At 44.3% G+C, this 72,089-nt stretch overlaps 2 protein-coding genes across 2 annotated transcripts in view; both read right to left on the bottom strand.

The window, feature by feature from the left end:
• LOC138666660 (zinc finger protein 502-like) overlaps positions 1-7,439 on the bottom strand; it is a 13,194-nt gene extending 5,755 nt beyond the window's left edge. The window contains exons 1-3 of the mRNA XM_069754850.1: positions 7,361-7,439; positions 6,838-6,932; positions 3,714-3,789 (exon numbers count right to left, since the gene is read on the bottom strand). Of these exons, the coding sequence (XP_069610951.1) occupies positions 3,714-3,789; positions 6,838-6,932; positions 7,361-7,439 (250 nt within the window). The remainder of the gene's footprint in view (positions 1-3,713; positions 3,790-6,837; positions 6,933-7,360) is intronic.
• Positions 7,440-41,607: 34,168 nt separating this feature from the next.
• On the bottom strand, positions 41,608-55,542 carry LOC138667045 (zinc finger protein OZF-like). The gene is made up of 4 exons (XM_069755298.1): positions 55,423-55,542; positions 55,246-55,343; positions 44,537-44,627; positions 41,608-42,946 (listed from the first exon to the last, which is right to left on the bottom strand). Exons 1-4 carry the CDS (start codon positions 55,505-55,507, stop codon positions 42,108-42,110), a joined length of 1,113 nt encoding a protein of 370 aa, XP_069611399.1. The 5' UTR covers positions 55,508-55,542; the 3' UTR covers positions 41,608-42,107.
• Positions 55,543-72,089: the final 16,547 nt, after the last annotated feature.

Here is a 72,089-nt window from a genome sequence, read left to right as displayed (position 1 = left end):
ACTTTGAACCCCCAAGTGTTTCACTACAGTTTATAACGCAGAGCCGTGAAAATAAATCTTTTTTTTCCCACAAAAATGATTTTTAGCCCCCCAAATTTTTATTTTCTCAATGGTAAAAAGAGAACTTGGACCCCAAAAGTTGTTGTCCAATTTGTCCTGAGTACGCCGATACCCCATATGTGGGGGTAAACCCCTGTTTGGGCGCACGGGAGAGCTCGGAAGGGAAGGAGCACTGTTTTACTTTTTCAACGCAGAATTGGCTGGAAATGAGATCGGACGCCATGCTGCGTTTGGAGAGCCCCTGATATGCCTAAACAGTGGAAACCCCCAATTCTAACTGAAACCCTAATCCAAACATACCCCCAACCCTAATCCCAACAGTAACCCTAACCACACTCCTAACCCTGACACACCCCTAACTCTTATCCAAACCCTAATCCCAACCGTAAATGTAATCCTAACCCTAACTTTAGCCCCAACCCTAACCCTAACTTTAGCCCCAACCCTAGCCGGAAAATGGAAATAAATACTTTTTTTAAATTTTATTATTTTTCCCCTAACTAAGGGGGTGATGAAGGGGGGTTTGATTTACTTTTATAGCGTTTTTTATACCGGATTTTTATGATTGGCAGCTGTCACACACTTGTTTTTTTGCGGAACAAGATGACATTTTCAGCGGTACCATGGTTATTTATATCTGTCTTTTTGATCGCGTCTTATTCCACTTTTTGTTCGGCGGTATGAGAATAAAGTGTTGTTTTTTACCTCTTTTTTCTTCTTACGGTGTACACTGAAGGGGTTAACTAGTGGGACAGTTTTATAGATTGGGTCGTTACGGACACAGCGATACTAAATATGTGTACTTTTATTGTTTTTTTTATTTAGATAAAGAAATGTATTTATGGGAATAATTATATATATATATATATATATATATATATATATATATATATATATATATTTTTTTTTTTTTTTTTTTTTTTTTTTTTGACTTTGCCCCAGGGGGGGACATCACAGATCACTGATCTGACAGTTTGCACAGCACTCTGTCAGATCAGTGATCTGACTTACAGCGCTGGAGGCTTACCAAGCCCCTGCTCTGAGCAGGCACTTGGTAATCCACCTCCCTCCCTGCAGGACCTGGATGCTGTGGCCATTTTGGATCCGGGCCTGCAGCAGGGAGGGAGGTAATGAGACCCTCGCAGAAACACGATCACATTGCGTTGCTGCGGGGGTCTCAGGGAAGCCCGCAGGGAGCCCCCTCCCTGCGGGATGCTTCCTTATACCGCCGGCACATCGCGATCATGTTTGATCGCGGTGTGCCGGGGGTTAATGTGCTGGGGGCGGTCCGTGACTGCTCCTGGCACATAGTGCCGGATGTCAGCTGCGATAGGCAGCTGACACCCGGCCGTGAGCGCGGCCGATCGCATATGACGTACTATCCCGTCGCTGGGAATTAAGTCCCAGGGCACCTTGACGGGATAGTACGTCATATAGGATTAAGGGATTAACAGGCTTGCTGGTCCTTTTTTTCTCCTTGTTTGATTTCTATCATTTTTCCTTGTAAAAATGAAGGATGCCAAAATATCTTGTTCTTTTGACCCTTAATAAACTATCACCTCCAGTCAGTAACGTTGCTACTGGAGAGTCAAAGGGGCAGTCGCCCCAGGACCCCATACTCTAAGGGGACCCAACCAGAGCTACGCTACTGTAACTGTATAGACGTGCACGGTGCGATCATACAGTTAGACTCTGCGGCAGAGCAGGGAGTCTCGATCTTCCTGCACTGTAACCCAGCCATTATTTGGTCTCTGAGCAGGAGGGTCCCACATCATCGCAAGCTCAACTGTATTGGCTAGATGCCGATACAGTTGACCGCATTGATGAGAGTGGGAGCATTACGTTCCCTCTCCCATCGCTCCCACTCTCAGCATCTGACGTCACTGACGCGATTGCCAATAGCTGCTACTGCTCATGCGCCGGAGGCGCTATCTTGGAGAATTTTTTTTCTCTAGCAAGATGGCGCTGCCGGCGCATGTGCAGTAGCAGCTATCAGACCACCGATAACTGCTACTGCGCAGGCGTGGTGGGCACCATTTTCAAATGTTTCTTTTTTTATATATCAGGATAACCTGAAACACATTAATTCTGCACAGATTACATATGTGATTATGCTGCAGCGCAAGGTGCCACCACTGGCGCCTGCCTGCAGTAAGGTTTTTTTTTCAATATGTATATAATATTCATTATGTAAACTAGGGGGCAGGTCACTGAGGGATCAGTTCAAAAAAATAGAATAAGTGTGAACAGGTGCTGAACCTAGAGTCGCCAACTTGTATACAGTCAAGTAAATATGGCAGCACACTGCAGCGCTGAAACATGCAAACATGAAACACGAAAATTGAACTGCATTACTGCACTAAAAATATGAAAAATGAGAGCGTTTAGCGCATAAAAATGGCCAATTTTATGTGTACCTGGTAGCAACATTAGGGCATCTCTCTTATACCAGGTCCTACACTTTCCTTTCCTCGCTGAGAATAAACGTCTCCATCTGAATGGGTACATGTGAGACCTCTTCTTAGACTAAAATTCTCTCTCTCTGTGGAGGGGTAATGGATCTGCTACGATTAAAACAGCTGTGGCTAGGAGGCGGAATGCTCGGTCAGAAGGCTGAAGAATACATTTCAAAAAACTGACCGTCACATCCAAACATAGACTAAGTGTGAACAGGTGCTGAACCTAAAGTTGCCAACTCGTATACAGTCAAGTAAATAAGGCAGCACACTGCAGCGCTAGAACATGCAAACATGAAACACGAAAATTGAACTGCGCTAAATGCTCTCATTTTTCATATTTCTAGTGCAGTAATGCAGTTCAATTTTCGTGTTTCATGTTTGCATGTTTCAGCGCTGCAGTGTGCTGCCTTATTTACTTGACTGAGGGATCAGTGGCCTGTCAAAAGCCATACAGATGAATATGTAAGCAGAGCACCACATGAAGGCCCCCCCACAGGCCACCCTGAAGCACTAGCATGTCATTATTGAAAATAAAGATTAAACAACAACCACAGGACAGATTTCATGAACCAAGGTATCATTTTAATCAGTATAATAGTGCCAACCTGAAACTGTCTGTAGGTTACTCAGCACAATCCTGCAGACAGGTTCCCTTTAAAGCATAAATTGGCCAATACTTGAGAGCCCATCAGCCGCAAAAAGGCATACCATTCTTTTATGGAACCTAACCTAATATTTATCAAACGTGCCTCTCCCGGGCTGCAAGTCTACATAATAAAGGGCTAGTAGGAGATACGGCCACCTCTGATGAGCTCTTAGCCTTCATTTTTTAAAAATATAAACCGTACTATATAGCAGTAATGCAGTTCAAATTATATATATTGAATGTCTACATCTTAGCGCTTACAGAGTGCTGCGTACTGTTTTGTTTGTACCTTATCCACCTTCCCCAATCTACAAATGAAAAGAAATGGGCTGGGCAGGTTAAATATGTACTAGATTTTTTTTGCACAGGGAAATCCACAACATATCTACATTTTTGTGTGGATTATATTTTTTGCATATTTTTCAATTTTTGTTCCAGTAATATTAGTGACAAACACTGTGTAATGATCCTAAAATATACACCACATATCGCACCAGTCAGTGAGTGAGTAGAATCTGTCTTCTCAATATTTAGTGGTCACTACTCACCTCTGTAGTTATCTTTACACTGCTCATCATCCCTCACATATGTCCCTGTAGTATTAATATCGGGCAGATCTTCACTCTGAAACAAATATTTCAAAAGTCACAGACAGAAACTGTAGACGTTGTGTACAATATTTTTGAAGACCAGAAAAGAGTAATTAGCATGAAGACTTAAAAAGACATGACAGCAGTACTTATCACAAAGCTTCATGTCTCATGTAGAAATTAACCCCTTTACCCCCAAGGGTGGTTTGCACGTTAATGACAGGGCCAATTTTTACAATTCTGACCACTGTCCCTTTATGAGGTTATAACTCTGGAACGCTTCAACGGATCCCAGTGATTCTGACATTGTTTTCTCATGACATATGTTACTTCATGATAGTGGTAAAATTTGTTTGATATTACCTGCGTTTGTGAAAAAAAACGAAATTTGGCGAAAATTTTAAACATTTCGCAATTTTCCAACTTTGAATTTTTATGCAATTAAATCACAGAGATATGTCACACAAAATACTTAATAAGTAACATTTCCCACATGTCTACTTTATATCAGCACAATTTTGGAACCAAATTTTTTTTTGTTAGGGAGTTAAGGGTTAAAAGTTGACCAGCAATTTCTCATTTTTAGAACACTTTTTTTTTTTTTTTTTTTTTTTAGAGACCACATCACATTTGAAGTCATTTTGAGGGGTCTATATAATAGAAAATACCCAAGTGTGACACCATTCTAAAAACTGCACCCCTCAAGGTGCTCAAAACCATATTCAAGAAGTTTATTAACCCTTCTGGTGCTTCACAGGAATTTTTGGAATGTTTAAATAAAAATTAACATTTAACTTTTTTCACAAAAAATTTATTTCAGCTCCAACTTGTTTATTTTACCAAGGGTAACAGGAGAAAATGGACCGCAAAAGTTGTTGTCCTATTTGTCCTGAGTACGCTGATACCCCATATGTTGATGTAAACCCCTGTTTGGGCACACGGGAGAGCTCGGAAGGGAAGGAGCACTTTTACTTTTTCAACACAGAATTGGCTGGAATTGAGATCGGACGCCATGTCGCGTTTGGAGAGCCCCTGATGTGCCTAAACAGTGGAAACCCCCCAAATATAACTGAAACCCTAACCCAAACACACCCCTAACCCTAATCCCAACAGTAACCCTAACCACACCTCTAACCCTGACACACCCCTAACCCTAATCCCAACCCTATTCCCAACCGTAAATGTAATCTAAACCCTAACTGTAACTTTAGCCCCAACCCTAACTTTAGCCTTAACCCCAACTGTAGCCTTAACCCTAGCCCCAACCCTAACTGTAGCCTTAACCCTAACGGGAAAATGGAAATAAATACATTTTTTTAATTTTTCCCTAACTAAGGGGGTGATGAAGGTGGGTTTGATTTACTTTTATAGCGGGTTTTTTAGTGGATTTTTATGATTGGCAGCCGTCACACACTGAAAGACGCTTTTTATTGCAAAAAATATTTTTTGCGTTACCACATTTTGAGAGCTATACTTTTTCCATATTTGAGTCCACAGAGTCATGTGAGGTCTTGTTTTTTGCGGGACGAGTTGACGTTTTTATTGGTAACATTTTCGGGCACATGACATTTTTTGATCGTTTTTTATTCCGATTATTGTGAGGCAGAATGACCAAAAACCAGCTATTCATGAATTTCTTTTGGGGGGAGGCGTTTATACCGTTCCACGTTTGGTAAAATTGATAAAGCAGTTTTATTCTTCGGGTCAGTACGATTACAGCGATACCTCATTTATATCATTTTTTTATGTTTTGGCGCTTTTATACGATAAAAACTATTTTATAGAAAAAAATTATTTTTGCATCGCTTTATTCTCGCTGTATGGCGGCCCGTTTTATAGGTCGGGGCGTTACGGACGCGGCGATACTAAATATGTGTACTTTTATTGCTTTTTTTATTTAAATAAAGAAATGTATTTATGGGAATAATATATTTTTTTTTTCTCATTAGTTAGGATTTATTTTTTTTTTTTAACTTTGTCCCAGGGGGGGGACATCACAGATCGTTGATCTGACAGATTGCACAGTACTCTGTCAGGTCAACGATCTGCCTTACAGAACTGCAGGCTTACCAAGCGCCTGCTCTGAGCAGGCACTTGGTAAGCCACCTCCCTCCCTGCAGGACCCGGATGCCGCGCCATATTGGATCTGGGCCTGCTGCAGGGAGGGAGGTAGGAGACCCTCGGAGCAACGCGATCACATCGCGTTGCTCCGGGGGTCTCAGGGAAGCACGCAGGGAGCCCCATCCCTGCGCGATGCTTCCCTGTACCGCCGGCACACCGCGATCATATTTGATCGCGGTGTGCAGGGGTTAATGTGCCGGGGGCGGTCCGTGACCGCTCCTGGCACATAGTGGCGGATGTCAGCTGCGATAGGCAGCTGACACCTGACACCCGGCCGCGCTCCCCCGTGAGCGCGGCCGATCGCATATGACGTACTATCCCGTCGGTGGGCATACGGGCCCACCCCACCTCGACGGGATAGTACATCAGATGTCAGAAAGGGGTAAAATTTGTCGGCTCCTAATTCTAACCAGCAGTCTCCATAACCAGAAAATTGTGAGAAGATCCAAACAACATCTGATGTCTATGATCAGCTTCACCATGTCATCTCCACCAATTATGAATGGCCACCTTACCAATATAGTAGTGCATGGGACCTCCCATGGCTCTTGACTCTCTCTGACCTTAGGCACCTTTGCCTCTGACTGTTTCTCTTACTTCCTTTCTCTTGACATACCCTCCAGGCATTTGACTCTGGACTGTTACTTGACCATGCCTTTGTCTTGGATTTCTGTACTAAAAACCTTCCTGGTACCTGACCTTGGACGTACTGATGACCCTGTCTCATGGCTTGTCCATATATAGTGACTCATAGTCACACAAATAAAAAAATCAGATTTAGAAGAATCCAAATATTTTGTAAAATGTGAAGTGAATTCAATTCACCTAAAGCCGATACTCTCATCTCTAAACCCTGGTGGATAAAACAAGACTTAACACAAGACCTTCACATCCTTCGACACATCATAGGGAAGATTTCATGACACCTTCTCTCTCTCTCTCTCTCTCTCTCTCTATCTACCTGATCATCTTGAGGAACATAAGTTTCTTGTTTACAGTCCTGTGGAAGAAGAGGACGGGGACATCTCTCTGGTGTTGTTCTCTTACTGGACAGAACTGGAGGAAACACAGGGACTGAATTAATTATTTACATACAGATAATTGTAGGCCATGTGTATTTAGTACTGTCTATTACCTGGTGATGTGAGGGGATTGGGAACCTCCATCATGACGTCCTTGTACAGATCTTTGTGTCCTTCTAAATACTCCCACTCCTCCATGGAAAAATAGACTGTGACATCCTGACACCTTATAGGAACCTGACATATACAACGATACCGTCATCCCCCGATCCCTCCATAGCATTACTGTATAATGTCCCAGCATTCCCAGTAGTGTCACCTCTCCAGTCAGCAGCTCAATCATCTTGTAGGTGAGTTCTAGGATCTTCTGGTCAGTGATGTCCTCATGTATCAAAGGGTGAGTTGGAGGCCCCGTGATTGGGCTCATGGGTCTTCCCCATCCCTCAGACACAGGGTCCTGACAGCGTTCATTAGAGGTCTTCTTAACTACTGTGTAATCCTTGTTATGGAGAGACACATTAATAAATCTCACTACAGACATTTTCAGAGTCCTCAACTTTCCAGTTATATACATCTGTTATTGTCACAAGTGTGTCACGTCCTCTTGAGGGAGATATGGGGCAGGTCTTCAATTTAGCCTGTGTATTTGTGTCCCATATTAAATGGATTTGGTTTTTCTCCTTCGCCTCATTGAGGGACACAGACCATGGGTGTTATGCTGCTGCTACTAGGAGGCTGACAATAAGTGACTACAAAGAAAGTTAGCTCATCCTCTGCAGTATACACCCTCATACTGGCTCCCAGAGTACCAGTTCTTGCTTAGTGTCCGTAGAAGGCACATGGTTCTGGTCTTCAGAAAAAAAAAATCCTATTTTTAACTTTTTTCCTCGGATGAAGGGTCGACGGATTTTTTCAAGGCTCCGATCTTCCCGAACCAAGAGCAGGCGAGCACGGAGCAGGAGTGTCGCCTCCACATACCCCCTCCTGCGACACCATGCCTGGGCTGATTTTTAGGGGCGACAGGTCCCATAAAGGGCACCGATCTCGCCGCACCATCAACAGATGAGCACATGGAGCGTCACCACCATGTACAGTTTTCTGCAGCAAGGCCTAATGCCGGACAACCAGCCCTGTCCACCCGGGGTCTTGAACTCCGTGGCTGTACAGAGCCACCCCCTTTTGGAGTCCGAGCAGCCCCCACTGCATCACCACTGTTTAGCGGATGATGCAAGGAGGCGGACGGTTCCTCTCCATCTCCCTATTAAAGGGATGGTGGATTGAGGGTTCCTCTTTATCCCTGCACCATCCAAAAAGCAGAGGGAGTTTTCTATATTGCTGACCTGCTGGATAGAGCTGTGCTCTCTGCCATCCGGCAGCATCTTTGGTGTCGGGTCTAGAGCGATTGGAGGGCTCTGCGCAGCGGTCCGGGCGGCACTGGTACTGGCAGATCTGCGTTTTTTCAGCGGGGTTCTTCTTTCTTCTCCTTGTTCAGCGCCTGCCGGCGCCAAAAATTTAGCCTCAGGCTTCGTCCTTGTGTAGGCCGCAACCCAGAGTTTAAGCCGGATGTGCTTTGGCAGCTCTTCCCCCCTACTCTGGCGCTTCTCGTCCAGGACGAAAACACTCACAGCATATTCTCGGTGGCCATCTTCATTCTCCTGCCCCTTTCAGACATGACCTGGCATCCGGAAGCAGCTGCTGCATAGGACCCAGCGGTATTCAGCGCTGAGGACAGCGCTAATCCAACGCGGACTCCGGGGTCTCGGGATCCGGGTAAGGAGGCGCTGCACCCTCCCCACGCACCCCTCCCCGCAGTACCTCCTGCAGTATTCCCTGGTCTTAAAGGCACATGACCAATCTAAAGCTCCCCAAATGTCTATTAAGACTTTAAGTCTTCTTCCCTCTGCAAAGCCTGTCACCCCAATTGCGCTCAGGAGCCCTCCGCCGCTGTCGATCACAGCTTATCCCAGTGTACCTAGTTCCCCTGAGTGGGCTTCATCACAATCCGTGGCTTCTCTGGCCAAAGATATTGAATCCCTCCATGATCCCTCTGTGGATCGGAGTGTTCGCAGGACCGATATAGATGAATCCTCTACTACACGGGAGCCGTCGGCTATCAGGAGGCACAAGTATCCTAGAAACGCACAGGCGTCTAGAAAACATATCCTTAGTATGTTACCCAAGCAATCATGTGCCTTGGCGTCTGTGAGCTCTGTTTCTCGATCTCCCTCACCAGAGATTTGCAATGAACAAGACTGAGTATGAAGCAGATGTTTCCTTGGATTTGGACTCAGAGTTCCAGAAAAGGGTGGATTCGCTTATTGAGGCCGTCAACCAGATTATGAAGGTTGGTGAGAATTCCGGTTCTGTCCCAGATCACGCAGTGTCCTTCAAGAGGTCTAAACGCCCTCATGCGGCATTCGTCATTCACCCGGGAGTTCGGTTTATAGCTAACCGACGCAGGGAGCGATTGGATAAACGCCTCACAGGTCGAAAGCCATACTGGGTAAAATGGTGGAAGCAATGGAAGCGGTCACCTTCACTCAACTGCATCTCCGTCCCCTCCAGCATGCTCTTCTGGCAGCTTGGGACAGGAGTCTGTTCTCTCTCGACCGCCGGTACCGCTTGCCCTATGGGTCAGACAGCCTCTCGGGGTGGTCATTGTGGTCTTCTATCATCCAGGGGGAACCCTTTCTCCCGGTTCAATTGCTAGTGGTGTCTACCGACCCAAGTCTCCTTGGCTGTGGAGCAGTCTCTTGTCACCACACTGCTCAGGGGCGCTGGTCAACTCGGGAGTCAAGCCTCCCTATCAATGTTCTGGAAATCTGAGCAATCCGGGTACCCCTGCAGCAGTTCCATTATCTCCTGGCGGGTCACCCCATCCGAATTCTAACAGACAAAGCCACGGCTGTGGCATATATCAATCATCAGAGGGGTACCCGCAACAGGATAGCCATGCGGGAGATGGCCCATATTCCCAATAGGCAGAGAGGAGCCACACATTTTCAGCAGTGCACATCCCAGGCGTAAAAAAAAAAAAAACTGGGCTGCAGGTTTTTCTCAGCCATCAAGTTCTCGCCTCGGAACAGTTGGAATTTCACCTGGAGGTCTTCGACAGACCTGTATTTGTTAGGGAACTGTGGACGTGGATCTGATGGCTTCAAGATTGAACGCCAAGGTAATCAACTTCTTAGTTCGGTCTCGGGATATAAAGGCCATCGAGGTTTTCTCCGTGGCATCAGTTTAGTCTTCCATATTTGTTTCCCCCGCTTCCTTCACTTCTGAGAGTTGTCACGAAGATCAAGGCGGGGGGGGGGGGATTCCAGTAATCCTAGTCGCCCCGGATTGACCAAGCCAGATGTGGTATGCAGAGTTAGTGCAGATCGTCGCCAATGGCCCTGGCGACTGCCGGATGGTCCAGAACTGCTCTGCCAAGGTTCGGTTTGCATGCATCAGCTCGCATCTATCACCACACCTGAAAACCTTTTTACGCATCGTGCAGGGACCATGGACGTCCTCCTCGTGTCTTCTCTGCTCCATCCATTTTGGAATTTCTCCTGACTGGCCTGGAATCAGGTTTGGCACTCAGATCCCTCACAAAGGCAAGATCTCAGCCTTATTCGTTTTACTTCAGTGCATGATTGGTTCCAAACTGCAAGTGAGGACTTTCATTCAGGGGGTCTCCCATGTGGTTCCCCCTACAGGATGCCTTTAGAGGCCTGGGATCTTAGCTTGGTTCTGAGTGCACTTCAGTTGATGCCTTTCGAACTGTTGCAGGACGTCTTGCTGACAGTTCTGTCTTGAAAAGTCAACTTTCTTGTCGCAGGGACATCTATCAGGCTAGTCTCCGAACTAGCTGCCTTGTCCTGTCGAGCTCCTTTCCTGATTTTCCATTGGGACAAGGTGGTCCCCAGACCGTCTTCGTCCTTTATGACCAAGATGGTCTTGTCTTTCCACCTTAACAAGGACATTGTCCTTCTCTCATTTTGTCCAGCACTAGTGCATCGAGTGGAAAGAGCTCTTCACACCCTGGAGGTAGTGAGGGCTCTTAGAAGGTACATTTTGAGGATGGCGCCCTTCCGTAGTCGGACGCCCAATTCGTGCTTCCTGAGGGTCACAGGATGGGTTTAGCTGCTTCAGGGCCACAATAGCCAAATTAATTTGCTTGACTATTCATGAGTCTTACCGCATCAGAGGCAAGCCTCTCCCAGCAGGAATTAAGGCACGCTCTAATCGGGCAGTGGGCGTTTCTTGGGTCATTCGGCATCAGGTGTTACAGAACAGGTCTGTAAAGCTGTGACTTGGTCCAGCTGCACACATTTTGGAAGCACTTCAATATTCACATTCAGACTTCTGCACATGCGGCCCTTGGCAGACGTATTCTGCAAGGGCGGTAGCGCATCCTTAGTCTGTCGGTTCATGGAGTGTGATCTGTTATGTTGTTCCCCACCCAAGGACTGCTTTGGGACATCCCATGGTCTGTTTCCCCCAATGAAGCAAAGGAGAAACAGGGATTTTTGTGTACTCACCATAAAATCCTTTTCTCCGAGCCACTCACTGGGGGACACAGCACCCACCCTGTTAGTTTTTTTGGCTTGTTCTTGTTCTCTTTAGTTTGATGTGTTGTACTCTGATATGATGTTTATGATCTCCTACTGCTTTTGTACTGAACTGTTTCTCTGGGAGCCAGCATGAGGGTTTATACTGCAGAGGAGGAGCTAACTTTCTTTGTATTCACTTAGTGTCAGCCTCCTAATGGCAGCAGCATAACACCCATGGTCTGTGTCCCCCAATGAGTGGCTCGGAGAAAAGGATTTTACGGTGAGTACACAAAAATCCTGTTTTTTTTGGTCCTGAAGAGGTTCCTTTCTATGCTGGTAATAAACTTGCAACTCCATTTTTAGCTGCTTCTGTCTTACCTCTACCTATAAAACTTGGCCCGACTCTCTGTCTGGCCAGTGAAAGCTTTGCTTCCTAGCTCCCTGGAGATGCTGTGCTGAATATGAGTTCATTGTTGCTAATGGAGATTCGTCTTCCTGTGCTGAGTGCTAAAGATAAGTGACTGGAGTGGAGTTGTTGTAGTAGTGATCATTAGTTTGCTGTGATATGTGTGTGTTTATCTCCTGGTGTCTGTTACAATTTGGTTGGTACATTTTTATCCTTCCCTATATACCTCTCTGCCTTTGATGAATGTTTACATATTTGTTGCTTTAAGTGATCCCTGATTCTCTTTGTGTCTTGTTTGCCTTATATTTAAGCCTCATGGAGGGGGTAGGGACAGATCAGGGAATAACAGGAGCACAGTAAGATCGGAGACTCAGGCCTCTCTACCTTCAAGAGTACCCCTGGGACAGGGATAGTTAAGATCCCAGTTCCAGGAACAGTTTGAGGCCCCCCTTTCTTACCAAAGACCATCGTAGCGTTATTCCCATAGATATGAATGATGTAATGTGACGTCATCAGAATCTCTCACCTCTCCAGTAAGCCGGAAGAGGATCTCTAGGGTGAGGTGTAATATCCTTTCCGCCATCTTGTCCCTGTCCCTATCCATCCTTGTAGGGTCACTCAGGAGAATTCTCTTATATAGAAGATCTCCAATGAGAGGATCTGATATTGTAGGGACCTGAATAGGGAGAAGATGACGATGTAACAGAATAAAGATCCTATGTAAGAAATCCACGGAGCTGTTACCGGCGTCACATGATCACTACATCCAGTCATGGCCCATCCTGCCCCCGGTATAACACACAATCCTGATTATAGTCACATACAGAGGTTTATCACAGAATATCTCCAATCCAGCACCAAAAACACAGAACAAATCTAAAAGAAGAATCTTAAAAATATAAATAAGTCTCTTTGAATTCCGGTCTAAGAGTGAATGTTTCTCCTTGTGATGAGTGCCATATAAGCGTAATAAGTATAATTCCTTTGGGAATTTAAATATTCAGATATCCTGTTTAGCGAGAAAGAGGACTTGAACTCTAGTGTCACCCATGGGGGTTGCAATCCTAAAAGTCAGTATTAACCCTTTAATAGGCATTGCTAAGGATAAGAAGCCAAACCAGAAACTGCATCTTGGAATGCAGCAAAACAAAACACCTAGTCTCAGCACTGAGGGGGTCAATGTGCCCTGTGCCCAGTAATGGGGAATCTCCAGCACCTGCCTCCACCTGCAGAGCTGCACACCACATATATGGCTGTTCTGTGCACACAGGACCTGTGATGAGGTCACAGGAGGGGAGGAGTCAGGGGTCACATGATCAGGGACCTCTCAGTGTATGCAGGACTCTCTGGTGGTTGTCATGGTGCTGGATGAGGGGAAGTTTATGTGAGAGGTCAGGAATAGAGATGAGGGAACCTTTCAAGGTTTGGTTCAGTTCGACAAACGTACCAGTACCCCATTAAATTCAATGGGAGGTGTGGTGCAGTGACTTGCAGGACTTCTCCAATGTCAGGAGACTCCAACACCGACTGGCCAGGACCTTGCACATGGAACAAACAGATCCATACACAGGAACCCCCCAGGAGCCATGTGACCCGCACCCTGGTGACATTACATACCTGTGACCACTCCCCTGGGTGGGAGTGTGGCTAGTCTGACCCTCCCATCTCTCATAACTAGCCCTGCCAATCTCCCATTAGCATTACACAATTACTTGTGGGACTACAGGTCCCAGCACACCAACTTGACTTCAGACTGACAGCGCAGAGTGTCTTCCTCTGCAACACACACACCGGCCATTTACACTCCTGCCGGACTTTGTCTCATCACATTTATGCCTCCAAGCACATCTTGAAGCGCACACACAGCGCCCCCTGGCTGTATCGTGGGTCACTGCACCACATACCTCCCCCCTTTGTTCAACGCTATTGGGATGGACACATGACATAAACCCGGGGTCCCAATACCGGGTACGCAAGTCACCTTGCCCTACCAGTCGAGAGGACCATCTCAGTCGGACTTGAGGATCCCTTATCAGACCCTTGTTAGGTTTTCCCCGCCCCCAGCGGTCAACACATAGGCTTTGAGCATTAGCCCTCAAGTCACCATCTGTCGATGTCAACAGATCTTTAGTCATCACACTTTTGCTACAAGGTCCTGCAAGTATGTCACTCATCCCTGAGTAAACTGAGGTGACACTACTTCTTTCATTAGGCTGGGTACTTCCACCCCTATTTTTGTCCACATTTCGTGTCAAAAGTGGCAGCCTTCTTCCATCAATTGAACGCCGCAGTCCTGTAAGGCACCGTCCTTCAACTCTTAGCTGCTCCATTTCCTTCAAATATACCATACGATATTCCATCAGAGTCCGTATTTCGCTCTCCTCTGTTCCCACAACAAAGAAGGGAACCATACCCTTTATCCGAGGCAACTGTACTTCGTGGACACCAGCTATTCTCAACCTCACCACTCCAGATTTATCTACCATTTGTTGCATGGCTTGACCATTTCTTCCAATGACTCTTTTTACCATAGATACGGGTACCTGTATTACAGTTTCCTGAAAACTCCGAGCTTTTCTCACATGCTCCAGTCGTCTAACAGCATCTTCATTCCGCAATTGGATCATCCACTTTGTGCGCACATATCTCCAGTGCATGTCACTCAAGGTAGCTACTTTCTTCGCTGTGACATCAGTTGTGGACAGTATCACTAACTGATTTACAGGTCCTTCTCAAAAAATTAGCATATAGTGTTAAATTTCATTATTTACCATAATGTAATGATTACAATTAAACTTTCATATATTATAGATTCATTATCCACCAACTGAAATTTGTCAGGTCTTTTATTGTTTTAATACTGATGATTTTGGCATACAACTCCTGATAACCCAAAAAACCTGTCTCAATAAATTAGCATATTTCACCCATCCAATCAAATAAAAGTGTTTTTTAATATCAAACAAAAAAAACAACAAATAATAATGTTCAGTTATGCACTAAATACTTGGTCGGGAATCCTTTGGCAGAAATGACTGCTTCAATGCGGCGTGGCATGGAGGCAATCAGCCTGTGACACTGCTGAGATGTTATGGAGGCCCAGGATGCTTCAATAGCGGCCTTAAGCTCATCCAGAGTGTTGGGTCTTGCGTCTCTCAACTTTCTCTTCACAATATCCCACAGATTCTCTATGGGGTTCAGGTCAGGAGAGTTGGCAGGCCAATTGAGCACAGTAATACCATGGTCAGTAAACCATTTACCAGTGGTTTTGGCACTGTGAGCAGGTGCCAGGTCGTGCTGAAAAATGAAATCTTCATCTCCATAAAGCATTTCAGCCGATGGAAGCATGAAGTGCTCCAAAATCTCCTGATAGCTAGCTGCATTGACCCTGCCCTTGATGAAACACAGTGGACCAACACCAGCAGCTGACATGGCACCCCACACCATCACTGACTGTGGGTACTTGACACTGGACTTCAGGCATTTTGGCATTTCCTTCTCCCCAGTCTTCCTCCAGACTCTGGCACCTTGATTTCCAAATGACATGCAAAATTTGCTTTCATCAGAAAAAAGTACTTGGGACCACTTAGCAACAGTCCAGTGCTGATTCTCTGTAGCTCAAAAGTGGCTTTACCTGGGGAATGCGGCACCTGTAGCCCATTTCCTGCACACGCCTGTGCACGGTGGCTCTGGATGTTTCCACACCAGACTCAGTCCACTGCTTCCTCAGGTTCCCCAAGGTCTGGAATCGGTCCTTCTCCACAATCTTCCTCAGGGTCCGGTCTCCTCTTCTCGTTGTACAGCGTTTTCTGCCACATTGTTTCCTTCCAACAGACTTACCATTGAGGTGCCTTGATACAGCACTCTGGGAACAGCCTATTTGTTGAGAAATTTCTTTCTGGGTCTTACCCTCTTGCTTGAGGGTGTCAATGATGGCCTTCTTGACATCTGTCAGGTCGCTAGTCTTACCCATGATGGGGGTTTTGAGTAATGAACCAGGCAGGGAGTTTATAAAAGCCTCAGGTATCTTTTGCATGTGTTTAGAGTTAATTAGTTGATTCAGAAGATTAGGGTAATAGGTCGTTTAGAGAACCTTTTCTTGATATGCTAATTTATTGAGACAGGTTTTTTGGGTTATCAGGAGTTGTATGCCAAAATCATCAGTATTAAAACAATAAAAGACCTGACAAATTTCAGTTGGTGGATAATGAATCTATAATATATGAAAGTTTAATTGTAATCATTACATTATGGTAAATAATGAAATTTAACACTATATGCTAATTTTTTGAGAAGGACCTGTATTTCCGTGGTCCAGCTCACGTTACATGCCCCCACAGCCTTCTTGATCCCTTCATGCATAGACTCTCTGGCACATGCCTCTCACAGGTCTTCAGGGACGTCCATCATGCACTTGAACAAGGAACTCTCCTTCTCTTCTGCTGTCATTAGACACCCGTCTTGTTCAGCTTTCTGAGCCAACTTCCTCTGAATATCACCAGTTTCCAGATGTTTGGCCAGGATAGACACCTGCCACTCCACCTTCTCCCAGGCTGCTTTATGCATTGACTGGCTTTTTTCCAGGCGACCTCTGAGCTCCGCCACCTCTTTCTCTAAGGCACTCACACGGCACTCAGCAGCCTGTCTCCAAAGCTCCTCTTGCTTTAACCGGGTTTCTACTTCAGGTCTCACTCCTTTGGTGGCCTCCTCCACAAGGTGCAACTGGTACCATTTCTTTGCACCCTTTACGTCTCCAGCGACCGGAAGACTTTTTCTTTTGGTGGGGCTCTTCTTTACTGTACACCCTAACTTCCTCAGAGTCACAGTTACCCGCATAGTCTGTGTCATATCCCACAGTATGGTGAACCCCCAAGTCACACTCTTTCTGGGCGTCAGCTCCACACATTTTATCTACCACATCACAAACAGTCATATTGTGGAACACGTCAGGTGATATCATGTCCATAAGTTGGGACCGTCCACCATTTTCCTTGGTCACGCCTAACTTAGGACTGTGAACTATAAGAGGTGCATTCTCTGCAACAGTTTTCATACACATTAACCCCACAGACACTTTCCCTTTTATCCACCAGTCCCACAGGGTTTCCCAGTCTCGCCCTATTACCATAGTGTACCGTAATTCCGGGACTACTCTTACTTCGTGGTACGTGGACCACTCTGTCATGTCAATGTAAAGGCAGGCTGTCAAATGTCGTTTAACGTCCCCACCTGTATCATTCACTCTTGTCCCTAACCCAGGTGACACAGTGCATTCACAGAAGGGGTTCTCAGTAAAGTCGCTTCATACCCTGGGTCTATCAGTCCCACCACACTTTCTCCATCCAAAGAAAAGGAGCACTGTTGTGACAAAACATTAGCTGAGCAATTCATAGTACAGTATGGACCTGCATAGCACAACTGCGCCTGTGGCCCACTGGTCTGCACCACCCCTTTAACTTCAGGAGGCTCCACCCTTTTTTGGGATCCCACCCCCTTTATGGTCACCACCCCTTTTTGGGCATCTACTACCTTTTGAGATACCGCCCCCTTTTTGGCAACCATCCTTTTTGGGTTTTCTGCACCATTTTTGGGACACTACCCTTTTTGGGACACCACCTCTTCCCCGGGGTACACCTCGTGGACTCCCCACAGTACTCTCCAGCACCAGTTCACACAGTACAGATAAAATGTCTCTTTGGGTCGCACTGGTCCTTAAAGAGTCTGCACAACCTGGAACACAAAAATTTTTTTTTGTCCAACACTTCACCAGCTCCTGCTGGCAACCACAAGCCGCTGCTGCTGAACCTCTTGCTGCAACTGCAGCTGTACTCCACAATGCTCTGTACGACTCCACCGCAGACTTCGTGGACCCGCCGATCCACAGCAAGACGCTTGCCACCTTCGTAACCCCGCCGAGTTACAGCAAGACGCTTGTCACCTTCGTAACCCCGCCGAGTCACAGCAAGCTGACTTGAGAAAAAAAAACTTCACACATGCTTCTTGGGGTGTTGGCCGCGTTCTAACACCGATTGTAGCGTTTCCCTTACTTCGGGTCTTGGGGGACACTCGCTTTGCACGGGAATAACACATACAGGCACGATTTCTCACACAAATTAAGTCCATTCCGGTTTATTAAAGCATCATAAACTGCACCGTAAGCCAGGTTACACACAGTCTGTTACTTTAACACGTGTGGCTTTACAAAACATTCGGTAGTCACGTCTTTTCTCTCCATTACATGCATCAATGGAACATATTAAACCCCGACAGTCTGTTCCAATGGCAGATACGTCTCTGCCGTATATTACAGGTTTTATCCCATACCAGGGATTACCTCAGGAGCTTCGGCTCTACACACTGACTCCTGCCAGTGCTGGTTCACAGGGAAACTGCCTCACTGGGATCACCGTCCTTGTGACCAGAGCCCTCATATAGTCCAGACCCACAGTAGGAACTGTAGCTTCCCCAACACAGAAACCGTCTCAGGCTCTGTAGATGCAGCCTTTCCATGCGCTTCCAGGAAGTCCAATCACAGGCACTTCCAACACACAGGCCATCAGTCCATGATCTAACCAGGTCCATCCGCGGACAATCCAACACTCTGACCATTCCAGGACTCACACTCTTACCAGGTGCTTGCAGGATTCCAGTCCATCCCAGGACAATCCAACACCCTCGAGCATTCGGTCCATAGCCTCAGCAGTGCTTCCAGGAATCCAGCCCACTTCAGGACAATCCAACTCTCTGACCATTCCAGGACTCAGTCTACAGTGCTTTCAGGACTTCACTCCAACGCCAGGAGACTCCAACACTGACCGGCCAGGACCTTGTACATGGAACAAACAGATCCATACACAGGAACATGTGACCCACACCCTGGTCACATTACATACCTGTAACCACACCTCTGGGTGGGAGTGTGGGTGTGTGTGGCTAGTTTGACCCTCCCCCCATCTCTCATAACTAGCCCTGCCAATCTCCCATTAGCATTACACAATTACTTGTGGGACTACAGGTCCCAGCACACCAACTTAACTTCAGACTGACAGCGCAGAGTGTCTTCCTCTGCAACACACACACCGGCCATTTACACTCCTGCCGGACTTTGTCTCATCACTAGGGTTGAGCGAAACAGATCGTTCATTTTCAAAAGTCGCCGACTTTTGGCAAAGTCGGGTTTCATGAAACCCGACCCGATCCCTGTGTGGGGTCGGCCATGCGGTACGCGACTTTCGCGCCAAAGTCGCGTTTCGTATGACGCGCTTGGCGCCATTTTTTTCAGCCAATGAATGGGCATGGGCAGAGTGATGACATAGGTCTTAGGGGCGTGGACGCCTATCGCCATGTTGTTGCTTGTGCGCTGTAGCGATTTGCACTGTGTAACACGAGAGAGAGAGAGATTCCCATTGGCTTTGCATTGGGTTTCGGTCGATCCTCGACTTTTCGCCATAATCGGCCGATTTCACTCGACTCGACTTTTGAGATAGTCGGGTTTCGCGAAACCCGGCTCGACCCTAAAAAAGTCAAGGTCGCTCAACCCTACTCAGCCCCCTGGCTGTAACGTGGGTCACTGCACCACACCTCCCATTGAATTTAATGGGGTACTGGTACGTTTGTCAAACTGAACCAAACCTTGAAAGGTTCCCTCATCTCTATTCCTGACCACTCACATAAACTTCCCCTCATCCAGCACCATGACAACCAGCACAGCAGAGTCCTGCATACACTGAGGCCCCTGATCATGTGACCCCTGACTCCTCCCCTCCAGTGACCTCATCACAGGTCCTGTGCGCACAGATCAGCCATATAAGTGGTGTGCGGTAGTGATGGGAAATCTAGTTCATTTTGGTGATTAGTTCACCATGAACTAGTTCACTGAAAAGATTAGTTCAAAAGATTAATTCATTTAGTTCAGTATTTCTCTGGATTGAGAAGAGATGGATCAGTTCTAGTTCGCTACACAGACGCTGTGGCTCCTAGGATGAGTTATAGTTTTGTTAAAATGATCAGAAATAGTTAATACATCTGATCATTACATAACAAACTCTTATTAAAGGGGTACTCAGTCTGGAGAAAAAAAAAATTCAAAAGTTATTTATTCAAGTTAGTCATTTTTTTTTTCTTTGTGAAATATTTATTATTATTAATATTATTTAAATGGCGTGACAGATTACCCACAGAACCGCAAGCTACACTTATCACATTTGAGCAGTAGGAACATTTTGCTTTCTTCTGATCTCCACTAAGGCTACGTTCACATTAGTGTTTTGCGTGTTTGCGTCGGGCGACGCAGCGGCGACACATGCGTCATGCGCCCCTATATTTAACACGGGGGATGCATGGACATGCGTTGTGCGACGCATGCGTTTTTTTCCGCAAGCGTCGGGCGCAGAAAATGCAACAAGTTGCAATTTTCTTGCGTCCAAATTTCGGCAAAAAAGGACGCATGCGTCGTAAAATGCAGCGTTTCTGCGTGCGTTTTGGTGCGTTTTTAGGTGCGTTGCGTCGCCGACGCAGCGGCGCACAACGCAAATGTGAACGTAGCCTAAGTGTGAAATGATTCCATACCTGGCTTCTCTTTCTCTTCAGTGTATTATCTGCACACATTATGGTCACTTGCAGTCTCTGGTATTGAGCACTGAGCAGTCAGGCAGTATTCATTTCACACCACTGCAATAGGTGACAAAAGGATGTGGTGAAACTACACAGAACTACAGATTTACCAAGCTGCCGCACAGTAAATGCCCATAGCAACCAATCACAGCTCAGATTTCACTTGGCAGAGCACTGCACTACTGCACTATCAGAAAGCTGACCTGTGATTGGTTGCTATGGGGCAAAGAAAATCTTTCTATTAGACAGCCTGATAATTCTCCACCCTATCCTGGGAGGAGCTGATAGGGAATGCATCATGTCATGTGACCTGTGAACTAAATGAACTATGCGAACTGCTGAACTGGATGTTCTGTTGAGGCTGATCCTCTACAGGAGGCCGATCTTATCACAAAGACTGGTGAGGGGCATGAACCACCACAGAAACACTCTCTCTCATACACACATGAGCTGTGTCTGTCTACTGTACAATTTCAGTTTGTATTGTTACTATTATATTTTTATTTACTATTTGATGTGTGGTATAGTGTTTTACTACCTTCTTTTCCAGCATCAGGAGCTATAAAGAGCAAGTGTGAGAGCAGGGATCTTCAGTGTGAGGAGCTGTATGAGGGATCACTCTCTGTCTCCTCCCACTTGCTGTTTAGTTCATAATGAACTAATCTCTGCCAGGATGGTGAACTAGATGAACTAGTTCACTCTGAAGATTAGTTCATTTTGAACTACTCACTCACGAACTACCCATCACTAGTGTGCGGCTCTGCAGGTGGAGGTAGGTGCTGGAGATTCCCCATTACTGGGTGCAGGGGACATTAACCCCCTCAGTGCTGAGACTAGGTGTTTTGTTTTGCTGCATTCCAAGATGCAGTTTCTGGTGTGGCTTCTTATCCTTAGCAATGCCTATTAAAGGGTTAATACTGACTTTTAGGATTGCAACCCCCATGGGTGACACTAGAGTTCAAGTCCTCTTTCTCGCTAAACAGGATATCTGAATATTTAAATTCCCAAAGGAATTATACTTATTTCGCTTATATGGCACTCATCACAAGGAGAAACATTCAGGCTAAGTGCACACGTTGCAGAATTTCCGCAGAAATTTCTGCGGCAATTCTGCGCCTCCTGCCGCGGGTATATCGCATGCGGAATTGGCATGCATATTCCCGCAGAATGCTAGCGTTTTCCAAGCGATCTGTAGCATCGCTTGGAAAACTGATTGACAGGTTGGTCACACTTGTCAAACAGTGTTTGACAAGTGTGACCAACTTTTTACTATTGATGCCGCCTATGCAGCATCAATAGTAAAAGATAGAATGTTAAAAATAATTAAAAAAAATTTAAAAAATGGTTATACTCACCTACCGCAAACAGCCGATCTCCTCAGCGGCTTCCGTTCCTATAGATGGTGTGTGTGCAGGACCTTCGATGATGTCGCGGTCACGTGACCGCGACGTCATCGCGGTCATGTGACCGCGACGTCATCGCAGGTCCTTCACACACCATCTACAGGAACGGAAGCGGCCGCATGCAGCGCTGAGGCAGGAAGACTCCGGGGGCCATCGAAGGTGAGTAGATCACGATTTTTTTATTTTAATTCTTTTTTTTTTTAACAATTATATGGTGCCCAGTCCGTGGAGGGGAGTCTCCTCTCATAGCCCCATACGGGAAGTAAGCAGATCAATGCATTCCTACGTGTGCGGAATCCCCGCAATTCCGCAAATTTAATGAACTTGCTGCGTTTTTTCCTGGAATGCGAATCCGCTCAGGAAAAACATGCATGTGCACAAAAAATGCGGATTGCATTCTATTAAATAGGATGCTTAATGTGAGCGTTTTTTTTGCGGTTTTATAGTGAAAAACCGCGAAAAATCTGCTACGTGTGCACACAGCCTCACCCTTAGACCGGAATTCAAAGAGACGTATTTATATTTTTACGATTCTTCTTTTAGATTTGTTCTGTGTTTTTGGTGCTGGATTGGAGATATTCTGTGATAAATCTCTGTATGTGACTATATTAGGACTGTGTGTTATACCGGGGGCAGGACGGGGCCATGACTGGATGTAGTGATCATGTGACGCCGGACTTTGTCTCATCACATTTATGCCTCCAAGCGCATCTTGAAGAGCACATACAGCGCCCCCTGGCTGTAACGTGGGTCACTGCACCACATAGGTTACACCAAACGTATACAAAAGACCTTAATGGGTGCCAAAAAGCTAAAATTAGGGGCAGGCATTATAAAAAGTGGCACCAATTGGCCCACATTAGAAATTTGCTAATGGCACAGGGAGGGATGTAGGGTATGTGCACGTGTTGAGTAAAATTTTTGCTCCATTTCTTCACTTGGCAAGAAATGCGCTGCATTTTTACCCCATTTTTCGTGTGTTTTTGCCACATTTTTGTGGTTTTTTGTTAGTAGATCACTAAAGACTTTAGTAAGGTAAAGAACTGAAACCATATTGTAGAGCAGGGGTGTCAAACTGCATTCCTTAAGGGCCGCAAACAGGTCATGTTTTCCGGATTTCCTTGTATTGCACAGGTGATAATTTAATCACCTGCACAGAGAATGATTCGAGCACCTTGTGCAAAGCTAAGGAAATCTTGAAGACATGCACAGTTTGTGGCCCTCGAGGAATGCAGTTTGACACCCCTGTTGTAGAGGGTAAAGAAGAGAGTGATCTGAAAAATATCGGATTAAATGTGAGTCGAAGAGCTGTTTCGGGATTATAGAGATGAAGAGAAGCTTAGAGACTGTTCTATATAGAAAGAGAGAAAGCAGGCAGCAGCGCCACGCTCCCCGAGAGAGAGTGCTCCTCGTGAGGGCACTGAAGCTGAGATACCAGCCGTAGTGAAGGCTGGATGTGAGAGCGTGGACTTGGAAGCCTCCGTAATCAGAGAAGATGTATCCCCTGACAGTGACCTGAGCGCGCAGCCCCGGTGACCGCAGTGACAAGCCATGACCCCTGAGTGTGACAAAGTAAACTGCTCAGTGTGTGTGTAGCATTGCAGAGAGAGAGACTGCCAGGCTAATATAGAGATTCGTGCAGCAGAGTGGCTGTGTTACTTCCTGCTTCCAGCTTCACTGGGAGAAAAGACTGCAAAGATTTAACCCCGGAGTCTCAAGTTCCCAGGAGACAGAGGAGAGACTTTAGGATCTCAAGCACTGCTGGTGACTGTACCCACATTGGAATAAGGACCCTCCAATCAGGACATCCCTGGACTGATAAGTTACAAGAACACTTGTTAACCATTTCAATTCTGCTTAACTGTTTACTGGGGCAGCAAGGTGGCGCAGTGGTTAGCACAGCAGCCTTGCAGCGCTGGAGTCCTGGGTTCAAACCCCACCAAGGACAACATCTGCAAAGAGTTTGTATGTTCTCTCCGTGTTTGCGTGGGTTTCCTCCGGGCACTCTGGTTTCCTCCCACATTCCAAAGACATACTGATAGGGAATTTAGATTGTGAGCCCCATCGGGGACAGTGATGATAATGTGTGCAAAATGTAAAGCGCTGCGGAATATGTTAGCGCTATATAAAAATAAAGATTACTGTTTGCTTTATCTCTATTAACTCCCTGCAAGGAGAATCTTACTCCTGTTAATAAATTCCCCTCAACAGTTGGTCTGTCTGTTCCGTGGTGACATACTCAACCCTGCACCCTATTACATAGGCTCCAGAATTCTCCCACTGCATGGGGTAGATTCCAAGCCTTGTCTGCCTCTGCGGTCTCCCATTCTGCTTTGGCCGCAGTGGGAGCTGCTCAGCAAAGACGTCGGTCTCAGCCCAGACTCTTGCTGTTCACTTGTAGTGATGAGCGAGTATACTCGTTGATTGGGTTTTCCCGAGCACACTCGGGTGGTCTCCGAGTATTTCGGTGTACTCGGAGATTTAGTTTACGTCACCGCAGCTGCATTATTTGCGACTGCTTGACAGCCTGAACACATGTTGGGGTTGCCTGTTTGTTAGGGAATTCCTACATATATTCAGCCTGTCTAGCAGTTGCAAATCATGCAGCTGCAGCCAGGGCTGTGGAGTCGGTAAGATTGGTTTCACATTTGCGGATGGAGGTGCTGCGGAGGGCTGCGTATGTCCTCCATGAAGCTCCGCCCACCACCGCACCTTCTCCGGTCAGCTCCGCCTACTTCGGCATGCGGTGTGCGTACCCTATCTTTACTATTAGGTATACAGGCCATGCCGATGTATACGGATGCCTCTACATGCGTAGTTTTGACGGTGCGGCGACCTGCACCGAACGCAACAAGTTGCATTTTGGTGCTGTTGCCACACCATCAAAACGATGCATGCGGAGGCATCCGCATACATCGGCATGGCCTGCGTACGTATTGGTAAAGATAGAGTACGCATGCCGACGTAGGTGTAGCTGACCGGAAGTGTGGCGGTGGGTAGAGCTTCATGGAGGACATATGCAGCCCTCTGCAGCACCTCCATCCGCAAATGTGAAACCAGCCAAAGCCAAACCTCCAACTCCGACTCCCTCATACATGGCTCATGTTTAAGTTTAAGTGATAAATTTACTGTAGTAAAATGGTAATATCAGGCTTTTAATCTTTATTATGATACAATTATCAAGCCATTTAGATAGAACATAAAATATATTTATTGGAATGCAACTTTAGAACAAAAAACTTTGAATATTATTTACAATTTATTATACACTCTGCATTTAGTGGAAAAAAACTGTTTTCAACAAAAACATACTGAATAACATTTGTGCAGTCTATGAATTTGTTCTGAGAAATAGTATCACCTCCATCAGATCCTCTTTTATAGATGACCTCACATCTGACCTAATTATTTGAACCCCTTAGTGACAGAGCCAATTTGGTACTTAATGACCGAGCCAATTTTTACAATTCTGACTACTGTCACTTTATGAGGTTATAACTCTGGAAAGCATTAACGGATCCTGCTGATTCTGAGAGAGTTTTTTCGTGACATATTGTACTTCATGTTAGTGGTAACATTTCTTCGATACTACTTGCGATAATTTATGAAAAAAACGGAAATATGGTGAAAATTTTTAAAATTTAGCAATTTTCAAACTTTGTATTTTTATGCCCTTACATCAGAGAGATATGTCATGAAAAATAGTTAATAAGTAACATTTCCCACATGTCTACTTTACATCAGCACAATTTTGGAAACAAAATTTTTTTTTGTTAGGGAGTTATAAGGGTTAAAAGTTGACCAGCAATTTCTCATTTTTACAACACCATTTTTTTTTGGGACCACGTTACATTTGAAGTCATTTTGAGGGGTCAATATGATAGAAAATAACCAAGTGTGACACAATTCTAAAAACGGCACCCCTCAAGGTTCTCAAAACCACATTCAAGAAGTTTATTAACCCTTTACGTGCTTCACAGGAACTGAAACAATGTGGAAGGAAAACATGAACATTCAACTTTTTTTTGCAAACATTTTACTTCAGAACCATTTTTTGTTTATTTTCACAAGTGTAAAAACAGAAATTAAACCATAAATTTTGTTGTGCAATTTCTCCTGAATACGCTGATACCACATATGTGGGGGTAAACACTGTTTCGGCGCACCAAAGAGCTTGGAAGTGAAGGAGCGCCGTTTGACTTTTTCAATGCAGAATTGGCTGGAATTGAGATCGGACGCCATGGTGCGTTGGGAGAGCCCCTGATATGCCTAAACAGTGGAAACCCCCCACAAGTGACACCATTTTGGAAACTAGACCCCTTAAGGAACTTATCTAGATGTGTGGTGAGCGCTTTAAACCCCCAGGTGCTTCACAGAAGTTTATAACTTAGAGCCGTGAAAATAAAAAAATCGCATTTTTTCTACAAAAATTATATTTTTGCCCCCAAATTTTTATTTTCACAAGGGTAACAGGAGAAATTAGACCACAAAAGTTGTTGTGCAATTTCTCCTGAGTACGCTGATGCCCCATATGTGGGGGTAAACCACTGTTTGGGCGCACGGCAGAGCTCGGAAGGGAAGGAGCGCCGTTTTGGAATGCAGACTTTGATAGAATGGTCTGTGGGCGTTATGTTGCGTTTGCAGAGCCCCTGATGTACCTAAACAGTAGAAACCCCCCACAAGTGACCCCATTTTGGAAACTAGACTCCCCAAGGAACTTACAGTTAGGTCCATATATATATGGACAGAGACAACACTTTTCTAATTTTGGTTATAGAAATTACCACAATGAATTTTAAACAAAACAATTCAGATGCAGTTGAAGTTCAGATTTTCAGCTTTCATTTGAGGGCATCCACATTAAAATTGGATGAAGGGTTTAGGAGTTTCAGCGCCTTAACATGTGCCACCCTGTTTTTAAAGGGACCAAAAGTAATTGGACAATTGACTCCAAGGCTATTTCATGGACAGGTGTGAGCAATCCCTTCCTTTTGTCATTCTCAATTAAGCAGATAAAAGGCCTGGAGTTGAACTGAGGTGTGGTGCTTGCATTTGGAAGGTTTTGCTGTGAAGTAAACATGCGGTCAAAGGAGCTCTCCATGCAGGTGAAAGAAGCCATCCTTAAGCTGCGAAAACAGAAAAAACCCATCCGAGAAATTGCTACAATATTAGGAGTAGCAAAATCTACCGTTTATTACATCCTGAGAAAGAAAGAAAGCACCGGTGAACTCAATGCAAAAAGACCTGGGCGCACACGGAAGACAACAGTGGTGGATGATCGCAGAATAATCTCCATGGTGAAGAGAAACCCCTTCACAACAGCCAACCATGTGAACAACACTCTCCAGGAGGTCGGCGTATCAATATCCAAATCTAATATAAAGAGAAGACTGCATGATGGTAAATACAGAGGGTTCACTGCATGGTGCAAGTCACTCATAAGCATCAAGAATAAAAAGGCTAGACTGGACTTTGCTAAAAAACATCTAAAAAAGCCAGCACAGTTCTGGAAGAACATTCTTTGGACAGATAAAACCAAGATCATCCTCTACCAGAATGAAGGAAAGAGAAAAGTATGGCGAAGGCATGGTACAGCTCATGATCCAAAGCATACCACATCATCTGTAAAACACGGCGGAGGCAATGTGATGGCTTGGGCATGCATGGCTGCCAGTGGCACTGGGTCACTAGTCTTTATTGATGATGTGACACAGGACAGAAGTAGCCAAATGAATTCTGAGCTATTCAGAACCATACTGTGTACTCAGATCCAGCCAAATGCAGCAAAACTGATTGGTCGTCGTTTCATACTACAGATGGACAATGACCGAAAACATAAAGCCAAAGCAACCCAGGAGTTTATTAAGGCAAAGAAGTGGAATGTTTTTGAATTGCCAAGTCAGTCACCTGATCTCAACCCAAATGAGCATGCATTTCACTTGTTAAAGACTAAACTGCAGACAGCAAGGCCCACAAACAAACAGCAACTGAAAACCACCGCAGTGAAGGCCTGGCACAGCGCCAAAAAGGAGGAAACACAGCGTCTGGTGATGTCCATGAGTTCAAGACTTCAGAGTCATTGCCAACAAAGGGTTTTCAACCAAGTACTAGAAATGAACATTTTATTTAAAATTATTTAATCTGTCCAATTACTTTTGGTCCCGTTACCAACAGGGTTTCACATGTTAAGGAGCTGAAACTCCTAAACCCTTCATCCAATTTTAATGTGGATACCCTCAAATGAAAGCTGAAAGTCTGAACTTCAACTTCATCTGAATTGTTTTGTTAAAAATTCATTGTGGTAATGTCTATAACCAAAATTAGAAAAATGTTGTCTCTGTCCAAATATATATGGACCTAACTGTATATAGATGTGTGGTGAGAACTTTGATTGCCCAAGTGCTTCACAGAAGTTTATAACGTAGAGCCGTGAAAATAAAAAAATCGCATTTTTTCTACAAAAATGATTTTTTTGCCCCCAAATTTTTATTTTCACAAGGGCAACAGGAGAAATTAGACCACAAAAGTTGTTGTGCAATTTCTCCTGAGTATGTCAATACCCCATATGTGGGGGTAAACCACTGTTTGGGCGCACCGCAGAGCTTGGAAGAGAAGGAGTGCCGTTTTACTTTTTCAATGTAGAATTGGTTGGAATTGAGATTGGACGCCATGTCGCGTTTGGAGAGCCCCTGATGTGCCTAAACAGTAGAAACCCCCCACAAGTGACACCATTTTGGAAACTAGACCCCCCAAGGAACTTATTTAGATGTGTGGTGAGGACTTTGAATGCCCAAGTGCTTCAGAGAAGTTTATAATGCAGAGTCGTGAAAATAAAAAATATTTTTTTTCCACAAAAAAAGATTTTTTAGCCCCCAAGTTTTTATTTTCATAAGGGTAACAGGAGAAATTGGACGGTAAAAGTTGTTGTCCAATTTATCCAGAGTACGCTGATGCCCCATATGTGGGGGTAACCCACTGTTTGGGTTTGCGCACGGCAGAGCTCAAAAGGGAGGGAGCACCATTTGACTTTTTGAGCGCAAAGTTGGCTGTCGTGTTTGGAGACCCCCTGATGTACCTAAACAGTGGAAACCCCCCAATTCTAACTTCAACCCTAACCCCAACACACCGCTAACCATAATCCCAACCAGATCCATAATCCTAATCACAACCCTAACGATAATCACAACCCTAACCCCAAAACAACCCTAATGTCAATCCTAACCATAACCCTAATCAAAACCCTAAATCCAACACACCCCTAATCCTAATCTCAACCCTAACCTCAAACCTAACCCTAATCCCAATACACCCCTTATTCCAACCTTAATCCTAATCCCAAACCTAACCCTAATCCCAAGCGTAACCCTAATGCCAACCCTAACCCTAATACCAACCCTAATCCTAACCCTAATCCCAACTCTAACCCTAACTTTAGCCGCAACCCTAGCCCTAACTTTAGCCCCAACCCTAGCCCTAACCCTAATTTTAGCCCCAACCCTAACCCTAGCCCTAACTTTAGCTCCAACCCTAACCCTAGCCCTAACTTTAGACCCAACCCTAACCCTAAGGCTACTTTCACACTTGCGTCGTTTGGCATCCGTTGTAATCCGTCGTTTTGGACAAAAAACGGATCCTGCAAATGTGCCCGCAGGATGCGTTTTTTGCCCATAGACTTGTATTGCCGACGGATTGCGACGGTGGCCACACGTCGCGTCCGTCGTGCACTGGATCAGTTGTGTTTTGGCAGACCGTCGGCACAAAAAAAGTTCAATGTAACTTTTTTTGTACGTCATGTCTGCCATTTCCGACAGTGCATGCGTGGCCGTAACTCTGCCCCCTCCTCCCCAGGACATAGACTGGGCAGCGGATGCGTTGAAAAACTGCATCCGCTGCCCACGTTGTGCACAATTTTCACAACGTGCGTTGGTATGTCGGACCGACGCAAGTGTGAAAGAAGCCTAACCCTAAATTTAGCCCCAACCCTAACCCTATATTTAGCCCCAACCCTTACCCTAAATTTAGCCCCAACCCTAACCCTATATTTAGCCCCAACCCTTACCCTAAATTTAGCCCCAACCCTAACCCTAAATTTAGCCCTAACCCTAAATTTAGCCCCAACCCTAACCCTAATTTTAGCCCCAACTGCTCTTTTCCTGCCGGCCGGCAGATGGCGACAGATGGCGGGCGCACTGCGCATGTGCACGCTATTTTCTTTCCAGATGAAGACGCCGGCGGGCAGGAGAGGACGCAGGAGGACCCAGGGACACCGGTAAGTATAATAGGGTCCCCGAATCCCCCTATTTCTCTGTCCTCTGATGTGCGATCACATAAGAGGACAGAGAATTACACATCGCTTTTTTTTTGCGACCGCCGGTGAACAGTTAATTACCGGCGATCGCAAAACAGGGGTCGGTAAAACCGACCCCGATCATGTTCTTTGGGGTCTCGGCTACCCCCGGCAGCCGAGACCCCAAAGATCCTCCCGGTGCCGGCTGTTATGACCTGGTGGTTAGGAGCACCCGGAATGACCTGATAGTTAAAACTCACACAGGACAAGCTCTGGAATGTGGGAGCTCTGCTGACCGCAATCCCTAATCCTATCACACACACTAGAAATAGCCGTGGAGCGCTCCTGACACTCCCTAGGCGCCCCGTCACAGCCTAAGAGCTAGCTAGCCCTAGAGATAGAAAATAAAGCCTACCTTGCCTCAGAGAAATTCCCCAAAGGAAAAGGCAGCCCCCCACATATATTGACTGTGAGTAAGATGAAAGTCACAAAAGCAGAAATGAAACAGGTATCAGCAAAGGGAGGCCAGACTTACTAAATAGACAGAGGATAGGAAAGGTAGCTTTGCGATCAGCACAAAAAACTACGAAAAGCCACGCAGAGTGTGCAAAAGACCTCCGCACCGACTAACGGTGCGGAGATGCCACTCTGCATCCCAGAGCTTCCAGCTAGCAAGACAAAATCATGATATCCAGCTGGACAAGAAAACAATGAACGAATTAGATACTATCAGGAACTTAGCTTCTGCTGGAGTAGACAGGTCACTAGAAAGATCCAAGAGCGAACTGAACAAATGCAGAAACATTGACAGCTGGCAAGGAGTAACGATCTAAGTGGAGTTAAATAGAGCAGCCAACGAAAGGATAAAGCACGTCACCTGTGTAAGGAACCTCAGAAGCAGCAGCTCCACTCACAGCCACCAGAGGGAGCCCACGGACAGAACTCACCGAAGTACCATTCACGACCACAGGAGGGAGCTCGACAACAGAATTCACAACAGCCGGCCGGCGAGCGCACTGCGCATGCCATTTTTTAGCCGGAAAAAGATGGCGGGAGCCACGAGGAGCACCGGGGGACACAGGTGAGTATCGGGGGGCTATCTGGGACCCTATTTCTCTGTCCTCTGATGTGCGATCACATCGGAGGACAGAAAAATTAAAAGGGAAATCGCGTTTTTGGGTTTTTTTTGCGATCGCCGGTAAACGGTTAATTACCCCCGGCAACCGAGACCCCAGAGAAAATCCGACTCTGGGGGGCGCTATTCACTTTTTCCACAGCGCCGTTAATTAACGGCGATGTGGTTTAAGTACCCTTAACTGCCGCCGTTAAAAGGCGTATTGGCGGTCGTTAAGGGGTTAAGGCTAGAGAACAACGTCTCTACACTAACTTGGGTTGGTGGCAAAGCAGTAATCACATGGGCAACATCTCTATGTGCACATGTTGCAGATTTGCCTGCAGATTTTTCTGCACTGAATCTGCATCTCTTGGCAGAATACGCAGGTGCGTTTTTAGTGCAATTTTTGTGCGGATTTTTTTTTTTTTTTGCTGCGCTTTTGAAAGCTAAATAAAGATCTATTATTGAACAAAAAAAAGATTTGTGATGCCATTTCTTGTCCAACCTCCTCTTTTACATTTGTCCAACCCACACTCCATTACACACAGATAGACAGATAGATATAAATATAGAGAGAAGGAATGAGATAGATAGATCTATAGATAGATCTATACATAGATCAATAGATATTATCTATCTATAGATATATCTCTCTTTCCTTCTATCTATAGATTTATCTATCACCTATCTATCTCATTCCTTCTATCTATCTGTCTCACATCTATCTATCTATCTATCTCATATCTATTGATCTATCTATCTATCGATAGATAGATATGGGATAGATAGATAGATAGATAGATAGATAGATAGATAGATAGATAGAGGATAATAGAAAAAAACAGCACAGTTAGGAGGTAGGGTGCAGACGCCTCACAGGTGCATACCAGTCCTAGTAAATACTTTTCCAAAAAAGTTGAGGCAGCAAACCAAATCCAAAGTTATAAAGTGCTTTTTAATAGCCAATGTGGCCACATGGGAAGGAGCGCCGTTTGACTTTTCAATGCAAAATTGACTGGAATTGAGATGGGACGCCATGTTGCATTTGGAGAGCCCCTGATGTGCCTAAACATTAAAACCCCCCACAAGTGACACCATTTTGGAAAGTAGACCCCCTAAGGAACTTATCTAGATGTGTGGTGAGAACTTTGAACCCCCAAGTGTTTCACTACAGTTTATAACGCAGAGCCATGAAAATAAAAAATATTTTTTTCCCACAAAAATGGTTTTTTAGCCCCCCAAATTTTTATTTTTCCAAGGGTAACAAGAGAAATTGGACCCCAAGAGTTGTTGTTCAATTTGTCCTGAGTATGCTGATATCCCATTTGTTATGGTAAACCCCTGTTTGGGTGCACGGGAGAGCTTGGAATTGGCTGGAATTGAGATCGGACGCCATGTCACGTTTGGAGAGCCCTTGATGTGCCTAAACAGTGGAAGCCCCTAATTCTACCTGAAACCCTAACCCAAACACCCCCCTAACCCTAATCCCAACTCTACCAATAACCCTAACCACACCCCTAACCCGAACATGGCCCTAACCCTAACCACACCCCTAACCCCAACACACCCCTAACCCCAACAGACCCCTAATCCCAACCCTAACCACACCCCTAACTCCAATACACCCCTAGCCCTAATCCCAACCATAACTCTAACCACGCCCCTAACCCTGACACACCCCTAACCTTAATCCGAACCGTAAATGTAATCCAAACCCTAACCCTAACTTTAGCCCCAACCCTAACTTTAGCCTCAATCCTAACCCTAGCCCCAACCCTAACTTTAGCGACGACCCTAACTGTAGCCCTAACCACAACCATAGCTCCAACCCTAGCCTCAACCGTAACCCTATCCCCAACCCTAACCCTAGCCCCAACAGTATCCCTAGCCCCAACCCTAAACCTAGCCCCAACCCTAACCCTAATGGGAAAATGGAAATAAATACATTTTTTGCATTTTATTATTTTTCCCTAACTAAGGGGGTGACGAAGGCTGGTTTCATTTACTATTTATAGCGGGTTTTTTAGCGAATTTTTGTGATTGGCACGAAAAGACGCTTTTTATTGCAAAAAATAGTTTCCACATTTTGAGAGCTATAATTTTTCCATATTTTGGTCCACAGAGTCATGTGAGGTCTTGTATTTTGTGGGACGAGTTGACGTTTTTATTGGTACCATTTTCGGGCATGTGACATTTTTTGATTGCTTTTTATTCCGATTTTTGTGAGGCAGAATGACCAAAAACCAGCTATTCATGAATTTCTTTTTGGGGGGACATAATTTGTCCCACATTTTTTACAGAACATGGCAATACCCCATATGTGGCTGTACAGTACTACTTAGGCTGGTTTCACATTTGCGTTTAAATCCACAGCGTTTAAAACGCATCCGCAATTGGTGAAAAAACGCATGTAAACACGTACAAACGCTGCGTTTTTTAGACGCATACGTTGTAGCATGCGGTTAAAAAAACACCGCGTTTGTACGCGTTTACATGCATTTTTTCCTGCGTTTGCGCTTTTGGTACGCATGATGAGAAATTTCACAAGCTGGTTTTTGTTCATTCTGCTTCACAAAAATCGGAAAAGCAATCAAATGTCACGTGCCCGAAAATGTTACCAATAAAAATGTCAACTCGCCCCGCAAAAAACAAGACCTCACATGACTCTGTGGACCAAAATATGGAAAAATTGTAGCTCTCAAAATGTGGTAACGCAAAAAATATTTTTGGGAATAAAAAGCGTCTTTCAGTGTGTGACCGCTGCCAATCATAAAAATCCACTAGAAAACCCCTTATAAATAGAAATCAAACCCCCTTCATCACCTCCTTAGTTAGGGAAAAATTAAAAAATTAAAAAAATATTTATTTCCATTTTCCCATTAGGGCTAGGGTAAGGGCTAGGGTTAGGGCTAGGTTTAGAGTTAGGGTTTGGATCCCCTTATCACCTTGATGGTGGCTTAGGGTTAGGGCTAAGGTTTGGATCCCTTTACCACCTTGATGGTGGGGGGTGGCTTATCAGTGTCTAGACTTGTTTTTCTCTATTGAAACGCATGCGTTCAAAAACGCAACCAAACGCATGTGCTTAAAAACGCATGCGTTTACATAGACAGCAATGCTTTTCTTTACGCAAACCGTGCGCAATCGAACGCATGCGTTTCCTGGCGGCAAAAAGACGCCTCTAAAATTACTACATGTTGCATTTCCGCGCCAAGCCGCAAGCGACAAAAAAACGCATGCGTCGTCAAACGCGGCAAAACGCAAACAAAAAAAAACGCATGCGTTTTTAATGTTAAATATAGAAAAACATGACGTATGCGTTTATATGCGGTACAAACGCTGAGGCAAAAAACGCAAATGTGAAACCAGCCTTAGCCATACAGAGAGACTCGGGAGGAATGGGGTGCTATTTGCCTCCTGGAGCGCAGGTTTTCCTATAACAGTTTGCATACTCTCTATATATAGCGCCCCTAATTGCTAGAAGAACAGAATGCTCCCTCAAATGACCCCATTTTGGAAATGTCAAACATGTGGATGTTATATGTGGTTGAGGTACACTGTGGGACTCAGAAGGGAGAGGGCATTTGGATTTGGGAGCACAAAATTTGCTGAATTTATTTTGGGGGTGAGGAGGCATTTCGTTTTTCCAGAGCCTTTGGCTACCAGTAATGTGGAAGCCCCCTATATTTCTGTTAACAGATGATAGACTTGAGTGAGGACTTGCTTTTTTTATGGATTGAGTTGAAGCTTTTATTACATAGTTACATAGTTATTAAGGTTGAAGGAAGACTATAAGTCCATCTAGTTCAACCCATAGCCTAACCTAACATGCCCTAACATGTTGATCCAGAGGAAGGCAAAAAAAACCCATGTGGCAAAGAGTAAGCTCCACCTTGGGGAAAAAAAATCCTTCCCGACTCCACATACGGCAATCAGACTAGTTCCCTGGATCACCGCCCTATCAAGGAATCTAGTGTATATACCCTGTAACATTATACTTTTCCAGAAATGTATCCAGTCCCCTCTTAAATTTAAGTAACGAATCACTCATTACAACATCATACGGCAGAGAGTTCCATAGTCTCACTGCTCTTATAGGAAAGAATCCGCGTCTGTTATTATGCTTAAACCTTTTTTCCTCCAAACGTAGAGGATATCCTCTTGTCCCTGTTTCAGGTCTATGATTAAAAAGATCATCAGAAAGGTCTTTGTACTGTCCCCTCATATATTTATACATTAACATAAGATCACCCCTTAGTCTTCGTTTTTCCAAACTAAATAGCCCCAAGTGTAATAACCTATCTTGGTATTGCAGACCCCCCAGTCCTCTAATAACCTTGGTCGCTCGTCTCTGCACCCGATCCAGTTCAGCTATGTCTTTCTTATACACCGGAGACCAGAACTGTGCACAGTATTCTAAGTATGGTCGAACTAGTGACTTGTATAGAGGTAAAATTATGTTCTCCTCATGAGCATCTATGCCTCTTTTAATGCATCCCATTATTTTATTTGCCTTTGTAGCAGCTGCCTGACACTGGCCACTGAATATGAGTTTGTAATCCACCCATACACCCAGGTCTTTTTCATTGACGGTTTTGCCCAGAGTTTTAGAATTAAGCACATAATTATACATCTTATTACTTCTACCCAAGTGCATGACCTTACATTTATCCCCATTAAAGCTCATTTGCCATTTATCAGCCCAAGCTTCTAGTTTACATGAATCATTCTGTAATATAAAATTGTCCTCTTCTGTATTCATTACCCTGCAGAGTTTAGTGTCATCTGCAAATATTGAAATTCTACTCTGAATGCCCCCTACAAGGTCATTAATAAATATGTTAAAAAGAATTAGAATTAGGAACATTTTGCATAACGTTTGGGATCACGTCTATCCGGCGCTCTATGCTGATCATTTACTTTGGGGTTTCCATCTAAATCGCTGAGTGACGTGATTCAGATGAAACCCCAGAGGGATCCATTCACTATAATGAGGTAGCAGAGTTCCTCTAGACTGTCTGGCCTCTGTTCAGCGGTGTCCTTGTTTTCAGAAGTGCAGAAAGCTGGCTTTTATGCAATCCTAAAAAGACGGACACTGCCGGATCGCAGGTCAGATGGCATCCACATTGCCTCCATCTGCCTCATTATAGGGAATCTTCCGCCACGGGTTCCGTCTGAATCACATATTTCAGAGATTTACACATAAACCCCTGTGCAAGCCCTCAGCGTAGAATAAATGTGCACTGAGCCTTACTGCAATCATTGGGAGGCAGAATGAAAAAATCAACAGCAGGTGGAGAATTGGTTTTATTTATTTTTTATGCCGTTCCTCGTGCAATATAAGTGCTTTGGCGACTTTATTTTTCGGGTCGGTGCGATTACAGCGATACCAGATTTATATCAGGGTTTTATGTTTGGCTGCTGTCACACACTAAAAGACACTTTTTGTTGCAAAAAATAGTTTTTAAATCACCATATTTTGAGAGCAATAATTTTTCCATATTTTGGCCGACAGAGTCATGTGAGGGCTTATTTTTTGCGGGATGAGTTTTCATTGGTATTATTTTCAGGCAGATGACATTTTTGGTTGCTTTCTATTCTGATTTTTTAAAGGCAGAATGAACAAAAAGCAGCAATTTAGGTTTTGTTTTTTTGATGAGGGGGTTATGTCGTTCTGCATGTGGTAAAATTGATAAGCCAGTTTTATCCTTCGGGTCAGTATGATTACAGCGATACACCATTTATATATTTTTTTCTGTTTTGGTGCTTTTATACAATAAAAACTAATTTTGCATCGCTTTATTCTGAGAGCTATAACTTTTTTATTTTTCTGCTGATGGAGCTGTATGGCGCTTGTTTTTTGCGGGACAAGATGACGTCTTCAGCGGTACCATGTTTATTTATTATATCCATCTTTTTTATCACGTTTTATTCCACTTATTGTTCGGCAGTATGATGATAAAGCATTGATTTCTGCCTTGTTTTTTTATTTTTTTATAGTGTTCACTAAAGGGGTTAACTAGTGGGACAGTTTTATAGGTCGGGTCATTCCAGACGTGTCAATACCAAATATATTATTGTTTGTTATCATACAATTATTTATGGATACAATATCTTTTCATTTTTTTATTATTTTTACAATTACTTAATTCACAAATGGGTGTTACATATAGCAAGCAATGTGGCAAATACTAGAATGACATTACAAAACTGCAAATTATTGTCCATGAATTTTTCCACAGTGCAGATGAAAACATTTTATATAAATAAAATCACACACCAAAATTATAAAAAACACATGCAATCGTGTGATGTTGAAATAAAAAAAATTAAATCATACACCAGAATAAAACCCCCAAAAGTGTATTTAACCCCTTAATGACCGCCAATACGCCTTTTAACTGACCTTACATATAAGAAAATATCGTCCCCATATAGGTATCAATCCGGCATCTGTTGGTTGTGCACTATAGCTGACAACTTTCTGCATCAGCCACGATCAGTGTTTGCACTGTCCAAATCTGTTTAACCCCTTAGATGCTGCTGTAAATAGTGACTACATCATTATATATGGTTAACAGAGTGTGGGGGCTTCCTCTTTATCCAAATTGGTGCCCTCAGATCATGATTTTGTGGTCCTGATGTTTGCCATGGCAATTCATGACCAAATAGCGGCCTTCGAGTCTGCCGGGTGTAGTAATCTGTTCAGAAGTTAGAGGCATTTAGGTGGTAAAAATACACATTTTCATTTCTGTCATACCACTTTGCATTCATTCCTGTAAAGCACCTGAAGGGTTAATAAACTACCTGACAGCAGTTTTTTATATGTCAGGGGGTGCTGTTTTTAAAATGGTATCACGTTTGGGGGTTTCCCAATATATGAGACCCCTAAAGTCACTTCAAACATGGATGAGTCCCTAAAAAATAAATTTAGTAAATTTCCTTGAAAAAATGAAAAATTGCTGCTACAATTTTAAACCTCCTAAAATGCTAAAAAAATAAAATATCATTTTACAAATGGTGCTGATGTAAAGCCGACATGTGGGAAATGTTATTTATTAATGTTTTGCTGTGGTATGACTATCTGGATTAAAGGGATAATCATTCAAATTTTGAAAATTGCTAATTTTTTAACATTTTTCTCACATTTTTGATATTTTTTAAAAATAAACACAAAACATATTGACCTAAATTTACCATTTTCATAAAGTATAATGTGTCACGAAAAAACAGTCTCAAAATCACTGGGATTTGTTGAAGCGTTGCAGAGTTATTACCACATAAAGTGACAATGGTCAGATTTCAAAAACTTGGCTCCGTCACTAAGGGGTTAATAATGAGATGATAGAATTATATCATGTTATGAAGGTGAATATGAATTCTACCAAATACAATTTTTAAAAGTTTTATAAAAAAAAATGTGTTTTATTGTATACATAAAAAATTTGTAATTTTGGTGTTTCAATTATTATTGCAATTTTTCTAATTCCTTATTTCAACATTATTAAGAAAAACAAAGTGAAAACACGGTACAAGCATTTATAAACATGATCAAGGAACTTTTAATGCACTAACCGCAAAAAAAAAAAAACAAGACAAAAAAACTTGCTGAAATACCTTATGCAATAAATATATCATATCTACATTATATGTTATTGAAACATACAGAGTTGACACTATGATTTTCAGTATTGTTAAATTACACAAATGTAACATGACATACATTTAATACTGCTCTTTAAAACACAGTTTAGAAATTATTCACGTCGTTCTCAAAAAGTTACATGATTGCATACTCGACTTCAGACATGGCTTGCAAAAGGTTACAACATCTCATTTACCATTGTGTTCCGGCAGCTTTTTAAAAAGAATTATTTCTACACAGAAAGAAAGAAGAGAAAAAAAAAGCCTGGGGGGAATGACTGAGGAGCGGGACCAACCTCATGACCCGGGTAGGATGGGCAAGATCAAAGGAAAAGCGTGAGCAGCAGCTGGCAGTTTGGCGCAAACCAGCAGAAGCACAGTCAGGTGAGCAGTGCTCTCCATCCCCTGAGTACCGACACCGTGACAGGCTGCTTTGGTTATTCTCCACCGTCTCCAGCAGGGCTGCTGAGGAAAGAGATACCGTGCACTCAGTGACTAAGAGTACCGCACACGAGCAGAGGGGAGAAGGCCGACCACCGGACAGAATCGTGCGGTCTTCCCCGCAAGTGACTTTGCGCCAGTTCCTGGTTGACATTGGAAGTGCCGCGGCCTTGCTTCAGCTGCACGTGTTTCTGGACTAGGGGCTCAGCTGAAGGTACCGGAGACTGACCATCATTTAAAGGACCCTATCTGAGGACATCTTCCCTGACGCTCCCGGTGCTACAACCCTTGCGTGATCACCTGCTGAGGAGAAGCCTAAAGAACACGATAAGTTTCTTAACTGGACTGCTATTGTTTTTTCTTCATTATTCTTAATAACTATACTTTAACTATTTACCTTCCTGTGAGGACTGAATACCCTGTTATATTAAATTGTTACATTTGGTTGATCCTTGCTCTGCCTCCTGTCTGTCACTGCATCCTGCAACCTGCTTACACATGCACTGCGCATGATCAAGCAACTTTCCTAGCTCTAGTGACCTGGATGTCATCAAGGCGACATCTGGCTACCATGGAAACGATCGAAAGCCCACTTCACACTGCTTGGTCTCCAATCCAAAGGCATAGGGGGTGTCATCCCTCTCCAGCCAGCTCCAGGAATGCTGCGATCACTGCATTTAGGGGATTAAAATGCCGGGATCGGTGCAGGACTGCTCCTGGCACATAGTGCCGGGTGTCAGACTCAGCGGACACCCAGGGGCAATTATACACGCACAGCCCGTAATAATTTGTCCCGCGTCAATAAGGCCCAAGGCATGTGAACGTATTATTACTTCCAATGTCGGAAAGGGGTTAAAAATGGAACATGTTAAAAGAATAAGACGCAATTGAAAAACAACCAAAAAATACTAATAACTAAAAGAAAAAAAATCATATATGCAAGAATGAATTGCACTCATAGTTTTTATTAACGCAATTCCTGTATAAGTAAGGATATCTAGAACAGTCGGGCCAGAAACTGCGGCCTTAAAAGGACTGTCTGCACAGAATAACTAACTTTTCAAATCAAGCACAGGCGCTCAGTGCTTCATGTGGCCAATCATTTAACTACACCTTCCGACCTGCTTGGTTTCCATCTGTCTCCACCCTTCTCTGCCTCTAGGAAACCAAAGAAGAAGTGGTGGAGATTGAGGGAAAACAAGCAAGTGGGAAGGTGTATTGAAATACCCGCTATGAAGCACCCAGCAGCGGGACTTACTATGCACAGTCATGCTCTGCTGAGAGAATCCCTTTTAAAACGAATAATGAAATAAGACTCAATTACACCTGTCTGAATGAGGCTTGAGCCACATTGAAATCTCATTTTGAGAACCATCCAAAAAATGGTCTTATGCAAGAGGGACAAAATACATGCACAGATCAGTCAAAACATTTACAAACACCTAGTATTTTATGGGCCCCATGTTAAATATTAAGTCATATCAAATTATTAGTTTTTAATACCAGTACATTGCTTGACTCATAGTAGAAGATTCTGCTGACATACATGTAATATTTCTGTATACTTAGCTTGGATAACGTCATACTGTAAGCTCAGAATTCCATAGATAGACTCATCAAAGGCTGAGTGGAATGTACATATATATCTATATCTATCTATCACTAGACTTGGGGGCTGCCACAGGGCCTCTTTGACACTTGGACTAAGGATATGGAGAAAAGATGGATGAGATACCGTCTTCAACTAATTTCATTGACTTACTATTAGTGTTGAGCATTCTGATACCGCAAGTATCGGGTATCGGCCGATATTTGCGGTATCGGAATTCCGATCCCGAGTTCCGATATTTTTGCGATATCGGGATCGGGATGAATATTCATGTGTAAAATAAAGAATAAAAATAAAAAATATGGGTATACTCACCCCTCCGGCGGACCCTGGAACTTAGCGGTGTAACCGGCAGCCCCCGTTCCTAAGAATGAGCGGGAGAAGGACCTTCGATGACGTCGCGGCTTGTGATTGGTCGCGTGACCGCTCATGTGACCGCTCACGCGACCAATCACAAGCCGTGACGTCATTGAAGGTCCTTCACCCGCTCATTCTTAGGAACGGGGGCTGCCGGTTGCAGCGGTTAGAACCAGGGCACGTCCGAGGGTGAGTATATCCCTATTTTTTTTTTTTATTCTTTATTTTACACATAAATATGGATCCCAGGGTCTGAAGGAGAGTTTCCTCTCCTTCAGACCCTGGGATCCATCAAGGATACATTCCGATATTTGTGTCCCATTGACTTGTATTGGTATCGGGTATCGGCGATATCCGATATTTTTCGGATATCGGCTGATACAATCCGATACTTTCAAATATCGGACGGTATCGCTCAACACTACTTACTATGGATAAATGTACTATTTTCTTGTAGCATCTACACATGTTCTATATTTTTCTTTAATTTTAGTTTACGAAGAGAATCCAAAATTTTTTTTATAAGAATTATCATAACATCCTCCTTGCTTGGTTTATCATGTATATATTTTACAGGTGGGCTAGTTTTGTTTATGTAAATGTTAAATAATTTATATGTATATGGTTCATGCATAGGTGTATTTTATGGATACAAATTATTTTTCAATAACAGATAATCATTGGTAATTGTATACATTTTCTAATAATCATCTAAAGCTCTAAATTGTTTTCCCTTTTTCTTGTACATGTGTGACTTCATTATAATTTGCATTTTTTGTCAACAAAATGGAAAAAAAAAATCACGATTTCCCTGTGTGTGTTTTTTTATGTCTAAGAAGATTTGTTTTCTCTGTAAAACATTTCCCACATTCTGAACATGAAAATGGCTTTTCCCCTGTGTGAATTTTCTTATGTCGACCAAGATCTGATTTCCCATTAAAACATTTCCCACATTCTGAACAAGAATATGGTTTCTCCTCTGTGTGAATTCTCTGATGTACAACAAGATGTGATTTCTCTATAAAACATTTCCCACATTCTGAACATAAAAATGGCTTTTCCCCTGTGTGAATTCTTTGATGTATAACAAGTTTGGACTTCTCGCTATAGCATTTCCCACATTCTGAACATGGAAATCCCTTCTCCCCTGTGTGACTTCTCTGATGTGTAACAAGATGTGATTTCTGATTAAAACATTTCCCACATTCTAAACATGAATATGGCTTCTCCCCTGTGTGAGTTCTCTGATGTGTAACTAGATGTGATTTCTGACTAAAACATTTCCCACATTCTGAACATGAAAAAGGCTTCTCCCCTGTGTGACTTCTCTGATGTGTAACAACATAGTTTTTCTCTGTAAAACATTTCCCACAGTCTGAGCATGAAAATGGTTTCTCCCCATTAAAAGCCATTTCATGTACAACAGTCCTTCTGTGACATATGTTTTGCATATTGGTCTTTGATGAAGAAGAAGAAAGGACCTGATGAAAATTATCAGATGACAGATTTTTTCTGAGAAGGTATTGAGGTGTATCTGAAATATCACCATATTCTTCACATATATCTGGTGCAATAACAAGATCATCTGCTGCAAAATCTGAAAATATCAGATGTCTTTCGGCGCTCCTGGTACAGTCATCTGCCAAGAATAAAACTGATTTTATTATTTTTCAATAACACTGCATTTAAATCCTATCAATATTATATACTTAAAAACATTTTCATACAAATTGTAATACTAATCAATTATCAGTTGACTAAGAAAGCTGACCACAAAGCTGGGACTATTAGATTATGACTTAAGGCCTACTAGGTTGCGCTGTTTCAATTTTTCACTTCTCTGTTGAAGTTGTCTTCTCTGTAAGTTGATATTTCACTTTGCCATTCATCAATCATTACCAGTTACATGTTCAATGGAGACTCAAAAATGGGCTTGTAAGTCAGTGCATCTGTGCTATTAGGTGGTGTCCGTCTTATGCCCTTCCTGACAGCTATATGTAGTCCAGCCTGGAGCAGAGCAGAGGGGAGGATTTAAAAGAAGTCATGGTTTTGGCAGCAGGTGAATGGTGTTGTTGTTTTTTTCATGTAAGTAAGTAGTGGATGCAAGTCCTTTATATTCTTTTATATACGATGGTGGCCAATGGAAAGAATACCATAATCGGTAGATTTTGCTCATGTAGTTTCACAAAACTGAAATAAAAAGTTACCAAAAAGTTGTCTATACCCAGAAATGGCACCAGTGAAAACTACAGCTTATCCTGTTGAAGTAACATTTTTAGAATTTCTACTTAATTTGTACATTCCGCTTCCAAAAAAATTGTCATACGTGATCAAAATATCATATGTACCAGAAAATGGCACCACTGACAACTACAACTTGTCATGCAAAAAATAATACTTCAGGGGATCATTTCTATACTATTTTAATGTTTAAAGATGTAACCCCCAGACAGAGTGCACTTCAGAATGTGAATCTCAATTGGACGACAAGTTCGTGTGTTTTTTATTTATACATTTAAAAACACTTTATTTTTTCATTGCATTGGGTTCATTTTTGGTCCCTGGGTCAGTTTTTAAAATTTGTGTGTCACCCAGGTTTTTTGTGTGCCCGAGCCTCTCATATCAACTTCTCAGTGAAGAATGGACAGCACTCAGATGACTACACTGATGACATCTTAGTGTTACCAGGTTTCTTCACAGACCCAATCATTAGAATGGGAAGTTTCATCTACAGAAAGTGAACTGTTCTCTTTTTTTGGCGGACAGTCTTAGGTTGTATTTACACTTGTGTTTGTCTGTTTCATTTTAGGACAAACTGGATTCATGTTAAAAACTGATCTGCTGTACAACCAATGCAAACAGAAGCGGAGAGGTCCCATTTATTATGGGGTCACTTTGGATTCTGTTATGTATCATTTTAAGAATGGAAAACAAAGTTCTGCATGAGCTTTTTTACCCTTCTAAAAATACAAATTAATATACAAAATATTACGCTTGTAGAGATGGATGAGAAATGTATTTTGTACATAACAGTGCAGCCTGTGTCTCAATAGTAATGTTTCTGCCTTCCATATCAGGGGTCCCGAGATTAAAAATTAAAATATCCACATAATTGTAAAATCAGTGACAAAAACTCTGTAACAAGCCCTAAAATATACACCACATAATTATACCATGCAGTGACTGAGAAGAACCTGTGGCTTCTCTGCATTTAGTGGTCACTACTCACCTGTGCAGTTATCTGTAGGAATCTCCTCCTTACACCGGTCTTCAGCCCTCACATATGTTTCTGTAGTATTAATATGGGGCAGATCTTTACCCTGAAATAAATATTGTAGTAGTCACAGAGAGATGGAAAAGTCACATTAACCCTTTTCTGGCATTAGTCGTACTATCCCGTCCATGTGCCCTGGGCCCATCTGGCCATGGACGGGATAGTACATCATCGCCGATTGGCTGCGCACACAAGTAGTGTGCGGCCGGGTGTCAGCTGATTCTCAGAGCTGACACCCGGCACTAAGTGCCAAGAGCAGTCACAGACTACTCCCGACATTTTAACTCCCGGAACACTGCGATCAAACATGATCGCAGTGTTCCAGAGCCGGCACACTCTGCCTTTGGATTGTAGACCCCGCAGCACACCGCGGGGTCCCGATCGCTGCCATGGAGACCCGATGTCTTCATGACAACATCCGGGTCTCCAGAGCTGAGAGATTTCCTGCAGTGATGACAGTTTCTATAGAATGCAGATGCTGTTTCATCTGCATGCTAAAGAAGCGATCAGCCTGCACAAAATGATTGTCCCATAGTGGGACAAACTGTAAAACTTAGAATGAAAAACAAAAAAAAATTAAATATAAAAAAATAAAAAAATCAATATTTATTCTATCAATAAATAAATATTTGAATGAAAAAAAAATCAAAACAATAAAAGTACACATATTTGGCATCCCTGCGTCTGTAATGACCCTACCTATAAAACTGTCCCCCTAGTTAACCCCTTTAGTGAACACCATAAAAAAATTAAAAAAACAAGGCAAAAAACGCTTTATCATCATACCGCCGAACAAAAAGTGGAATAACACGCGATCAAAAAGACGGATGTAAATAAACATGGTACTGCTGAAAACGTCATTTTGTCCCGCGAAAAACATGCCCCCATACAGATCCATCAGGGGAAAAATAAAAAAGTTATAGCCTCCAGAATGAAGCGCTGCAAAATAATTTTTTCTCTATAAAATAGTTTTTATTGTATAAAAGCGCTAAAACATAAAAAAAATATAAATGAGGTATCGCTGTAATCGTACTGACCCGAAGAATAAACATGCTTTATCAATTTTACCACACACGGAATGGTATAAACGCCCCCCCAAAGAAATTCATGATTTGCTGGTTTTTGTTTATTCTGCCTCACAAAAATCAGAATAAAAAGAGATTTAAAAAAATCTTGTGCCAGAAAATGGTCCAATAAAAACGTCAACTCATCCGTCAAAGAATAAGGCTAGGGTCACATTGCGTTAGTGCAATCCGTTTAGCGCTAGCGCTAGCGGATTGCGCTAACGCAATGTTTTTTATGGGGCCGCGTTCGGGGTCGCGGTAACGTCCCCGCTCTCGCAGATCCCCGATCTGCGAGAGCGGGGAACGGACCGCGGGCGCGCCTCGGACGCTGCAAGCAGCGTCCGCGGCGCGCCAGGAATCTCCGGCGCGTCGCTAGCACGTGCCGAACATGGCACGCGCTAGTGTAGCGCGTTCCCATTAGCGTGAATGGGCGCGTTAACGGCCGCGTTGCACGGCGTTAATTTCGCCGTGCAACGCTGTCCGTTTAACGCGGTCCCATAATGCAATGGGAACCCAGCCTAAGACCTCACATGACTCTGTGGGCAAAAATATTGAAAGATTATGACATGCCGATCACGGGCAGAGCAGGGGAGAATGATGACAACAGGGTTCAGCACCCGACGCCGGGGAACAGCGCTTACTGTAAAGCTTCTTCCCCGGCGCCGATGCGTGTCACATGAATGATCTCCCCCACCTCATTGTAGATTGTACGCTCTCACAAGCAGGGTCGTCTTATTGTGCTTTAATTATTGTATTGTTAACGTTGTTACTTATGACTTGTGTTTGAAACTGTTAAACTGTAAAGCGTTGCGGAATATGTTGGCGCTATATAAATAGCGATTATTATTATTATTATTTATTATAATGATATCCATGTGTCTTATGCGTATGCACATGTGCTGGATGTTTTTTGGCCCGTGCTGACATTAAAAAACGGAAATGTCAGCTTTTTTGCCCGCGGACAGACAGTCTGTGGAAACACATTGACGTGCACAGACCCATTCACTTGAATAGGCCAATAGCGCTCCGTTCCTCCCCGGTGTCTCTGTATGGCTGCCCAATGGTATAACATTTTGTGAAACATCCATGGTGTCAATATGATCACTGCACCCTTAGATTAATTCATTGAGAGGTGTAATTCATAAAATGGGGTCACTTATGGGGGGTTCTGCTGTTCTGGCACCTCATGGACTCTCCCAGTGGGTCATGGCACCTGCAGACCATAACAGTAAAATCTGGCGTGCCTTCCCTTCTGAGCTCTGCCATGTTCCCAAACTGGTTTACCCCCACATAGGGGGTATCAGCGTACTCAGGACAAATTGCGCAATAACTCTTGGTGTCCATTTTCTTCTGTTACCCTTGGGAAAATAAAAAACTGGGGGAGAAAAGATCATTTTTGTGAAAAAAATCAGATTTTTTACGGCTCTATATTATAAACATCTGTGAAGCACTTGAGGGTTCAAAGTGCTCACCACACACCTAGATAAGTTTCTTGGGGGGTCTAGTTTCCACAATGGGGTCATTTGTGGGGGGTTTCCACTGTTTAGGCACATCAGGGGCTCTCCAAACGTGACATGGCATCAGATCTCAATTCCAGCCAATTTTGCATTGAAAAAGTCAAACGGCGCTCCTTCCCTTCACATATGGGGTATCAGCATACTCAGGACAAATTGCACAATACACAATAACCTTTGGGGTTCTGTTACCCTTGGGAAAATTAAAAATGGGGTGAAAAGATCATTTTTGTGGAAAAAATATGATTTTTTTTTATTTTACGGCTCTACGTTATAAATGTCTGTGAGCCCTCGGGGGTTCAAAGTGCTCACCACACATTGAGATAAGTTCCTTGGAGGGCTTAGTTTCCAAAATTGTGTCAATTGTGGTGGGTTTCCACTGTTTAGGCACATCAGGGGCTCTCAAAACGTGACATGGCGTCTGATCCTAATTCTAGCCAATTTTGCATTGAAAAGTCAAACGGCGCTCCTTCCCTTCCGAGCTCTGCCATGCGCCCAAACAGTGGTTTACCCCCACATACGGGGTATCAGCGTACTCAAGACTAATTTAACTTTTGGGGTCCAATTTCTCCTGTTATCCTTGGGAAAATAAAAAAAATTGGATCTGAAATATTTTTTGTGTGAAAAAAGTTAAATTTTTTTAAAACATTTCAAAAATTCCTGTGAAGCACCAGAAGGGTTAATAAACTTCTTGAATGTGGTTTTGAGAACTTTGAGGGGTGAAGTATTTAGAATGGTGTCACTTTTGGGTATTTTCTATCATATAGACCCCTCAAACTTCAAATGTGATGTGGTCCCTACAAAAAAATGGCGTTGTAAAAATGAGAAATTGCTGGTCACCTTTTAACCCTTATAACTCCCTAACAAACAAAAAATTTTGGTTCCAAAATTGTGCTGATGTAAAGTAGACATGTGTGAAATGTTCCTTTACAAAGTATTTTGTGTGACATATCTCTGTGATTTAAGTGCATGAAAATTCAAATTTGGTAAATTGCGAAATTTTCAAAATTTTCCCGAAATTTCATTTTTTTTTCACAAATAAATGCAAGTCATATCAAAGAAATTTTACCACTATCATGAAGTACAATATGTCATGAGAAAACAAAGTCAGAGTCACCGGGATCCATGGAAGCGTTCCAGAGTTATTACCTCATAAAGGGACAGTGGTCAGAATTGTAAAAATTAGCCTGGTCATTATCATGCAAACCACCCTTGGGGGTAAAGGGGTTAACTGATTTCATTCATGAAACCGAAAGGATAATAAATGAACATGGTTACCAAAAATGACACCTCTGTATTTGGCTTTCATCCTGCCCTAGACACTAAGTGGTTAGGCCAGATTCACATTTGCGTATGTGTGCGCAGCGTTTGACCGCATAGATCTGCTTGCATTAAAATACCCAGCTCCCTCGGCGCCTCCATCCTCTCAGCGTCGCAGCTTTTCCTGTATGAGCGGTCACGTGGTGCCGCTTATTACAGTAATGAATATGCGGCTCCACCCCTATGGGAGGTGGAGCCGCATATTCATCACTGTAATGTGCGGCACCACGTGACCGCTCATACAGGACAAGCAGCGACGCTGAGAGGATGGAGGCGCCGAGGGAGCTGGGTAAGTATTTTAATGCCAGCGGGCGGGCGCACAGGGGGTGGGAGGGGGCAGATTACCGGCAACTTTATTTTAAAAACAAAAAAAAAAGATTATTCATTCCTTCTTTCCAGCGAACGCTGCTGGGAAGAAGGGATGAATTCCGGCTTCAGCACCACGGGGGGGCTTACAGTAGCGCTGCCTCCTGCACGGCACACGAACAACATTCATTTGCGGTACGTGTTTTACACGGACCCATTAACTTTAATGGGTCCATGTGATCCGTGCGCTCCCACGAACACTGACATGTCTCCGTGTTTTCCAAACGGACACACGGTCCGTGAAAACACGCTGACATGTGCAGAGACACATTGATTTTAATGTGTCTACGTGAGTCAGTGTCTCCGGTACGTGAGGAAACTGTCACCTCACGTACTGGAGCCACTGACGTGTGAAACCGGCCTTACACCAGGTACCTTATAGGTGACATCTACTCTGAAGATGTTTTCATTACTTTCATAGTCATCTGGTCCTGAAACCATAATGACTTTTCAAATCCATATCTTGTCAGTGCAGACTTTCCTCTTCTCTTGTCCGTGAGCTGTGCCCCTGAATAAATAATTGACCCTCACTTTGCTCTTTGCACAAATAATTACCCCCATTATGTCCCTCTTATAGTTAATGGACTCCACACTAGACTCTCCTATAAAAAGAAAAAAAATTCACACCACACCTCCCCCAATGACTACAACACTGCCTTTTTATAAACTGTAACCGTTACACTGTCCTCTCTCATGGATTACACCTACCACACCTTCCTTACTTATGAGCTATGATCTCCACACTATCCATGTTGTCCCCTCTTCAACTTTTTACCCTCACGCTACCCCTTCTTCAAATTGACGAACCTCTTTGCACTGCCCCGACTAGTCAACACTTGTGGGTCCTTTTATCATAGAATAAACAGCTACCATGAAGAGATGAACTTGGTTGGCCTTAATACTCATGTAAGCTCTAGTGTTCAAACCTCCATCTACAGATATCAGATGTACCAGGATGCCAAAAAACATTCCCATATTATTAATTCACCTCCAACAGCCTGAACTGTTGATGTTGGATGTTTTTCCTTGATCACAAACATTCTTAGTATAGGCTTGATACCATTGAAAGGAAAATCCCCACAAGTCTGGTAGTTTTTTAACCCCTTCATGACCCAGCCTATTTTGACCTTAAAGACCTTGCCATTTTTTGCAATTCTGACCAGTGTCCCTTTATGAGGTAATAACTCGGGAACGTTTCAATGGATCCTTGCGATTCTGAGAACGTTTTCTCGTGACATATTGGGCTTCATGTTAGTGGTAAATTTAGGTCAATAAATTCTGTGTTTATTTGTGATAAAAACGGAAATTTGGCGAAAATTTTGAAAATTTTGCAATTTTCACATTTTGAATTTTTATTCTGTTAAACCAGAGAGTTATGTGACACAAAATAGTTAATAAATAACATTTCCCACACGTCTAATTTACATCAGCACAATTTTGGAAACAAAATTTTTTTTTGCTAGGAAGTTATAAGGGTTAAAATTTGACCAGCGATTTCTCATTTTTACAACGAAATTTACAAAACCATTTTTTTAGGGACCACCTCACATTTGAAGTCAGTTTGAGGGGTCTATATGGCTGAAAATACCCAAAAGTGACACCATTCTAAAAACTGCACCCCTCAAGGTGCACAAAACCACATTCCAGAAGTTTATTAACCCTTCAGGTGCTTCACAGCAGCAGAAGCAACATGGAAGGAAAAAATGAACATTTAACTTTTTAGTCACAAAAATGATCTTTCAGCAACAATTTTTTTATTTTCCCAATGCTAAAAGGAGAAACTGAACCACGAAAGTTGTCCAATTTGTCCTGAGTACGCTGATACCTCATATGTGGGGGTAAACCACTGTTTGGGCGCACGGCAGGGCTTGGAAGGGAAGGAGCGCCATTTGACTTTTTTAATGAAAAATTGGCTGCACTCTTTAGCGGACACCATGTCACATTTGGAGAGCCCCCGTGTGCCTAAAAATTGGAGCTCCCCCACAAGTTACCCCATTTTGGAAACTAGACGCCCCAAGGAACTTATCTAGATGCATAGTGAGCACTTTAAAGCCCCAGGTGCTTCACAAATTGATCCGTAAAAATGAAAAAGTACTTTTTTTTCACAAAAAAATTCTTTTAGCCTAAATTTTTTCATTTTCACATGGGCAACAGGATAAAATGGATCCTAAAATTTGTTGGGCAATTTCTCCTGAGTACACCGATACCTCACATGTGGGGGTAAACCACTGTTTGGGCACATGGTAAGGCTCGGGAGCGAAGGAGCGCCATTTGACTTTTTGAATGAAAAATTATCTCCATCGTTAGCGGACACCATGTCTCGTTTGGAGAGACCCTGTGTGCCTAAACATTGGAGCTCCCCCACAAGTGACCCCATTTTGGAAACTGGACCCCCCAAGGAACTTATCTAGATGCCTAGTGAGCACTTTAAACCCTCAGGTGCTTCACAAATGGATCCGTAAAAATGAAAAAGTACTTTTTTTTTTTCACAAAAAATTTATTTTCGCCTCAATTTTTTCATTTTCACATGGGCAATAGGATTAAATAGATCCTAAAATTTGTTGGGCAATTTCTCCCGAGTACGCGGATACCTCATATGTGGGGGTAAACCACTTTTTCGGCGCACGGCAGGGCTCAGAATGGAAGGCACGCCATTTGGCTTTTTAAATGTAAAATTAGTTCCAATCATTAGCGGACACCATGTCGCGTTTGGAGAGCCCCTGTGTGCCTAAACATTGGAGATCCCTCACAAATTACCCCATTTTGGAAACTAGACCCCCAAAGGAACTAATCTAGACGTGAGGTGAGCACTTTGAACCCTCAAGTGCTTCACAGAAGTTTATAACGCAGAGCCATGAAAAAAAAAAAATTTCTTTTCTCAAAAATGATTTTTTTAGCCGGAAATTTTTTATTTTCCCAAGGGTAACAGGAGAAATTTGACCCCAAAAGTTGTTGTCCAGTTTCTTCTGAGTACGCTGATACCCCATATGTGGGGGTAAACCACTGTTTGGGCACACGTCGGGGCTCAGAAGGGAAGTAGTGACTTTTGAAATGCAACTTTGATGGAATGGTCTGCGGACATCACGTTGCGTTTGCAGAGCCCCTGGTGTGCCTAAACAGTAGAAACCACCCACAAGTGACCCTATTTTGTAAACTAGACCCCCCATGGAACTTATCTAGATATGTGGTAAGCACTTTGAACCCCCAAATGCTTCACAAACGTTTACAACGCAGAGCCGTGAAAATAAAATATCATTTTACTTTCCTCAAAAATGATGTTTTAGCAAGCAATTTTTTATTTTCTCAAGGGTAACAGGAGAAATTGGACCCCAGTAATTGTTGCGCAGTTTGTCCTGAGTATGCTGGTACCCCATATGTGGGGGTAAACCACTGTTTGGGCACACGTCGGGGCTCGGAAGTGAGGGAGCACCATTTGACTTTTTGAATACAAGATTGGCTGGAATCAATGGTGGCGCCATGTTGTGTTTGGAGACCCCCTGATATGCCTAAACAGTGGAAACCCCTCAATTCTAACTCCAACACACCCCTAACCCTTATCCCAACTGTAGCCGTAACCTTAATCACAACCCTAACCCCAACACACCCCTAACCACAACCCTAACCCCAACGCACCCCTAACCCTAACCACAACCCTAATTCTAACCCTAAGGCTATGTGCCCACGTTGCGGATTCGTGTGAGATTTTTCAGCACCATTTTTGAAAAATCCGCGGGTAAAAGGCACTGCCAGTGTTTTTTGTGCGGATTTCACCTGCGGATTACTATTGAGGAACAGGTGTAAAACGCTGCGGAATCTGCACAAAGAATTGACATGCTGCGGAAAATACAACGCAGCGTTTCCGCGTGGTATTTTCCGCACCATGGGCACAGCGGATTTGGTTTTCCATATGTTTACATGGTACTGTAAGCCTGATGGAACTCTGCTGCGGATCCGCAGCGGCCAATCCGCTGCGGATCCGCAGCCAAATCCGCACCGTGTGCACATAGCCTAATTCTAAAGGTATGTGCACACGCTGCGGAAAACGCTGCGGATCCGCAGCAGTTTCCCATGAGTTTACAGTTCAATGTAAACCTATGGGAAACAAAAATCGCTGTACACATGCTGCAGAAAAACTGCACGGAAACGCAGGGGTTTACATTCCGCAGCATGTCACTTCTTTCTGCGGATTCCGCAGCGGTTTTACAACTGCTCCAATAGAAAATCGCAGTTGTAAAACCGCAGTGAAATGCGCAGAAAAACTGCGGTAAATCCGCGATAAATCCACAGCGATAAATCCACATAAACCCTAACCCTAGTTCTAACTCCAACCTTAGTGGGGGAAAAAAAAAATTCTTTATTTTATTATTGTCCCTACCTATGGGGGTGACAAAGGGGGAGGGGGTCATTTACTGTTTTTTTTTATTTTGATCACTGTGAGGTTTTATCACAATGATCAAAATTCACTCTGGAACGAATCTGCCGGCCGGCAGATTCGGCGGGCGCACTGCGCATGCGCCCGCCATTTCGGAAGATGGCGGCGCCCAGGAAAGAAGACGGACGGACCCCGGGAGGCTAGGTAAGTATAAGGGGGGGGACATCAGGGCATGGGGGGGGCGTCGGAGCACGGAGGGGAGGGATCGGAGCATGGGGGGGGTGGATCGGTGTGCAGGCGGGTGGATCGGTGTGCGGGCGGGTGGATCGGTGTGCGGGGGGGTGGATTGCAGTGCAGGGTGGGTGGATCGGAGTGCAGGGGGGTGGGATTGGAGCACGGGGGGAGCGGACAGGAGGACGGGGGAGCGGACAGGAGGACGGAGGGGAGCGGACCACAGATCGGAGGGCTGGGGGGGCGATCGGTGGGGTGGGGGCACAAAAGTGTTTCCAGCCATGGCCGATGATATTACAGCATCGGCCATGGCTGGATTGTAATATTTCACCAGTTTTTTAGGTGAAATATTACAAATCGCTCTGATTGGCAGTTTCACTTTCAACAGCCAATCAGAGCGATCGTAGCCACGGGGGGTGAAGCCACCCCCCTGGGCTAAAGTACAACTCCTCCTGTCCCTGCACGCCGGGTGAAATTACAGTTAACCCTTTCACCCGGCCTGCAGGAACGCGATTCCGCCATGACGCATACGCTGCGTCATGGGTCGGAATGGCACCGACTTTCATGACGCAGCGTATGCGTCAAAGGTCGGGAAGAGGTTAAATACTGGTCCATGTTAATGTAGCACAGACGCCCGTGTTTGAAGTCACTGAGAACACTCAATCGTCAAATTTTAATGTGGATTCTGACTTATAGCTCATCACTTCATTTTCTACTGCACTTTGTGGTCAAGGAACTTACCCCCTACATTAAGGCTATGTGCACACGTTGCAGAATTGCCGCGAGAATTCTGCAACTCATTGCCGCGTGAAATATGCATGTAGAATTGGCATGCGTATTCCCGCTAAACTCTAGCATTTTGCAAGCGTAATTAGCTTGCAGAATGCCAGCGTTTTCCAAGCGATCTGTAGCATCGCTTGGAAAACTGATTGACAGGTTGGTCACACTTGTCAAACATAGTGTTTGACAAGTGTGACCAACTTTTTAATATTGATGCTGCCTATGCAGCATTAATAGTAAATAGATAAAATGCTAAAAATAATTAAAAAAAAAAAAAAAATTGTGATGATATTCTCACCTTCTGGCGTCCCCCACAGCCTTCCCGCTCCTCGCGATGCTCCCGGCAGCTCCCATTCCCAGTAATGCCTCGCGGCAATGACCCCAGATGACATAGCGGTTTCGCGAGTCCGCTACGTCATCACAGGTCATTGTCGCAAGGTATTACTGGGAATGGGAGCATCGTGAGGAACGGGAAGGCTGCGGGGGACGCCGGAAGGTGAGAATTCTTTTTTTTTAACAGGTATATGGCTCCCAGGGCCTGGAGGAGAGTCTCCTCTCCTCCACCCTGTGTACCAACCGCACATGATCCGCTTACTTCCCGCATGGTGGGCATAGCCCCATGCGGGAAGTAAGCGGATCAATGCATTCCAATGTGTGCGGAATCCCCGCGATTCCGCACAATGAATGAACATGCTGCATTTTTTTCCGGAATGCAATTCCGCCGTGGGAAAAAAGCAGCATGTGCACAAAAAATACGGAATGCATTTAAAATGATGGGATGCTTATGTAAGCGTTTTTTTAGCGTTTTTGGGGCGGAAAACGGCCGAAAAAACGCTAAAAATCCTGAACGTGTGCACATAGCCTAAAACTTCAACCATAAAAGTGCCAGTGTTTCTAATACATTGTACATTGGCCATTCAGTTTGCAATGCTGGTGGATAAAACCAGGATGAACACAAGACCTACACAGCCTTCAACACATCATAGGGGGAATTCATGACATCTTCTCTCCATCTACCTGATGATCCTGTGAAACATTAGGATTTTCTTGCTTCCAGTCTTGAGGAAGAAGAGGACGGGGACATCTCTCTGGTGTTGTCCTTTTACTGGATAAAACTGGAGGAAACACATACAGGGACTGAATTCATTCTATAGATCCAGGTAATTATAGGCCGTGTGTATTTAGTCCTATTACCTGGTGATGTGAGGGGCTGGGGAACCTCCATCATGACTTCCTTGTACAGATCTTTGTGTCCTTCTAAATACTCCCACTCCTCCATGGAGAAATGGACGGTGACATCCTGACACCTTATAGGAACCTGACACATACAATGATACCGTCATCCCCCGATCCCTCCATAGTGTTACTGTATAATGTCCCAGCATTCCCAGCAGTGTCACCTCTCCAGTCAGCAGCTCAATCATCTTGTAGGTGAGTTCTAGGATCTTCTGCTCATTGATGTCCTCATGTGTCAGGGGGTGAGGTGGAGGCCCCGTGATTGGGCTCAGGGGTCTTCCCCATCCCTCAGACACAGGGGCCTGACAGCGCTCACTAGAGGTCTTCTTCACTACTGTGTAATCCTGGTTATGGAGAGACACATTAATAAATCTCACTACAGACATTCCCAGAGTCCTCACCTCTCCAGTTCTGTCCATCTGTTATTCCCATAGATAAGAATGATGTAATGTGACGTCATCAGAATCTCTCACCTCTCCAGTAAGCCGGAAGAGGATCTCTAGGGTGAGGTGTAATATCCTCTCCGCCATCTTGTCCCGGTCCCTATCCATCCTTGTAGGGTCACTCAGGAGAATTCTCTTATATAGAAGATCTCCACTGAGAGGATCCGATATTGTAGGGACCTGAATGGGGAGAAGATGACGATGTAACATCATAAAGATCCCATGTAAGAAATCTCCGGAGCTGTTACCGGCGTCACATGATCACTACATCCAGTCATGGCCCCGTCCTGCCCCCTGTATAACACACAGTCTCATTATAGTCACATACAGAGATTTATCACAGGCTCAGCACTGAGGGGGTTAATGTCCCCTGCGACCAGGAATGGGGAATCTCCAGCACCTACCTCCACCTGCAGAGCCGCACACCACATATATGGCTGTTCTGTGCGCACAGGACCTGTGATGAGGTCACATGAGGGGAGGAGTCAGGGGTCACATGATCAGGGGCCTCAGTGTATGCAGGACTCTGCTGTGCTGGTTGTCATGGTGCTCGATGAGGTGAAGTTTATGTGTGGGGTCAGGAGGATGTAGCAGAACCATGATTGGACTGGCCCAGCTGGATACCATTGTAGTCCTTGGCAGGCCCCCAAGCAGGACGTAGAGGGGGTCCTCTGGTTTCAACGTAATGTGCATCCGAGGACACACAATCAGTTGAAATGTATTGCCTCACCACAATAATTAACAAGGCCAGTAGTTGATTTGAGTGTGCCTGTGGCAGATGGTGCATGACAGTGACATTACCTGCAATGGGCTCACTCAAGTCAACCGCCGGCCTCTGCTAGGTCAGTGGCCATTTTGCCATAAGTGTGCCCTATCTGCAAGCATACAATACCACGCGGCATGGGAGCACATGCAGGTAAGAGGAATCTTTATTTCTTCTGTGAATGCGGCATGATGCTGATGTCAGGCCAAGGGACATGGGGGGACAGCCAGACCAAGGAACATGGGGGGACAGCCAGACCAAGGGACATATGGGGGGACAGCCAGGCCAAGGGACATATGGGGGCCCAGCAAGACTAACGGACATATGGGGGGCCAGCCAAGCCAAGGGACTAATGGGGGCCAGCCAAGCTAAGGGACATGGGTCAACCAGGCCAAAGGACATGGGGGGGCAGCCAGGCCAAGGGATATATGGGGAGCCAACAAGGCCAAATGACATACGGGGCAGCCAGGACAAGAGACATATGGGGGGGGGGTAGCCAGGCCAAGGGACATATGGGGGGCCAGCCAGGCCAAGGGACATATGGAATACCAGCCAGGCCAAGGGACATAAGGGGTGGCAGCAAGGACAAGGAACTTTAGGGCCCAATATGGTGAAAGTTATTAAATAAAGGGGGCAAGGATAAGGGACTTATTTACTATATGGGGGTCAGAATGAGGAACATACATTATTAGCTTATGGTAGCAAGTGGGGGACATAATTACTGTAGGGGCAATTAGGGGACATTATTATTGCTGTAATATAATTTACTTTTTAGAAGACTTTTCAATGCAAGGGAACAAAAAGGGAGGCCTTGTTACTGTGCAGGGCGGTGCTATATTGCTTTTTTTCTTCATCTGGCATTAGCCATAAATGACTGTGTTATCCTCTGCAGAGACAAGTCTCAGCAAGAAGAAGTGACTTCCCCTAGAGATGTTACTGGTGAGTTAGTGCATCACGTGTACACACACACTATAACATGCACAGAAGCTGACACAAATGGGTTTGAATGGCTACTAAAGGTAATATCCTCACCTGTGATCTGTTTACTTGTAATCAGTGTGTGTGCATAAAAGCTGAGTGAGTTTCTTGGATCTAGACAGACTCTTGCATCTCTCATCCAGCCACTGACGTTTCTGGATTGTGAGTCACAGAAAGCAAAAGAATTGTCAATGGATCTATGGGAAAAGGTAGTTGAACTGTATAAAACAAGAAAGGGATACAAAAAGATATCTAAGAAATTGATAATGCCAGTCAGCAGCGTTCAAACTGTGATTAACAAATAGAAAATCAGGGGCTCTGTAAAAATAAAACCACGGTCAGGTAGACCAACATAAATATCGTCCACAACTGCCAGGAAAATTGTTAGGGATGCAAACAAAAACCCACCAATAACATCAGCTGAAATATAGGACTTTCTGAAAACTAGTGGTGTGGCTGTTTCAAGATGCAAAATAAGGAGGCACTTGAAGAAAAATGAGCTGCATGGTTGAGTCATCAGAAAAAAACAATTACTGCACAAATGCCACAAAGTATCTCACCTACAATACACAAAACAGCACAGAGACAAGCCTCAAAACTTTTGGAACAAGGTAATTTGGAGTTATCAAACCAAAATTGAACTTTTTGGCAGGACCGGCTCCAGGTTTTCATGGGCCCTGGGCGAAAGAGTCCCGGTGGGCCCCTTTAACATATACCACAATTCATAATGCACAGATACGGCAGAGAAATATAGGTATAGTACAATGCCAAAGATTTCACTTACTTCTTACATTACATGAGTGATATCTATTGCGCATTCTACATTAGCTCAGAAACCAGACAGTATAGTCCTCTATACAGAATAATGAGCCCCATATATTGCTCCAAACAGAATAATTAGCCCAATATATTGCCCCATACAGTATAATGGCCCCATATAGTGCTCCATACAGTATAATTGGCACCACATAGTCCTCTATACAGAATAATGAGCCTCATATATTGCTCCAAACAGAATAATGAGCCCAATATTATGCTCTATACAGAATAATCAGCCTCATATAATGCTCCATACAGTATAATGGGCACCACAGAGTGCTCCATACAGAATGAGCCGCATATATTGCTCCATACGGAATTGACCCCATATAATGCTCCATACAGTATAGTGAACCACATATAATTTTCCATACAGTATATGATGGGCCCCATCTATTGCTCCATATATAATTGGCCTCATATAATGCTCCATACAGTATATGATTGGCCCCATACAGTATACTGAGTCCCATTTATTGCTCCATACAGAATGGGAACCATATGATGCTCCATACAGAATGGGCCATTATAATACTCCTTACAGAATGGGTCCCATATAATGCTCCAAAAATAATTGGCCCCATAAGGTGCTCCATGTATAATGGGCCCCATATAATGCTCCATATATAATTGGCCATATAAAATGCTCCATATATAATTAGTCCCATAAGATGCTTCATATATTATTGGCCCCATATACTGCTCCATATGTAATTGGCCCCATATACTGCTCCATATTGAATTGGCCCCATAAGATGCTCCCTATAGAATTGGCTTCATAAGATGCTCCCTATATTACTGGCCCCATAAGATGCTCCAAATAGAATTAGCCCCATATAATGCTACATATATTGCTCCAAATATAAAAAAAAATGAAATACTCACCTCTCATTGCTTGACGCTGCTCTGCTCTGGACTCCTCACCGTCGGTGTCTTCCTGCTCTCTGTGCTGTGACTGCTCAGACAGAGGGCACGCACTGGTAATGTCATCGCGCCCTCTGACCTGAACGTCACAGTCAGAGGATGGAAGATGCTGCAGCGCTGGAACCGGGGGGGAAGGATCGCAAGTGCCGAGGCCTGGAGCAGGCGGGGGTCCACTCGGGGCCGGCACTATAGCGCGCCAGTGTCCCCGACAGCAAGTGGGTTCCCTGCCTGCTCAGGGCCCCGACACTTGCCCGGGTGCTGACGCCGGCCCTGCTTTTTGGCCTCAACCATAAACGTTACATTTGGAGAGAGGTCAACAAGGCCTATGATGAAAGGAACACCATTCCTACTGTAAAGTACGGAGGTGGATAGCTGATGCTTTGGGGATGTGTGAGCTACAAACTTGGTCAAAGTTGAAGGAAAGATGATTGCAGCTCGTTATCAGCAAATATAAATTTGCACTCATGAGCCCGGAAGCTGCACATGGGATGTACTTGGATGTTCCAACATGACAACAATACAAAACACAAGGCCAAGTCGACATGTCATTGGCTACAGCAGAACAAAGTGAAGGTTCTGGAGTGGCCATCTCAGTCTCCTGACCTCAATATTATTGAGCCACTCTGGGGAGATCTCAAGTGCACAGTTCATGCTAGACAGCCCAGGAATTTACAGGAACTGGAGGCTTTTTGCCAAGAAGAACCTCATCCAAAACTACCACAAAAGACTTTAAGCTGTCATTGATGTTACAGGGGGCAATACACGGTATTAAGAAATGAGGTATGAAAATTTTTGTTTTGATCAGGGTCATTTGGATGTTTTGGGTTGTCATTATGATTTAAAAAGAGAAAACACAGTAGTTTGACAATAAATGGCTTCATCCAACCACTAACCATGAGTGCAAAAAAAGTATTGGTTTTATCATTCATATTCTCTGAAAAAAGGCCAAGAAAGCAAAAATTCTGCCTGTGTATGTAAACTTTTGAGCACAATTGTATATGCAGATTTCCTGTGTATAATTTAACTGGTGATGACACTATTACCTCTACACTGACACTATATAATAATAATAATAATTTTTATTTATATAGCGCCAACATATTCCGCAGCGCTTTACAAATTATAGAGGGGACTTGTACAGACAATAGACATTACAGCATAACAGAAATACAGTTCAAAACAGATACCAGGAGGAATGAGGGCCCTGCTCGCAAGCTTACAGACTATGAGGAAAAGGGGAGACACGAGAGGTGGATGGTAACAATTGCTTTAGTTATTCGGACCAGCCATAGTGTAAGGCTCGGGTGTTCATGTAAAGCTGCATGAACCAGTTAACTGCCTAAGTATGTAGCAGCACAGACACAGAGGCTATTAACTGCATAAAGTGTATGAGAACATGATGCGAGGAACCTGTTTTTTTTTATTTTTTTTTTATATATAAATAGGCCACCCAGGGATCGTTAGGTTAATGCATTGATGCGGTAGGCCAGTCTGAACAAGTGAGTTTTTAGGGTACGCTTAAAACTGTGGGGATTAATCGTATTAACCTAGGTAGTGCATTCCAAAGAATCGGCGCAGCACGTGTAAAGTCTTGGAGACGGGAGTGGGAGGTTCTGATTATTGAGGATGCTAACCTGAGGTCATTAGCGGAGCGGAGGGCACGGGAAGGGTGGTAGACTGAGACCAGAGAGGAGATGTAGGGTGGTGCAGAGCCATGGAGAGCTTTGTGGATGAGGGTAGTAGTTTTGTACTGGATTCTGGAGTGGATGGGTAACCAGTGTAATGACTGGCACAGGGTAGACTCCACAGAATAGTAGTCCAGCCGCACCCTAAACATGTGCTATCTTTATGGATAATATGGTGCACGTCCTTACCAGGGGATCCATCCCGGTATCCAAATCCAAGTCCAAATGTAAAAAAGAGGGACAGCACCACAGCAGTTGTGAAAAAAGAGGTGGAATAAACAAGTGGTTCTTTTTTCACAACTGCTGTGGTGCTGTCCCTCTTTTTTACATTTGGACTTGGCACAGGGTAGAGGCATTGGTGTAGCGGTTGGTGAGGAATATGATCCTGGCAGCAGCATTCAGGACAGATTGGAGCGGGGAAAGTTTGGTAAGAGGGAGGCCGATTAGTAGAGAGTTACAATAGTCCAGATGAGAATGAATAAGTGAAACAGTAAGAGTTTTTGCAGAGTTGAAAGTAAGAAAAGGGCGAATTCTAGAAATGTTTTTGAGATGCAGGTAAGAAGAGCGAGCCAGTGATCGAATGTGGGGGGTGAATGAAAGGTCAGAATCAAGGATGACCCCAAAGCAGCGGGCATGTTGCTTTGGAGTAATGGTGGAACTGCACACGGAGATGGCAATGTCAGGCAAAGGTAGGTTAGTAGAGGGAGAGAACACGAGGAGTTCAGTTTTTGACAGGTTTAGTTTCAGATAGAGGGAGGACATGATGTTAGAGACAGCGGTAAGACAATCACTGGTGTTTTCTAAAAAGCTCGGCGTGACAACAGGAGAAGAGGTGTATAATTGGGTGTCGTCAGCATAGAGATGGTACTGGAAACCAAATCTACTGATCGTTTGTTCAATAGGGGCAGTATACAATGAGAAGAGGAGGGGGCCTAGGACTGATCCTTGAGGAACCCCAACAGTAAGGGGAAGGTGAGAGGAGGAGGAACCAGCAAAACATACAGTGAAGGATCGGTCAGAGAGATAGGAGGAGAACCAGGAGAGAACGGTGTCCTTGAGGCCGATGGAGCGGAGCATAGTGAGGAGGAGCTGATGATCCACAGTATCGAATGCTGCAGAGAGATCCAAGAGAATTAGCATGGAGTAGTGACCATTAGATTTAGCTGTTAGTAGGTCATTAGAGACTTTAGTGAGGGCAGTTTCAGTAGAGTGTAAAGAGCGGAAGCCAGATTGAAGAGGGTCGAGAAGAGAGTTATCTGAGAGATAGCGGGTAAGACGGGAGTGGACCAGGCATTCGAGGAGTTTAGAGATGAAGGGAAGATTAGAGACAGGTCTATAATTAGCGGCACAGTTTTGATCAAGGGATGGTTTTTTAAGTAATGGATGTATGATGGCATGCTTAAATGAGGAGAGAAAAATACCGGAAGCGAGGGAAAGGTTGAATATTTTTGTTAGGTGAGAGGTGACAGCCGGGGAAAGGGACTGGAGATGTGACGGAATGGGGTCACTGGTGCAAGTGGTCGGGCGAGAAGATGCAAGGAGCCTGCTTACTTCTTCTTCTGTAACTGCTTCAAAGTCAGAGAGTGAACTAGATGCAGTGGGGGAGGGAGGACAGTGCATGGTATGAAGAGATTGGGAGATGATTTCCTGTCGAATGTGGTCAATTTTTTCTTTGAAGTAATTGGCCAGATCGATATATATACAGATATATACAGAGCTGCTGTGTTTAATGCCACCGGTGATTACTGTATTACCTGTACATTAATGTATATACAAAGTTCTTGTGTATAATGCCACTGGTGATCACTATATTACCTGTACATTATAGTCTATATACAGAGCTCCTGTGTATAATGTCACTGGAGATCACTGTATTATCTGTACACTATTCACTATATACAGAGCTCCTGTTCATTATCTCACCGGTGATCACTGTATTACCTGGACATTTCTGTATACAGAGCTCCTGTGTATAATCTCACTGGTGATTACTGTATTAACTGTAGCCTACTGTACATACAGTAGTGTACAGGTTTGTTGTTTCTCTACTTCAAGGGGATGCCATATCCTGGGCCTTTTCACTTTCAACAGACTCTCAGTCTGTCTAGTCGATATATGTGTTTTTGTGGCCCTAGGCCTCATATACAATGATCCTGACCGGGTCTCCCTAATTAAGTCTAAGTTATGTAAGCTCCAGCAGAGGAATCATCAGCAGAGTTCTTTTTGGAGTTCCAGATATGGGGCATTGACACTAGGTAGAATGATTCGGCCATTATAAACCATTTTTGTCAGGGTCTGTCAGATAGGCTCTCTGGTCCTGTATGAAAATCATGAGTCCTTAGAGGTCACTATAGCCTTAGCCATCTGGATTGACAGACGTCTCAGAGATAGACCTGTGTTAACTCCTCCCCCCTGTAGTTTTCCCTAGGGGTGAAAGCCCTCCTGTGTGCCCAGATGAATCTATGCAGCTGGGGAGGGCCTCTGTTCGGTCTGAGCCTCCTCCGGGGGTTTGTTTCTTTTGCAGTTAGAGGTGTCACATCATTGGGGTCTGTCCCTGCACACTTAAACTGAAAAAAAAGGGGAAAACTTCTGACCCCATGTTTGTGAAGGACTACAACCTGTGCGTATATATTTCCTCCATGTGTAAGTCTCAGTTTGCCGTACCTGCAGAGGTGGTTGTTGGTGCTAAAACTGAAAGTGTCTATTCTTTTGAATAGTGGGGTGAGGGCCAATATGGTAGATGGACTATCTTGCAGTATTTTGGCAAAACTTATCCCCATATTTGAAAATGATTCTGCGCCTCTTGGTCAGGGGTGTTTCACACAAATACTGCATAACTTAAATCTTCATATATAGTAGAGGCCCTTTATAAAGAATGCATTTCTTGCTATGAGCTTGAAGGCCTTTAAACTCCTATTGTACTGGATCTTCCGTGGTTGATTATACACAATCCTGTCGTAGATTAGTAATCCAGGGAGATTAGAGTTGAGCGAACGTGCTTGGTGACACTCGGTTATCACTCGAGTATCATGGTGCATGGATGTACTCATTACTCTGCGAGTAATGGGTGGTGCTCTATGTAAAACTCGATCCCCCACCCTCATTTTTGGCACCTGTTACAAATCCAATAAGCATGCAGGGATTGCCTGCGTGTCACTGTAATGCCATAGCCATCTTGGCTGTGGCATTACTGGGATTGATACTGGTGCTAAAGCTGAGCCATCATACTAATAGCTCTTCTAAGAACTAATTGTTTGCCTTGCTGTTTGTATCACATATAATCTGTATTTAGTCTAATAAAGATGACAGAGTCGCAGGAGCAGGGAGATTGACGGGAGCCAGTCTGTAGACAGAGATTAGGGTTGCGCAGTCCGTTGGTAAATATATAGCTATTGGAAACACCAGAGAAAAAATAAGTGTTTTTGTCTAAAAAGTAACAAAAACTTTGTTAGAGACAAATACAAACAATTAAAAACACAAACAAAGTGCTGAAAGTGCTAAGAGCAAAGACACCAGATATAGGTGGCACTCAGTATAGTAGTACATGTATCATTGCATCAGTGCAATCATTAGATAAATCCAGTGAAGGCAAAACCCTCCTTAAAGTATCCCAAACAGACACAACCCTCATCATAATGAGTAAAGGTCATTGTGGCACAGGCCATCTCATGTAGTGACCTATGGGAGTGTGTATATACAACGGACCATCAGTACTGTAAAGCATCTAACCGTAATGTATACCCGGCCTGGTGGACCTAAGAATGGATACAAAAAAAGAGCATGTCTCACCTAAAACTGAGAAGCCCACTGCAGCTTTTTTTGCAGTGGTGAAAAAATTGAATATACTAACCAAAGAAGAGGTGCGAAACTGGCTAAATAAGATTAAAATAAATAAATCTCCGGGTCCGGATGGCATACACCCTAAGAGAACTAAGTAATGTAATAGATAAACCATTATTTCTTATATTTCGGGACTCTATAGTGAAAGAGTCTGTTACACGGGACAGGCGCATAGCAAATGTGGTACCAATATTCAAAAATGGCTCTAAAAGTGAACCTGGAAATTATAGGCTAGTAAGTCTAACCTTTCTTGTTGGTAACATATTTGAAAGGTTTCTGAGGGATGTTATTCTGGATTATCTCAATAAGAATAACTGTTTAACTTCATATCCGCTGCCATCAAGCGTTACCGCGCATGCGCGGGAACCTGGATTCACCGACCATGCGCGGGACGCCATAGAGACGCCGCGACAGGAGAGGAGCCACCGGGGCAACAGCGTGCACGTGCACTGCCATGCAAAACCATTATAAAAGGTACTCATTCCCACCCAGCATATATCCACCAGTTGGTGGGATGCAATTACAATAAGTTACATATCAATATTCATCTTAAGATGGATTGCTTTACATAATAAATAAAAAAGCAACATGCAATTAAGCAGATGGTATATGTCGGAGTATTCCAGTCCTTGCCAGAAGTTGAATTAGAAGTCAGTGTCATGGATTCCACCATGAAATCCGACATGGCTGAAGATATATATAAGTATATATGTATACAATGCGGTCCTTGTCACAGATAAATTTAAACCTGTAAAGATAATAGATTAAAAAACATACAAGACAAAACAGATACATAGATCCAAAGGGAGTACAATAAGATGGTAATTGGGATGAACAATTATATTCAGGAGAAAAATTCCTATTATACTTAACAGAAATGAGGTGAAACAATGTTTCATTTAGCCCCTTTGGTGCCATAGTGTCTAATCCACTATCCAATTGACCTCCCATTGTGCTAGCAATTTCTTGCTATTTGCTCCCCTAAACCCCATGTGTAGGCTCTCAATTCCCTGCATCACAATTGTGATGTGACACTAAAGTGGCGCGGGATAGTCTTCAGAACGGAGGGATCGACCACCGTCCTGGCTGCGCAAATGTCCCTCACATGTTCACGCACTCTGACTCTAATCTCTCTAGAAGTAAGGCCTATATAGATCTGAAGACAAGCAAACAGCATAGTAGATAACATTACTTGTACCACAAGTAATGTGTTGTTTGATCCTGAATTGTTTAAGGCCATCAGATGATTCAAAAATAGAGCTGCGCTGGACATTTGCGCAGGCCAGGCAGTGGCCACACTGAAAGCAACCCAGGAGAGGACCCCGAGTGCCAAATATGTTTTTAATCGGTGGAATGTAATGACTCCTAACTAAGAGATTACCAATGTTAGGTGTTCTTCTGGATGTCATGGCAGGATAATCCCCCAAAGTGGCCCCCAGTGCGGGCTCGGTCTTCAATATAGACCAATGTTTGTTCAATATATTTCTAATACTTTGCCACTCGTGGTTGTAGACACTAATAAATCTGATGGTATCATTATTACCCCTCTTACTACAATTTTTTGTTGTGTATAAAAGGTCCCTACGCGGAGTCTTCCTAGCCCTGTCAAAGTCACTCTTGATGCTCCTGCGGCTATAGCCACGTGATTCAAATCGAGATTGTAAATCTACAGACTGAGCAAAGAACTTTTGATCGGTTGAACAGATCCACCTCATTCTCAGGAACTGTCCGACCGGGACAGATCTAATGGTAGTCGGATTGTGGGCTAAATCAGCGCGAATTAAAGCGTTCACAGAGATGGACTTTCTAAAGATGTCAGTCCGGATGCACCTGTCGCCTCCAGCTCAAAAATATTTCCAGAATCTGTCCTTTCCTCATCCCTCACTCTACCAAAATGCTTGAGCATGCCCTAATCATCTCCCGCCTCTACTACTGCAACATCCTCCTCTGTGGCCTCGCTTCTAACACTCTCGCACCCCTCCAGTCCATCCTTAACTCTGCTGCCCGACTAATTAATCTCTCTCCTCGCTACACTCCTGCTTCCCCTCTTTGCAAATCCCTTCACTGGCTCCCAATTTCCCAGCGTATTCAGTTTAAACTACTAACACCAAAGCCATCCAAAACCTTTCTCCTCCGTATATTTCCAAACCTCTCAATATCTTCCCTCACGTAATCTCTGGTCCTCCCAAGACCTCCTCTCCTCCACATTTATTCGCTCCTCACCCTATCACCTCCAAAACTTCTCCTGAATATCTCCCATCCTCTGGCATTCTGTGCCCGGCTATCCAGCACATTTGGATCCTTCAAAAGAAACCTGAAAACCCATCTCTTCAAAGAAGCTTACAGCCTGTAATGACCACAAGGCCACCTCAACACCAACGGTGCTACTACAACCCTCGACCTACTGTCTCCTTCCCCATAATCCTGTAGAATGTAAGTCCGCAAGGGCAGGGTCCTCTTCCCTTTGTATCAGTCTGTCATTGTTAGTTTTGTTTACTGTAAGTGATATTTATATTTTGATGTAACCCCTTCTCATGTACAGCACCATGGAATTAATGGTGCTAAATAAATAAATAAATAATAATAAGGTGTTGCGAATTTTGGAAGAGATGCATGGGGATCCCACCGATGTCGGGGAATGGCAGATGCAATATTTTTTGCCGCGTCCAGGGGGAGAGGGAGACCCAATACATGAATGCGTTACAGTAAGTGCACGCGTCTATCACCAAACAAGATGTTTGGGCAATAAGAGTGGGGCCTCCTGATGTGATATTGAGGGACCAATTTGTCGTGGGCCTCAGGCCCGCATTGCTTAAGCAAGCTTTGCAGGAGCGCCTGCATACCAATCTGTGCATTACTTTACTAGCGATTAGGTGGAAGCGCGCGTGAGAGAGCAGTCACAGGGGACAGCAGCCTTGGTAGGGATGGTCCAGAGCAATGAGGCACCCGCCTCACCTGCAGCTGAGCCAGAGAGGGCCTGGGAGATCCAGAAGAAAATACGAGAAATGTGGGAAGAGTGGTCCGGCCAACATCACAGCATAGATGTGCCCAGAAGCAGGAGTGATTCTGAGTCCCACTTGTCCATCGAACCTCGCCAGGGAGTGGAACCACCCCGTACATAATGGCGTCCGACTTGCTTTAGATGCAGAAATGCTGGACACTATGCCCGAGGATGCGTGAGATGGGGCGGTCCTTATCATGGCAGCCATTAAATTAGTGGGCTCCATAGCTGGGGGATGCAGCCCGGAGCCTGAAAGACCAAGGAGGCGAGAAGGTAGTCCCAAAAGTTTAATTTCCACAAGCCCACCCATATGGGCTGAAGTGAATAGGTGAGCTGTCCATTGTTTGAGTAATACTGGATCACAAGTGACCACCATTCCGGAAGCTTTTTTTAAGCGTCATTTCCCAGAAGTGTCGCAGCCAGAATTAGGACCCGTGATCAGACTGACGGCGGCCAATCAGTTGCTCATGCCTTTCATAGGGGTGGTATGGATGGAGATTAAAGTGTGTGGAAAAAAATTTGGGCCGAAAAGGGGTTTTGTTGGTCACTGGAGATGTCGGCTGCGGGCCTGCGGTGACTCTTGAGATGAATGTACTGAAAGAAATCGGAACTCCTCTGATCAGTAAGCCGCAAGAGGCCTTTTTGGATCGTTTGTCTCCACGCACACCACAGAAAAAGTTATTCCAGCAACTGATACGGGCTACCCATGCCCAAGAAACTTCAAGTGAGGCGAAGGCTCTGGGGAAGGTGATGGTTCCCGCAGCTGCTAAACTCATTCTACTGCCTGGTCAGACTGTGCTCACATTGCTGGTATGCGCCTGTACACCTCTCGAAGGGATGGAAGTGCAGATCGAGCCAACATCGGTGGAACAGGTACCCTCAGGACTCCTCGCTGCTCGGACATTAGCCGTAGTCCATGACGGTAATGTTTTGGTGCAGTGCGTCAACCTGAGGGAAGACAGTCTAACTCTCCTGCCCAAGAGTGAAGTGGCTCAGGTACTGGGAATGCTGGATTAGTTGATGCAACCAGAGGGAGTACAGTTGGCAATTAAAGAAGGAGACCCATGGACCGCAGCTGTTACATTGACACAGGAGCATCCGCATGTAGCATGAAAGAGGGTCATCGAATCCAGGAGCAGATGCAGGCTAAATTGATGGGACTCTCCCCACAACAGGTACAACAGGTCGAAGCTGTACTGAAGCGCTTCCAAGAGGTCTTTGCTCGCCATGAAGATGACTTTGGGTTCACCAATGCTATTACCCATGAAATTCCTATGGGGAATGCTGCCCCAGTTCAGGAGAGATATCGACAGATACTGCGTCAGATGTACAAGAAGGTAAAGGAGATGCTGGCTTACATGCTGCAAAGTGGAGTCATACGCGAGTCAGAGCCTATGGGCGGCTCCCACTGTTTTTGTTCGGAAAATGGTTGGAACTCTGTGCTTCTGTGTTGATTACAGATAATTGAATGCTTGTACAGTGTGGGACTCCTACCCATAGCCCAGGAGTGAGAATCGCTGTCTGTCTTGGGAAAGGCGAAGTATTTTTCTTTATTGGATCTGGCCAGTGGGTACTGGCAGGTGTCCATGGCTGAACATGACCGGCCAAAGATGGCGTTCATACTGCCCATGGGATTGTTCGTGTTTAATAGAATGCCACAGAAAGGTCACCTTTTTTGCAAACAAATTGAGTATTTGGGGCATCTCGTATCCACTGAAGGAGTGAGACCAACACGTGAAAAGATAGAGGCTGTACAAGACTGACCCACCTCGACAACCGTGAAAGATGTTTGGGCCTACTTGGGACTCACCGGGTACTACCAAAGGTTTGTAAAAATTTTACCCGTATAGCTAACCCGCTGCTGGAGCTACTAAAGGGATTGCCTTCTGGTTCAAAGAATCAAACTATTCATTGGGGGAAATGACCAGGAAGAAGCTTTCAGAGCCTTGAAAATGGTCTTGACAGAGGCCCCAATACTCACCTATGCAGATTTCTCACAGCCCTTCATCCTTCACACTGATGGGAGTCTACATGGTATAGGAGCCGTCCTCTCACAAATGCAGGAAGGAAAAGAGCGAGTGATAGCCTATGCCAGACAGTCTCTTCACGACTCGGAACGAAACCTGGACAACTACAGCTCTTTCAAGCTGAAACTGCTGGTGTTGGTGTGGGCAATGACCAAAAGGTTCACAGAGTATTTGTCAGGGTCTGAAGTATTGGTGGGCACAAATAATAACCCCCTCACTCATCTGGAAAATGCAAAATTGGGGGCCCTGGAAAAATGATGGGTGGCCCACATGGCGAATTATCACTACAAGATCGATTATCGGGCTGAGGCTGAGAACACACATGCCAATGCTCTCTCACGGGTGACTCATGAGTGGCCTGAATGCGACCGGGATGAACAGTTGGAGGCAGAAGAGATTCCGGGACCTGGCTACGTCATTGGTGGCAATGCAGAGACAGATCAAAGGGGCGTCTGGAGAACAGGTGATGGGACGACCTCGGGATGACTGGGTGCAACTTCAGCAAGCAGATGAAGAACTTGACCAGCTGAGACAGTGGGTGGCCCTACAGCAACTTCCCAGCCGACGAGAGACACTCTGTCCCTGGGAGCTCTGCAGATCCTGAGGTAGCAGGAGAAACTTCAGTTGGAAGATGGATTGCTATACAGATGAGTGCAGCTAGTACGGGAATTGGAGGTCACTTGGCAAGTAGAGCTCCCCAAAAAGATGACCTGCGTGGTGGCTATGGAGGCCCATGAAATGGGGGCCCACTTTGGCTCAGAGATGTTTCAGTGTTTGCAGAAGCTGCTACATCACCCTCGACTGAGAACTGCCATAGAGACCTGTCAAAAATGCCAGAACTGTGAACTAGCCAAACCTCCAGAGCAGCGAACCCCAAAGCAGACCATCGTGACTTCTGCCCCTATAGAATTATTGATGATTGACTACTTAGCCATAAGTCCAGCACATTTCGGATATGAACATTGTCTGATCACTTCACCAAGTTTGCTGTAGTGACCTTGACTCGAGATCAGACTGCTGAATCTGCTGTGCAGGCCATTTGCTGAGACTTCATCCGGGTGTAAGGCTGCCCGAAGCAGATCCATTCTGATCAAGGTGCTTGCTTCCAAGCTCGAGTAATGGAGGAGTTACATCGGTTGTAGCAGATTGAGAAGTCAAGGACTACACCTTATGATCCTCAGGGGAATAGCTCTTGTGAGTGCTTCAATTGGACGTTGATGCAGATGCTCCGAACATTGGAGGAAGATCGGAAAGTATGGTGGCCTGAGTTAATGGTTGAGTTGGTGTGTGTATACCACAACTGGGTACACAGTACAACTGGATACACTCTGTATACCTTGCTATTTGGCTGGAAGGGACGAGAGATCACTAAGCTGGAGTTGGACCCAGAAGAGGACTACCCGCGGATGGGGGTTTCCTCCTGGGTTTGGGAACATCAACATCGGCTACAGACTCTTCACTGACTGGTACAAATGAAGTTCCGAGAACTTGAGCACCGTGGAACGCCCACATCTTGTGGGACAGATCTGAAAGCCGAAGATCGGGTATTGAGTCGGGACAAGCGACCAGGGAAAAGCTGGACCATCCATGGGACAAGACCCTGAATCAAGTGAAGCGCCGAGTCAACCCTGAAGGACCGGTGTATGAAGTCCAACTCGAGCAAGAAGAAGCACCTACTCGAATAGTTCATAGCAGCATGTTGCGGCCCTGTCTGTCAGATGCTGAGGAAAGCGAAAGAGTGCCAGACACCACAAAAGCGCCCACTCCAACGGTTCTTGACTGTGATAAGGAAGAGACATTCGCCCCAGCCCCAGACTTGAATGGTTTACTGTCCACCGGTCCCTGGGAGGCGTCCGAGCGTGAAGCAGCAGTGGTAGCAGATTCATCGGACCAAAATGTTTTCTCGCCTCCTACCAGACAACTCAAGTTAAGCTGGTTGGAGTGGACAACAGCTGGAGTACCTCCCACTTGTTATGAACAAAACCAACTTATTTGGTAACGAATTATTCAAGAAATTGCTCTCTATTTTTGATGCGGTTCTTTATGGAGTGTAAGTGATTAGACAACTTTATTCTTTGAGTTGGTGCTATTACAGCAATACTAGATTTATAAAGTGTTTTTATGTTTGGCTGCTGTCACACACTA

This window comes from Ranitomeya imitator, chromosome 2 (assembly GCF_032444005.1).
Source record: "Ranitomeya imitator isolate aRanImi1 chromosome 2, aRanImi1.pri, whole genome shotgun sequence".
Taxonomy (NCBI): domain Eukaryota; kingdom Metazoa; phylum Chordata; class Amphibia; order Anura; family Dendrobatidae; genus Ranitomeya; species Ranitomeya imitator.
Note: the sequence above shows the minus strand (reverse complement) of the source record. Positions and strands in the feature narration are given on the sequence as shown.

Excerpts from the sequence above, each read along its gene's own strand:
- LOC138667045 (XM_069755298.1), bottom strand. The coding sequence starts at position 55,507 with ATGGAGGAGTGGGAGTATTTAGAAGGACACAAAGATCTGTACAAGGAA. Across the intron at positions 44,628-55,245 it reads ATGTTTCACAGGATCATCAG|GGTAAAGATCTGCCCCATAT; the intron begins GTAGATGGAGAG and ends TATTTATTTCAG. Across the intron at positions 42,947-44,536 it reads TCCTACAGATAACTGCACAG|ATGACTGTACCAGGAGCGCC; the intron begins GTGAGTAGTGAC and ends TATTCTTGGCAG.